Raw genomic sequence first — 60879 nt, 5'->3', positions numbered from 1 at the left:
TTCTTTGAACTATAGAGTTTTAGCTGGCAACGGTGGATGGCACGGTGAATTGTGTTCACAGATAATGTTCTCTGGAAATATTCCTGAGCCCATTTTGTGATTTCCAATACAGAAGCATGCCTGTATGTGATGCAGTGCCGTCTAAGGGCCCGAAGATCACGGGCATCCAGTATGGTTTTCCGGCCTTGACCCTTACGCACAGAGATTCTTCCAGATTCTCTGAATCTTTTGATGATATTATGCACTGTAGATGATGATATGTTCAAACTCTTTGCAATTTTACACTGTTGAACTCCGTTCTGATATTGCTCCACTATTTGTCGGTGCAGAATTAGGGGGATTGGTGATCCTCTTCCCATCTTTACTTCTGAGAGCCGCTGCCACTCCAAGATGCTCTTTTTATACCCAGTCATGTTAATTACCTATTGCCATTTGACCTAATGAGTTGCAATTTGGTCCTCCAGCTGTTCCTTTTTTGTACCTTTAACTTTTCCAGCCTTTTATTGCCCCTATCCCAACTTTTTTGAGATGTGTTGCTGTCATGAAATTTCAAATGAGCCAATATTTGGCAAGAAATTTCAAAATGTCTCACTTTTGACATTTGATATGTTGTCTATGTTCTATTGTGAATACAATATCAGTTTTTGAGATTTGTAAATTATTGCATTGCATTTTTATTTACAATTTGTACTTTGTCCCAACTTTTTTGGAATCGGGGTTGTAGTGTTTTTCCTGCCATGGAAGTGCAGTTGTATACTGAGGAGGAAGGGAAAACTGAACCGAGGCGCCATTTTGAATCCTCATTCACGGCTGTAATGCAAATTGCTTCTTCCTCGGTATACAAGTGCACTTCCATGGCAGGAAAAACACTACATTTTGCCCCCTATGTAGTCCCTTATTTATACAAAACTAAGTCATTCAGGATTCAGCCATGTTTTTGCTCTGTGTTTTTGCTCGACCAAAGTTATACAGTAAGCTAGGCTAGGCCGTCTGCTTTTAATGGAAGTAGCCTAGCCTATGACGTTAAACCATACTTTCACGTTATTTCTTGATAAGGTGTTTTCACGTTATTACATGAAAATATCATGAAATAACGTGATAATTTATCATGAAATAACATGATAATTTCATATCATGAAATTACGTGATATCATGTTATTACATGATAAATATATTGTAAAAACATGATAAGATATTGTTATAACAATACAATTTTCACGTAATTACTTGATACTAAGCCAATTTTTTTTGAGTGTGGCAGCAATACGCTTCCGTACTTTTCCAAAGATATGCAGTTTAAGAACCATGTTATATGCTAGATATTTCAGCACAGTGAATAATGCTCTTTACATTACTGCAGTTTAGTTGGGAATTATTACATGTAATAAAAGGCTTTTAACTAAGAGGTACTATAGAGCTCCACAGCAGTTTACTCACCAAGGATACCACAGTGGAACAAAAAGCCAATCTTATTAAGGACTGTTAGTCATATTCATGAGGCTAATTCCACCAGGCAAATCATCATATTTCACTGCCAATCATAGCTTCAGGTTTGACATATACAAAGAACAATTTGTTCAAAAAACTGTCTACTTGCTAGCCTGGTGGATATAAGAAAAGCAGAATTTCTGGTATGGTTTCTTCTTTTTTTTTTTTGAAACTCATTTTTTATTGCTTTTCAACAATGCAACAAAAGAATCAACATACACGAACCTGAACAACGACAAGAACAGAACAACATAATTCCTGACATGTGGAAACCACCCCCCCAAAGAAGAGAAAGGGGAAAAAAAGAAAAAAAAACAAGGAAAATATTACTCATACAGAGACACTTGCACAAATTAAACTAATATATGGACATAAAAATAAATAAAAATAATTACATATGTCTACATGCACAAGATTCACATTACATTCACACTACTAACATTTCTCTCACCTCCTTTACTCTCACAGACTCCACCCCACCATACTGTATATCAGACTTATGTCACAATCCAGACATGGCTTACTGTTTACATGAAAATCCATCAGTATATCTGGTATGGTTTCTTGAGAACTTTTGATATTTAACAATTCTAAGCCATTAAGGTATAAATTGTTAAAACATCATCTAAAAATGTATGTAGTGCAGAGTGGGGAGACTTGGGACAGGGGAGACTTGGGACAGTTTGTATTCCCATAAATTAATTTCAACCACTCAGGTTTCAGATGACATCAGAAGTTAGATGTTGCCCTTTAGAGTAACCTACTTCCTTCGGACGACGAAGCTGGACACTGTAGTAAGGTCTGTGCAGTTCAATATTTTTGTCAACCAAAACTTCTATTTTCTATTTTGCAGTCTACCTCCATTCTATGACGTAATGTACACTTGTGAATTCAGGGTTTCTTAGGAATTTTGTAGCCTAGAGTTACCATATATAGTATTATTTATTAAACTTAAATTCTGGGGAAAAACATTTAAGGATTTTTTTTTCAAAATGGACACATGGGGAGAGTTGGGACAGTTCATGTTACAGGGTTTGTTTGTTTATTTATTTATTTATTTATTTGTATGGTTTACAAATATAAAATTGTTTAAAAACATTTGTTAAAATGCGGGCATGTACCTGCCTGAGGATTAAGCTTATTTCAATCCTTCTTGAGAACGGAACTGTTTTGTCGAGTCTGGTTTGAGTAAACTGACTTTTTTTTCTATTGCTGTACCAGCATTGTGTGTTCAGACAGTTCATATGTTAAACGTTTTTATAATAAATAAAAATTAAACATGTAGGCTGAGGTATTTTATTTCTGTTCCATGTCTCCCTACTATGTCCCAAGTCTCCCAACATAATGTCCCATGTCCCTCAATGTCTCATGTCTCTGCACAAAAAATGACAAAAAAAGTGAAGCCTGAAGGCCAGGGCCGGTTCTGGAGGGGTAGCAACGGTAGCATTTGCACCCGGGACTGGTGTGGAGAGGGGCCCCAAAAAATAAGATAAAATAAAAAATAGAGTTCTCTCTGTTCCTGAATAAGTGCATTACTGAGTGTCTCTGAGCAAAGGAGAGCCTGAACGTTGCTCCCTCCCTATTGGCTGTTTATTGGTTGTTTGTAAAAATGTATCAATTGTTGCCCTTCCCACGGGAATCATCGCGGGCTCGAGAGACGAGACCTGACGAGTTAGTTCGTTGGTAGCAGAACAAAATATCTGGACACAAATCGGGTTTTCAGAAAAGGAAAGAAAATAAGACTGTCTGCATTGGCTGTATTGTCAATCGAAAACCAAACTGCAAGACAAGTGGATTACAAAGACATCATCACCAGATTTGCGACAGCCAAGACACGACGCATACAGTTTTAAGGTAGGACAAATGGTTACTTTTTAAGGCAGCCCGCCGTGGCTGCAGGCTTATTTATTATAGCTCATTTAGTTAAAATAGTTGATGTAAAATGTTTATAGTTATAGTTATGTGATGGTTGTCCTGATTTAGACTGGTGTGTGTGTGTGTGTGTGTGTGTGTGTGTGTGTTTTTGGGGGGGGTTGCGCGATGTTGCACCCGGGTCCAGATTAGGGCAGAACTGGCCCTGCTGAAGGCCAGTATATGTGACAAGCTGAGAAACTAATGTTGTGGAAAGAGGGTATAGTAAATACTCTCTAATGCAATATGAATGTGACGCTACCTGCAAAGAATTTCACACAATCTACAAAAGCTGAAAACTTGTCCCAAGTCTCCCCAATCTGCCCTACACTGTTCATCAGGGTAGGAGAAGAGTTGTTAGTACCAAATGAATGTGAGTATTCACATGACACCATTGATCATGATCTACCAAAAACAAAGGGAAAAAAATCATGAAAACTCCAAACCTATGCACAGGCATTTTAAATAGCCTGGGGCCCAAGATAGGACACCCTCCATCCCCAAACCCACACACTACTGCACACCATGATCATTGCAAATGAATGTTTCCATAACAGCTCATTAAATATCCAAGATGAGTGGTCCTACACCAGAGGGATCACCCAAAAGCAATGAAGTACGCACAACCAAAGCCACGTTAACCCACTAGCTATTCTCATGGTCAGAGAATAAACCAGTTATGTCATGATAAAGTGGAGAGAGAACATTGAACTGACCTCAGTCACAGGGCTTGAAAGTCCACATCAAACTTGTATATTTGTATTATAAGGCATTCAGGAGCCTTATGAAACAAGTATTATACATGCTAGCCACAAGGACACTAGAGCAAAAGGGCTGGGCTGTAACAGAAGGGTCTAGCTCTTCATATGCATGATTTCCACCATAGAACACATTAGACAGCTCAGGGCAGTTGTCACATTGAGCTAGAAATGTGGTAAACAGATGGACCCTGACTACAGTAGGTGTTTTTAATTAAAGTTTGTTTCGGAGATGACATGACTTTTATGAGGCGACATCATTCTTAAGCAGCTAAAGGAAAGCACATGTCCCTGCTGTACTGAATTAAGGAATGGATCTGGTGGGCCAATTGCAGCTAAGAGTACAAACATCACACTCTATACATACATGAGAGCTTATGACAATAGTTCTTGTCTCTTCTGTGCATCTGTCTCAGGCCATGGCTATGGCTATGTTTGTGTGGACAGAAGTAGTGGATAGATTTTTTTTCCAATCTAGACTGAACTGTGGTTCCACTTGGTAATTATAGTTCAGGAATAACACATTTTATAAATGTCATGCTGTGTCTATCCCATTTCTATGAGCTTTAGGATCTACAGAATGTGTGAGATGTTTGTAAGCATATGCAGGGTAAGATCACTTGGAGTGATTTAGGAAATGACAGTCTGACAGACTATGTGGTGTGGGCTTCATGAAGAGGAGCTGACGGTTTACTGGGCAAGTGCTGCAGGGAGCCCAGAATAGCAACCCAGGCAGAGATGGCATCTGTTATTTCACTTCAGTCACAACTTCTGTCTCAGTTGATTACCTGATGTTAAATGTATCATGTTAAATGTATCATCTTGAACAAAACAGATATAAAGGGGTGAGAAAGGAAAATAAGTAGAAAGTAAGGATGAAAGACAGTGGCAAATACAAAGACAGAGCAAGACAGTGAGAGATAGAGAGAGTCAGATAGGCAGAATGTCTCCCTTTTCCATGCCATTTCCCAGAGGGGAACCGGAGCTCTGCATTCCATGCATTGCAACTCTCTGACAAACAATCCTAACTTTATCTCCAGCACGTGGAGCAACTGAATGGGTGCAGTGTCTGAGATGGAGGCTGGAGTTTACCCAGTGAGGGGGCAGAGCCACTGCCTGCTTGGCCAAGCCCCAGTGCCCCTTTGAGCTTATGCACTCCCAAACCAAATACATGCTGGTGTTGGGTAGCCCAGAAGGCCAGTGTGTACAAAGAACACTCTGGAAAGAGATGGGCCGTCAGGGGCCAAGGGCAAGCATCCAGTGAAATGCAGCAAGTAAGGAACATGAATGAAGAAGCAACTCATAAATACTAGCACTGATCACTTAACTCTAGAAGTTATAGATTTCATTTTAAGACTCTTAAATTTATGGGCATTTTATTTGATTATGATAATTGCTTAAATTTTTGGAATAATAGCTGACCCACTGCAGTTCTTTTTCAGATGAAGATGCTCTTTGAATTATTCCATTAATTTGAGGAAGGTTTGAGGCAGTCTTATTGGTCATATCAAATGCTGCCTTTTGTTGCTTTCGTAATAGGTGGATGAAGGTGGATGGGAAAGCTGGTTCTAGATCAGGGCTGGAAGTAATAGCAACTTTTCATTGTCATAATCACTGACATACACCATTTAGTATCAGTGTCATGGTTTTCCCAACTCCAAAGTTCAAAAATGTGGCATAAAACACCAGTAGTGGTAGTCAAAGCTACTCTTCTTCTGCAAACGTGGCATATATGTAGGGTGATGAGGCAGAGAGAGAGAGAACAGAGAGGTCTTTCAGTCTGTCTGTATTTACAGTATCTGACGATCCACCCATTTCTCATCCCCCATGCTGCCCAAGGCCAGATGAAAGCTGTGGGCTGTTCTGCCCAAGACCAGATGTTTAGGTGGGGCTTCTGGCCGCAGAGGTGCTCTGCTGGCTGTTGTCATATCCTACACATGCTTTGTTCAACACCTTCTGGGAGAATTAGCTTAGTATGTAATCGTAGCTTGTTGCTTGATTTGTGTGCAAAAGTCAATGATGCATGTGCAGCCATATGCGGTGGGGCTGTGATCCCAAATGTGGGCTTTTACCAGAGAAGGGAACTGAACTTATGGTCCATTATCTCACAGAGAATCCCACTGTCTGCTCAAACAGTGTACCATTGTCTGGACTTAGTGCTCAGTGTCTCTTCGGCCAAGGACTTCATAGGTTTTCTGGAAGCAAAAGTTTTTCCTCACTGAAAAGCAAAATAAACACAGCCCGGGAACACACTTGCATAGCGCAGCTGCTATAAATATCCACCCACTAACCCATATAAAAAATTTCAAAGTGCACAATAATTTAACAACATCCGCCCCATTTTGCAATTAAAAACCTTTTTGTGGATGTTCAGTTCTCCACAAAATTTGCAATTCAAAAACATGGATGATACTTATTTGTATGTAAATATGGGTTTCTCCTTTTATCTTTTCCCTAGTTATTATTCTTTTATTTGTTTGTTCTCATGTGTTTTTAATCGTATTACTGAATATGCATGTGGATTTTTCCACTTGTGTTTTGGCCTTTTTGCCTCGTCTTCTACTCAGCCTTGTTTTCTCTCAATTTGATCCTCATTTTCTCTCATTTTGTTTTTCAGTGTTTTTCCATTTACTGCTTTGAACTGGATTTGTGGTTTGTTCCAATATTTAAAAGGTTTACCAATAATTATTCCATGAAAAAGTTCACCAATTATAGGCAAATTTTGCCTGGGAATTTGACCTTTAGTGGGCCAATTAAAATGTAGTTTATAATTATTACTTGCAACAAACATCTAGTTGACATGTATATACAGTATATAAGAATCCTCACACTAACAATAAAAGAAGAAATCCACATGACACACCAAGCAGTGGGTGTTCTGTGGGAATCCCATTTCCTGGATTCCAGGAGGTCTGCTGGGAAGTAGAGGTGTCAGTCCATAACCACTATTAAAAAAACATACAGTTCCTAATGGGATGTATACATTAGGCACGCCACCTTCACTTCTAAGGAGTCATTGCTCTTTTTTATATTGCAAACATGTTCAAAGGATACTGATGTAGAAAGCAGAAATGATTGGATACATTTATCTGTATTATTCTGTAATGCACTTTAAAGAGAATTTTGAAAAGATTAAAGTTCTTTACAAAATACATGACAGTTTTGTTTATCTAGATATTCCAGAACAATCAATAAGAATTTGCTTTAAATTTAAGTCTCTGAGGAAGTGAAGTTCTAGATTACTTCTTTGACTCTGACAAACTGGCATTTTTAGGAGATGAGAAAATCAGCATTTGATGCTCATGCAGCTACGGGTAGTTGTTTACTTATTAAAACCTGATGTTTTAGCAGATGAAAAGTAGTAGCATATGGGAAAGAAATGAATTAGAATCAGTCATTACCTCTGTTAGGATTACTCCTCCATTTGATATCTCATCTCATCTCATTATCTCTAGCCACTTTATCCTGTTCTACAGGGCCGCAGGCAAGCTGGAGCCTATCCCAGCTGACTACGGGCGAAAGGCGGGGTACACCCTGGACAAGTTGCCAGGTCATCACAGGGCTGACACATAGACACAGACAACCATTCACACTCACATTCACACCTACGGTCAATTTAGAGTCACCAGTTAACCTAACCTGCATGTCTTTGGACTGTGGGGGAAACCGGAGCACCCGGAGGAAACCCACGCGGACACGGGGAGAACATGCAAACTCCGCACAGAAAGGCCCTCGCCGGCAACGGGGCTCGAACCCGGACCTTCTTGCTGTGAGGCGACAGCGCTAACCACTACACCACCGTGCCACCCTACTTCTGTTATTATTATTAATATTATGGGAGGTCATGGACATAAGATTAACATTTGGATTCCTTGATTACCATCACTTGGGCATAATTTTCCATATTTACTACACTTAATGTTATCTTGATTCATGTTCTTCATGTTTGGTTTCGTGTATGATTATTCTATGAATACTAACAGATATCTGGTATAGATAGGTTGTAGTGTGGAGCAGCATAGTGGTGTAGTGGTTAGCCCTGTCGCCTCACAGCAAGAAGGTTCTGGGTTCAAGCCCAGTAGCTGACGGGGGCCTTTCTGTGTGGAGTTTGCATGTTCTCCCCGTGTCTGCATGGGTTTCCTCTGGGTGCTCCGGTTTCCCCCACAGTCCAAAGACATGCAGGTCAGACTAATTGGTGGCTCTAAATTGACCGTGAATGTGAATGGTTGTTTGTCTCTATGTGTCAGCCTTGCAATAATGTGGTGACTTGTCCAAGGTGTACCCACCTCTCATCCATAGTCAGCTGGGATAGGCTCCAGCTTGACTTAAATGCAGAGAGGAATTTCACAAGTGTGTGATGAATAAAGTTGTGCTTTCTTTCTTTGCCCACAACCCTGCACAGGATAAGTAGTTACAGATAATGGATGGAGGTTGTAGTGTGTTCAGCCATTAACTGAAATGTGATGGACTGAGGCTGTAACATATTGCAACCATATCTATGTGTCTACACACATATAAGTAAATCTACACTTTTTAGTTTAAAAAAAGGATGGCTTCATGGTTACGAGCCAAATGTTCTCACAAGGTTAACCCTTTCATCCATTCCATCCATTATCTGTACCTGCTTATCCTGTTCTACAGGGTCGCAGGCAAGCTGGAGCCTATCCCAGCTGACTATGGGTGAGAGGTGGGGTACACCCTGGACAAGTCGCCAGGTCATCGCAGGGCTGACACAGAGACAACCATTCACACTCGCACCTCCGGTCAATTTAGAGTCACCAATTAACCTAACCTGCATGTCTTTGGACTGTGGGGGAAACTGGAGCACCCGGAGGAAACCCACGCAGACACGGGGAGATCACACAGAAAGGCCCTCACCGGCCGCTGGGCTTGAACCCAGAACCTTTTTGCTGTGAGGCAACAGTGCTAACCACTACACCACCATGCCGCCCTAACCCTTTCATATATTCCCCAATGTATCCTTTCTTTTGTTAGTCTTAAAAAAAGTTCTCTTTCTGGGCTTATGTTTTATAATGACTTTCAGTTTAGCCAAAACAGCAGTGAGCTTATTATTTCAGACTTTGTACTGTATTAGTGTGCATTGTATTAGTAAAATTGGAAACAAATTCCAAGGGTCTTTGAGCCAATCGAGTTTTTATGGATTAATTAACAATTATTCACCGAAGGCGAAGTGAATATTGGTGAATAATGACTGAGACAAAATCAATATATAGAAATATGGAACATTTTCTGCTAAGAGTCTTGGCTGCTTCCTTGAGTTATGGTATTATAGTACTGGGCAGAGAACTGCAAGGACTAGTTTAGCATAGACCTAGTAATAACATTACATTAGTTTAACACAGTTTAGTATTTACTAGACTGTGACCATTACAATAAAATAATGTTTGGTGTTCAACTATTTCTTAGTTGGATCAGCATGTTAAGAAGAGAATTAGTTCAGCTGATGACAATATATAAATAGAGGGCAAAGTAATCAAAAATAAAAAAAAATTGGCATGGATATTACTATATTAGTTGTTCCAGTCTTGTAATCACTTTCCAGTGAAGAAGGAAAAAAGGTCACATGTCCTGTGGTACAAAAATTGGAGAGGGTTAACTTTATATTTCCATGGATAAGTGAATGGACAGATTTGTGACCTGTCAGTGGGAAATGTCTGTCCCATAACTGCTCAAATGTCACCATATTTACAGTATTTCTTTATTTGTCTGCTTACCACAGAAGGGAATCACAATTTTCTTTTTTATTAGTGGCAAAAATGGTTGAAATCTCCAAGGTTCTTAAATTAGGAATAAGGACTAGTCAAAACCGGGGCGGCACAGTGGTGTAGTGGTTAGCGCTGTCGCCTCACAGCAAGAAGGTCCGGGTTCGAGCCCCGTTGCCGGAGAGGGCCTTTCTGTGCAGAGTTTGCATGTTCTCCCCGTGTCTGCGTGGGTTTCCTCCGGGTGCTCCGGTTTCCCCCACAGTCCAAAAACATGCAGGTTAGGTTAACTGGTGACTCTAAATTGACCGTAGGTGTGAATGTGAGTGTGAATGGTTGTCTGTGTCTATGTGTCAGCCCTGTGATGACCTGGCGACTTGTCCAGGGTGTACCCCGCCTTTCGCCCGTAGTCAGCTGGGATAGGCTCCAGCTTGCCTGCGACCCTGTAGAACAGGATAAAGCGGCTACAGATAATGAGATGAGAGATGAGAGACTAGTCAAAACCGTGGACGAAATATAGTATCTACCAACCAGGAGAGATTTAGTCTTTTGTTTTGTTTGTACAAAAACAGAAGCTGAAGGAAAAGATCTGTTGTGGAGACTTTTCTTGATGGAGAATATGATTTTACTTTCCTCCCAAGTGAATTCACAAGTGCCAAGGAATATTCCACAGGCTCTCTGGAAACAAGACACAAGCATGGGAGCCAAGTCTTCCTCTGTTCCACTTGGGCTACATTATATTATTACCACCAGTCAATCATTAGAATTTATAAACATTATGATTTCTAAGAATTATAAATATCTAATGTCCTGCTTGCCCCAGCTAAGATTTATTTTTAAAAAGGGGCATTTAGTCTGATTGGGAAAACAGTCTCACCACACTTCCTTGTCTCTCTCAAAACCTCAGCACCCCTATCCTCCCCTTCCTTGGTTTCTGAAAGAGGCTGTATGGCAGACAAAAAAAAGCTTCCGTGAATGGATGAAGCTTCGGGCTGACTTTGGGGCCCCTGTAGACTGCTCCACTTATGTGATCCTATGAACAGGCCCACTGCTAGTCATGACTTCATCCTCTGTGGGCCTCTCACTGATGACATAATCACTATACTCTCATTTTACTGGTCATTTTACTGGTCTTCTGATCTATCAGTGATCTTGAGGTCATCTAAGAAAGGCTTTTTCCATTATGGATATTGAGTGGAAAGACGCTTGGAAAAGCCGTATGGTTCTCTGTTTATTGCTAAAACTACCACAGCCAAGCCAGTCTCACAGACCAAATAAAGGAAAATAACATTACAATACCACACCATTTATACAGTATAGATTAAAACAAAAGTATTGATCCTGATAAAAGTTGCTAGAGCTACTGTAGGTAAGGCTCACAACCAGGTGCTCCACCTAACTTTTGAATAAGCTGTTTACTGAGTGTTATCACATGGAATGAAGTTCACTTATTCACTTAACAGTGATAAGATGGTATGTGGACGTGTGTGTGTGTGTGTGTGTGTGTGTGTGTGTAGTTATGGAAATTCAGCTAAACTGATATCTGAAGAATCTGTCTGGAGAATATACATTCATTTGTAGGTGTAAAGTAGGTGGGAGAAGCTAAAAAGTCACTGGTTTGATTCCTTGGATCAGCAGGGATGACTGAAGAAGTGCCCTTAAGCAAGGCACCTAACCCCCAACTGCTCCCCAGGCTGCTCTGGGTATGTTGTACTTTGCTCTGGATAAGAGCGTCTGCTAAATGTCATTAATGTAGGTGAAGCCATTCTTTCATAAGAAAAACTCTTATTCTTATGCTAAGCTGGACAATCTGAGAACTTCAGTAAATGACACAGAAAATGACAGGTCACATATCTTTGGTTTTAAAAGAGTGGAGGAGTCACCACTTCATTTTCACATGGATGAGTGAAGGGACAGATTTGTGAAGATCAAAGGGAAGTGTCTGTCTACAAAGCTGCTCATATATCAGCAGATATTTTTATAGTGCTTTTCATCATTTTGAATTTACTTCCACAAAAGGGAATCAACATGGTTCTGATCAGAAGTTTCAAACATGTTTAGGGCCTCTAAGTACAACATTGTACACAAATTAGGGTGAGTCAGAGATAACTGGAGGAAAGTAAAAGTATACTACACTGTTAGACATAGGGGTACAGTCGGAGTCCATTTCTGTACCCCATGGTACAATCTACACTAATGTTCCCCCTAGGGCTTATTATGGGACCTCAAGGTAACTATGTGTACCTTTTTAGGGTCAAAAAGGTATATATGTTCCCAATCAGTATATAAAGGGTACAAATAAATACCTTAGAGGGTACTGCCCCAGTGACAAGCCGTTGTACCCCAAAAGGTACAATAATATACTTTATTTTCTGAGAGTGTATTATCTAAGACCAAGAGGAAATTCCAAGAGATTATGAAATATATCAAGTATATTATTTTGTGTTATGGTGCAAATTAATCAATTCTTGCTATTAGCTTATTTGTTTTTCCTGATCAGGCTGACTGGAGAATGGGGGATTTGGCGGTAGATAAACAAGGAAGTGTCAGGAAGTGTGTAGTCTTTATAATGGGATTGAGTTGTTAATGGAGATTAGCAACAGGCAGCTAAGGAAATGAGAGCAAGAGGAGATTTGCACACTAACACTTTTCCGACATTAAGCTTGCTATTAATAAGTACATCCCTTTAGTAAAGGAGTAACAATTCTATATAATCAATTGGAAAGTTATAATTGTAAAAAGTGCAGTCTTTACATGCAATCAGTTGGCAAATATGCAGCAGTACAATGTACATTTGTAAGGTCCAAGTATTCATGCTGGTAAGTTCTTCCTTCTGTCTGCTGCAAGGCAGTATTTACATGTGAGTGCTTTATTCCTGCTTGTGTAAAGAACACAAACATTATTATTATTATTATTATTATTATCTCATCTCATTATCTCTAGCCGCTTTATCCTTCTACAGGGTCGCAGGCAAGCTGGAGCCTATCCCAGCTGACTATGGGCGAAAGGCGGGGTACACACCTGGACAAGTCGCCAGGTCATCACAGGACTGACACATAGACACAGACAACCATTCACACTCACATTCACACCTACGGTCAATTTAGTGTCACCAGTTGACCTAACCTGCATGTCTTTGGACTGTGGGGGAAACCGGAGCACCCGGAGGAAACCCACGCGGACACGGGGAGAACATGCAAACTCCACACAGAAAGGCCCTCGCCGGCCCCGGGGCTCGAACCCAGGACCTTCTTGCTGTGAGGCGACAGCGCTAACCACTACACCACCATGCCGCCCTATCATTATTAATAATAATAATAATAATAATAATAATAAATCAGTTGTATGGTGCTTTATAGGTGTGCTGTTGGAGTAGGTGTTTGGATCTATGTAATGCTTCATGGGTGGCCTCATCCTCTCCTTCCTCTATTGGCAAATGCCACCACCTGCAGTATCACACTACCCAATTGTGTTTGTTCTGAACTCCGTTAGTTTATGTTCTATAAACTAATGGCTAACATGCACGCCATGGCATTCTTATTTTTAATGTTTTATTACAGATGCATAGTGCCTAAAAGTAAAGTGAAATCATTCATTTTCTGGTCAGATACTATTTTAAAATCTCTGCAATTGCTCGAAATGACGTCTTTGGTCTGTAATTGGGGGAAACGCCACAGGTTTCAAACAACAAACTGTACTTAGGTGCTGGAAACTGTTAAAAACATTATCTTGCCATAAAACTTTTTAGTGGGAGGTCATCAAAACGAAAACCAAGCTTTCTCTGTATTCTGTGGCTTAGAAAACCAGACATTTAGGGCAAATTTTACTGGTCTGTCTCCTGCTGTCAAGAGCTGGTTGGAGCTGCTGACTGATGTGGGGTGCTCCCAGTGGGTAATGATAGATCTGCTTCCCAAAACTTAAAACCTACTGTAATTCAGCACTTTTTAAAATGCATGCTGAGACATTTATATAGCTGGAGTTATGTAAGTGATGCAAGCAGAGAAACTTTGCAGAGAGGATAGTTAGGCTGAAAGCAATAATATAGAAAAGTAAAATACTGAGGATGTGGTATGATATACAGTGGAGAAAGTGATTTAAAGTGTGAGACCACTGAGGTCATTACAGTGGCTTCTTGGAACTTCTTGCCACAACACTGATGTTTGAACATCTTTTTTTCTGAATTAGGACAAAAAAATGTCTCATATTATTTTCAAGAATGTATAAAGCCTTTTAAGAATATTACCAGCTTTTAAATGTCAACCATACTTTCATGAGAATGTGCCTTGAATCTTACCATTAGAGCACATAATGGGTCCAGTTGAGCTGGTATTTGGTTTCATTTGTGGTTTCTTTCTGGTTCGTGAACTGTAACAACAAAAACAAAATACTTCCGATACTAAATTTAGAGCTTAATGCTTCACTCAAAACTTTCACAAATAATTTTAAGTTAGTGCTCAAACACCTAATCAAGCTTAGATGTAGTCTTACATATAATTACAAAAGTGTTTCCCCCATCTTTAAAATAACTCAATAGCGCCTCCATTTGGATAAGGAATGGTTTGAAGACACAAATATGTCTTATTTATAGAACTAATTTTTAAATCCTGTAAATATAACTAATTCTTTTTGTATTTGATAACACACACACACACACACACACACACACACACACACACACACACTGTATATTTCCTGTATAAAGATTAAATATTTATCACTGATGACATTTCCTTGCAATGTTAAATAACACAATAGTAAAATGTAAATATTAAATATGAAAATATGAATGCACCAAATTGTAATCGGTCACATAAATATAGTGTACACCAAGACTGATGTGTATCTAATTGATTGTATGTAAAGTGATACAAAGTGAATTTTTCAGACTTAAAAGAAAAATCTTGGATTCTGTTATTTTACTGTGCATAGGGACTGAGAGAAAAATGAATTTACCCTGAATCATTAAAGAAAGAGCAAAGTGAAGTGTATTATGTGTTATTTTTCCTCAAATGTGAATATCATAAGTATGCTGATTAGTATAGTGTAGTGTTTACAATTTTACAGTATCTACACTAAATTATTACTCATTTTAGCATTTTGATAATAATGTGGATCTGATAACAAACTTGAATTGAATAAACTGAATACTTAAATTAAATCTTAATTTCTATTCAAATGAAATGTTATATAAACAAGTGTTGTTTGCATTGCCTACATTTTTCATAAGAAATAAACTTGAATAAATCATTTGGTGTAGCTACAATGACTGTAATGATGCACTTCATGCACAAACTGTTTTCAAAACCTAAAACCCAATCATGACAATGAAATAAATAAATCTACAGCTCTGCACATTTATGCAGCACAGTCAGGAGTCAGGACATTTATGATATCTAAGTTTGGCTGATGTCAGTTAGTTGAGATATGAGACTGACACATGAGAGCCAAAGTCCTACATTACTCTTACAGAACACTTGAATGATATTTGACACCACGCTGCCTTCTGCTGGGCGATTTATGAAACGTTCAGCTGTGCTACAACTTTCCTATTTTTTTAACAGGAAACTACAACTTTACTAGTGTGATTAGTTTACTGGTGTTCAGTTTCACAGGCTGGTAGGAAATATTACTCCAAAATAAGAAGATATGGATGAAATGAAATAATTCAACAAAACACACAGCTGCATTAATATCAAGTGTTCATTTGAGCCTTTAAATACTTATAAATGAGCATTGTGTTATATTAATGGCATTTAGCAGACACTCTTATCCAGAGCGATGTACAACATACCCAGAGTAGCCTGGTAAGCAGTTGAGGGTTAGGTGTCTTGCTCAATGACACTTCAGGCAGTCCTGCTGGTCCAGGGAATCAAACCAGCAACCTTTTGTCAAGTCAAGTTTATTTCTATAGCACTTTTAACAATAGACATTGTCGCAAAGGAGCTTTACAGAATTTGAATTACTTTAAACATGAGCTAATTTTATCCCTAATCTAATCTATCCCCAATGAGCAAGCCTGTGGCAACGGTGGCAAGGAAAAACTCCCTCAGATGACAAGAGGAAGAAACCTCGAGAGGAACCAGACTCAAAAGGGAACCCATCCTCATTTGGGTGATAATAGACAACATGATTATCACATTTTATAATACAGTTTTAACATGAAGCCAGCTTTGTTGATGTTATAACTCTTCATTGATGGAAACTTGAGTCCAAAACTGTTCATGACAACTGCAGTCCTAAAGTTAGCAAGTCAACTGTAGTCTTCAGCCATAAAAGCCTTACGGTAAGTGTCCAGAGCCAGTCCCAAAGCTGCTTCTCTAACCACTAGGCCGTGGCCTACCTTGGCCATGGCTTGTTAATTGAGAAACTGGGGGTTTTGCAACTGGAAACTGTTAACTTGGGATTTTGCAGGATGCAGAAAACTGTACTACATGTCCTTTACATACATGGACATGAATATAATCATGAACATGAATGTCATGGTAATATTGGGCTTTCAGTGATTTCTTTGAACTGTTCTTTTTCTGTGGCAGACTGATTGCACAACATACATCTTTAATAAAAAGAACACAAATTTGGGGCGGAAGTATTTATTTATTTATTTATTTATTTAAATCAACACAGGGCCAGAATTATATATACAAAGTAAAAAATGTATACACCCACTTTAGATTATTAATTCAGCTGGTAGCTTCTCTGTGCTAACATAAAAAGGCTTTGTTTAACAGCACTCCGTGGACTGACCAATACACAGTACAATGGGAAAGTCCAAGGAGCTCAGTGCAGATCTGAGAAAGAGGATGATAGATTTAGATAACTCAGAAATGTCTGTTGGAACCAAACTGTCACCCTCAGCTGAGAGGAAATTGGTTTGGTTGATCAGAAACAACAGGCCTGCTGAGAACTGGAAGCTGCTTGGAACACTGCCTTTCGTCAAGTGAGTTTTACATCACCATGGACTGAGAGGCTGCCATCCAAGAAAGAAGCCTCTGCTCCAAAAAATAGTCAAGCTCAACTAAAGTTTGCAGATGACCAGGAAGAAAAAACCTGCCAGAGGAAAGATGAGATGAGACAAAGAGTGAGTTGTTTGGCCACAATGACCAGAGATACAGAAGAACACTATACCAGCGGGCTAAACATTAAGCTCAAAACAAGTCCTGACCTCAACCCTGTCAAAAATATGCAGACTGTGCTTAAAAGTCAGGTCCATGCCAGGAGACACACAAATTTAACTGGACTCTACGAATTCTGCCAAGAAGAGTAGTCAAATATCAAGCCGGAACTGTGCCAGAAGATTGTTGATGCCTACCAAAAGCCTCTGGTCAAGGTGAAAGTTATTAAGGGACATTTAATAAAATATTAGGCATGCTGTATGCATCCAAAAGACATTTCTAAGTTGTATAAATCTATCATCCTCTTTCTCAGATCTGCACTGAGCTCCTTGGACTTTCCCATTGTACTGTGTGTTGGTCAGTCCACTGAGTGTTGTCAAACAAGCCCTTTTTATGTTGGCACAGAGAAGCGACCAGCTGAATTAATAATCTAAGTGGGCATTTTTGTCTCTGTGTTCATTTCATCTCATCTCATTACCTGTAGCCGCTTTATCCTGTTCTACAGAGTCGCAGGCAAGCTGGAGCCTATCCCAGCTGACTACGGGCGAAAGGCGGGGTACACCCTGGACAAGTCACCAGGTCATCACAGGGCTGACGCATAGACACAGACAGCCATTCACATTCACACCTACGGTCAATTTAGAGTCACCAGTTAACCTAACCTGCATGTCTTTGGACTGTGGGGGAAACCGGAGCACCCGGAGGAAACCCATGCGGACACAAGGAGAACATGCAAACTCTACACAGAAAGGCCCTTGCCAGCCACGGGGCTCGAACCTGGACCTTCTTGCTGTGAGGCGACAGCGCTAACCACTACACCACCGTGCCGCCCCGTGTTCATTTCAGAAAACCCAAAATACATTCAAACTTGTGCACGAAATTCTTGTTTTGTGTTAAAGATGTATGCTGCAGAAGTGGACAAAGTACCCAACTTCATCACTTAAGTCAAAGTACAGATCCCACTGGTCAAATGTTACTCCGATACAAGTGAAAGTTGTACAGTCAATTTTTTACTTAAGTTAAAGTACTGAAGTACTTGCTTTTAAAAATACTTAAGTATTAAAAGTACATTTTCTGTCAACGCATCATTGTATTATTGCCACAATGCTTACAATACCTAATGCCATTACCAAAGACAGAAATGTGAATTCACAAAATGAATGCATGCTGTGCCATCATGGTGGTTTAACGTTAAGCTAGCTAGTCAGTGAAACTCCACCTGACATGCTAGCAAACTCTTTTCAAACTCGAAATCATATTGGGTAGCTAATGCTACTAGAAAAGAAAGATTTCTACATTGTTTATTTGGCAAGATTATGCTAAAACATATTTCTGAAAGGACTTCAGATAAGTTAACGTTATTCATGTTAGCGTAACTCTGTTTTTACATGCTAACTAATAGTGTCCAAATTAACTAGCTATGTGTTAACATTAGCCGTGGACAAGGCTGTGGCAGGGCGGCACGGTGGTGTAGTGGTTAGCGCTGTTGCCTCACAACAAGATGGTCTGGGTTCGAGCCCCGTGGCCGGCGAGGGCCTTTCTGTGTGGAGTTTGCATGCTGTCTGTGTGGGTTTCCTCTGGGTGCTCCAGTTTCCCCCACAGTCCAAAGGCATGAAGGTTAGGTTAACTGGTGACTCTAAATTGACCGTAGGTGTGAATGTGAGTGTGAATGGTTGTCTGTGTCTATGTGTCAGCCCTGTGATGACCTGGCGACTTGTCCAGGGTGTATCCTGCCTCTCGCCCATAGTCAGCTGGGATAGGCTCCAGCTTGCCTGCAACCCTGTAGGACAGGATAAAGTGGCTACAGATAATGGATGGATGGATGGATGGATGAAGTAAAGTACAGATACTCAAAAAGTCACCTCTGGACCCTAGTGATTACTGATAGGCTGTCTCAGTGTCACCTGCGAAAAAACAATCATGTTTTAGAACAGAAGAGAAAAAACCCCATCCACTTTCAAAGCTGCTTCATAGTAACAAGTAACGAGGACTTTGACAGAAATGTAGTGGAGTGAAAAGTACAATATTTGCCTTTCAAATGTAGTGAAGTTAAAGTCAGAAGTTTCCAAAAAAATTAATAATAATCAAGTAAAGTACAGGGCGGCACGGTGGTGTAGTGGTTAGCGCTGTTGCCTCACAGCAAGAAGGTCCTGGGTTCGAGCCCCGTGGCCGGCGAGGGCCTTTCTGTGTGGAGTTTGCATGCTGTCTGTGTGGGTTTCCTCTGGGTGCTCCGGTTTCCCCCACAGTCCAAAGGCATGAAGGTTAGGTTAACTGGTGACTCTAAATTGACCGTAGGTGTGAATGTGAGTGTGAATGGTTGTCTGTGTCTATGTGTCAGCCCTGTGATGACCTGGCGACTTGTCCAGGGTGTACCCCGCCTTTTGCCCGTAGTCAGCTGGGATAGGCTCCAGCTTGCCTGCGACCCTGTAGAACAGGATAAAGCGGCTAGAGATAATGGACGGATGGATGGATTGATGAAGTAAAGTACAGATACTCAAAAAGTCACCTCTGGACCCTAGTGATTACTGATAAGCTGTCTCAGTGTCACCTGCGAAAAAACAATCATGTTTTAGAACAGAAGAGAAAAAAAAAACATCCACTTTCAAAGCTGCTTCATAGTAACAGGTAACGAGGACTTTGATAGAAATGTAGTGGAGTGAAAAGTACAATATTTGCCTTTCAAATGTAGTGAAGTTAAAGTCAGAAGTTTCCAAAAAAAAAAATCAATCAAGTAAAGTACAGGGCGGCACGGTGGTGTAGTGGTTAGCGCTGTTGCCTCACAGCAAGAAGGTCCTGGGTTCGAGCCCCGTGGCCGGCGAGGGCCTTTCTGTGTGGAGTTTGCATGCTGTCTGTGTGGGTTTCCTCTGGGTGCTCCGGTTTCCCCCACAGTCCAAAGGCATGAAGGTTAGGTTAACTGGTGACTCTAAATTGACCGTAGGTGTGAATGTGAGTGTGAATGGTTGTCTGTGTCTATGTGTCAGCCCTGTGATGACCTGGCGACTTGTCCAGGGTGTACCCCGCCTTTTGCCCGTAGTCAGCTGGGATAGGCTCCAGCTTGCCTGCGACCCTGTAGAACAGGATAAAGCGGCTAGAGATAATGGACGGATGGATGGATTGATGAAGTAAAGTACAGATACTCAAAAAGTCACCTCTGGACCCTAGTGATTACTGATAAGCTGTCTCAGTGTCACCTGCGAAAAAACAATCATGTTTTAGAACAGAAGAGAAAAAAAAACATCCACTTTCAAAGCTGCTTCATAGTAACAGGTAACGAGGACTTTGATAGAAATGTAGTGGAGTGAAAAGTACAATATTTGCCTTTCAAATGTAGTGAAGTTAAAGTCAGAAGTTTCCAAAAAAAAAAATCAATCAAGTAAAGTACAGGGCGGCACGGTGGTGTAGTGGTTAGCGCTGTTGCCTCACAGCAAGAAGGTCCTGGGTTCGAGCCCAGTGGCCGACAGGAGCCTTTCTGTGTGGAGTTTGGATGCTGTCCGCGTGGGTTTCCTCCGGGTGCTCCGGTTTCCCCCACAGTCCAAAGACATGCAGGTTAGGTTAACTGGTGACTCTAAATTGACCGTAGGTGTGAATGTGAGTGTGAATGGTTGTCTGTGTCTATGTGTCAGCCCTGTGATGACCTGGCGACTTGTCCAGGGTGTACCCCGCCTTTCGCCTGTAGTCAGCTGGGATAGGCTCCAGCTTGCCTGCGGCCCTGTAGATGAGATGAGATGAGAAAAAAAAATCCACTTTCAAAGCTGCTTCATAGTAACAAGGAATTTGACAGAAATGTAGTGGAATGAAAAGTACAATATTTGCCTTTCAAATGTAGTGAAGTTAAAGTCAGAAGTTTCAAAAAAAAAATCAAGTAAAGTACAGATACTCAAAAAGTGTACTTACACTACCGTTCAAAAGTTTGGGGTCACCCAGACAATGTTGTGTTTTCCATGAAAAGTCACACTTTTATTTCCCACCATAAGTTGTAAAATGAATAGAAAATATAGTCAAGACATTTTTCTGGCCATTTTGAGCATTTAATCGACCCCACAAAATAATGTGATGCTCCAGAAACTCAATCTGCTCAAAGGAAGGTCAGTTTTATAGCTTCTCTAAAGAGCTCAACTGTTTTCAGCTGTGCTAACATGATTGTACAAGGGTTTTCTAATCATCCATTAGCCTTCTGAGGCAATGAGCAAACACATTGTACCATTAGAACACTGGAGTGAGAGTTGCTGGAAATGGGCCTCTATACACCTATGGAGATATTGCACCAAAAACCACACATTTGCAGCTAGAATAGTCATTTACCACATTAGCGATGTATAGAGTGGATTTCTGATTAGTTGAAAGTGATCTTCATTGAAAAGAACAGTGCTTTTCTTTCAAAAATAAGGAAACTTTTGAACGGTAGTGTAAGTACAGTACTCAAGTAAATGTACTTTGCTACTGTCCCCCTGTGGTACTGCATGCTGTACAATCAGTCTGCCACAGTTCAGGGAAATCACTGAAAGCCATAGAATATTACCATGACATTCATGGCCCTGTATGTAAACTTCTGACCGCGACTATATTTCTGAAGTGAACAATTTGCATTCAGTGCTGGTCGTCAGCTTGGGTCCGACCTGCTTTCTATTCCTGGCGCTTGTCATGTGTCCAGGGCATTTGGCTTCGAGGCTCGTGCAGCCCGGACCCGCCCCGCCCCTTGGCCGAGCGGGACACTGCAGGAACCGAGCCGCGAGCCGAACTCCCCACACCGCGCGCTTCAGGCTGTTTGTTTTGTTCTTTTGTTGACATGCTATAAAGTTTATCGACTTCATTTGCACTTTTATACTGTCGGAATAACTCATGCGTACACGATGACCCGAGAGGAGGACCTGATACGGATTGCAAAAAAGCTCGACAAAATGGTGTCTCGGAATAACACGGTGAGACGTTTATTTTGACTCCTGCTTCACAGTGGTGTTGGTTTTAATTTCTTTCTTTCTTGTTTCCTCCAGTTCTCAGGGTTTCTGTGCGTATCGTACCTCAAGGGCTTTTTCCTGGTTTGTCGTGCATTCTGTGCGCTTTTAATGGCTGAGATTGTTGTCATAATATGGAACAGGAGCTCGCGCTCCAGGATCCGCCAGTGTGAACAGGTGTCCTGGAAAGGACCGTCCAGCTGCTGCAGTGTCCTGTTCGGGATAAACGAGCAGCAGCAAATGGGGAATTGTAGCCTACAACTAGTCCTTACACGTCGTTTTGTCTTTTAAAAACTTTCTCCAGGTTTCCTGATTTTTCCTGTTTGTTTGTTTGTTTGTTTGTTTTCCTCACAAATGCCCTGCATAAATGTTTACTCACTCCATTCGTGTCACTGAGCCCTGACAAGACAGAGGACTGAACTGATTACAAAGTAAATCAGGATAGTAACATTCCGGTTGTTAGTTGTAAAAACACTAGTTCTTCTTTGTACACACACTAGTGCTTGAAAGTTTGTGAACCGTTTAGAATGTTCTACATTTCTGCATAAATATGACCGAAAACATCATCAGATTTTCACACAAGTCCTAAAAGTACATAACAAGAACCCAGTTAAACAAATGAGACAAAAAATACTACACTTGGTCATTTATTTATTGAGGAAAATGATCCAATATTACATATCCATGCGTGGCAAAAGTATGTGAACCTCTAGGATTAGCAGTTAATTCGAAGGTGAAATTAGACTCAGGTGTTTTCAATCAATGGGATGACAATCAGGTGTGAGTGGGCACCCTGTTTTATTTAAAGAACAGGGATCTATCAAAGTCTGATCTTCACAACACACGTTTGTGGAAGTGTATCATGGCACGAACAAAGGAGATTTCTGAGGACCTCGGAAAAAGCGTTGTTGACGCTCGTCAGGCTGGAAAAGGTTACAAAACCATCTCTAAAGAGTTTGGACTCCACCAATCCACAGTCAGACAGATTGTGTACAAATGGGGGAAATTCAAGACCATTGTTACCCTCCCCAGGAGTGGTCGACCAACAAAGATCACTCCAAGAGCAAAGCGTGTAATAGTCGGCGAGGTCACAATGGACCCCAAGGTAACTTCTAAGCAACTGAAGGCCTCTCTCACATTGGCTAAGGTTAAAGTTCATGAGTCCATCATCAGGAGAACACTGAATAACAATGGTGTGCATGGCAGGGTTGCAAGAAGAAAGCCACTGCTCTCTGCTCGTCTGCAGTTTGTTAAAGATCACATGGACAAGCCAGAAGGCATTTGGAAAAATGTTTTGTGGACAGATGAGACCAAAATAGAACTTTTTGGTTTAAATGAGACGCGTTATGTTTGGAGAAAGGAAAACACTGCATTCCAGCATAAGAACCTTATCCCATCTGTGAAACATGGTGGTGGTAGTATCATGATTGGGCCTGTTTTGCTGCATCTGGGCCAGGACGGCTTGCCATCATTGATGGAACAATGAATTCTGAATTATACCAGCGAATTCTAAAGGAAAATGTCAGGACATCTGTCCATGAACTGAATCTCAAGAGAAGGTGGGTACAGCAAGACAACAACCCTAAGCACACAAGTCGTTCTGCCAAAGAATGGTTAAAGAAGAATAAAGTTAATGTTTTTTCCACCTTTTTACTTTTCTGCTCTTCTTACGAAGACATAGTGTGTTTTTCTTCATATCACATGGATATTTTTAACTTTAACACGCAACCAGGAGCCAGTTTTCTCGCTTATTCGAGAGAGGAGCTGCTGGCCCTGAAAACAATGGGATGAGCCGGGATAAGACACCCCATCCCGGCGGAGCTGAGGAGGAGACCCAGGGGCTGCAAAGCCGGGGCTAAGCTAAAGGCTAGGCTAGCGGACAACCGGTGGTGCTGCAAACCGTCCATTCCCTCCGTTATCATGGGGAATGTGAACTTGCTGCCGAACAAGCTGGACGAGCTATCCGCACTGAACAACCAGCGGATTTACCGTGAGAGCAGCTTGTTTATCTTTACGGAGACATGGCTAACACACCTTGTACTGGATGCTGACGTGGCCCTGCGGGAATTCACTGCTGTGAGAGCCAACAGAGACACTAAAGCATGCGGGAAAGGCAAAGGTGGGGGACTCATAATCTACGTAAACAACCGCTGGTGTAACCCAGGACATATCTCCGTAAAGACAGTCTTATGTTGCCCGGACTTGGAGCTGCTAGCCTGTGGCCATATTATCTGCCGAGGGAGTTTAGTCACGTGATCACCATCTGTGTTTACATCCCTCCGAGGACAGATGCAGCCGCTGCATGTGAGAGGATTCACTCTGTCACAGCAAGGCCAGACACAGCACTCTGAGGCATTTATGATCATTTCTGTGGACTTTAATCAGGCTACTTTGGACTCTGTTTTGGCTGCTTTTTACCAGGTTGTGGACTGTCCAACAAGGAACAACAGGACAATTGACTTGCTGTATGCTAATGTGAGGGATGCATACAGAGTCACACCCCTCCCCCCACTAGGGAAGTCTGACCACAACCTGGTTCATCTACAGCCAAAGTACACCCCCCTGGCCCAAAGGCAGCCTGCACCAACTAGCTCCATCAGGAGGTGGTCCCCTGAAATGGAAGATGCCCTCAGAGACTGTTATGACACTACGGACTGGGATGTGCTTCTTAGCCCACACTGTGAGGACATAGAGGGGCTGACACACTGTCTGACGGATTACCTCAACTTCTGTGCAGACGTGGTCTCCCCCGCTAAGACTGTATGGTGTTACCCTAATAACAAGCCATAGGTAACACAGGAAGTCAAAGCTGTCCTCAACAACAAGAAGGCCGCCTTCAGGAGCAGGGACAAGGAGGTGATGAAAGCAGCACAGCAGGAGGTAAAACGCTGCGTGAGGGAAGCTAAGGACAGCTACAGGAGAAAGGTGGAGCAGAAGCTGAAGGAGAACAGCATGAGGGAGGTCTGGGAAGGTGTGAAAACCATCACAGGCCACAACACAAAGACCAGAGTCATTGAGGGGACAGTGGAGAGGGTGAATGAGCTGAATGACTTCTTCAACTGGTTCAACCAGCTTGCGTCCCCCCCCTCCCCCTCACTGCAGCCATCTCTCCTTCTTCCCTCAACATACCTCCCCCCAGTCATTGCAGCAGCCCCCTCCTCCCCCACCTCAACACAGACTCCTCCATGCATCACTGCAGACCAGGTCAGAGGTCAACTGAGGAAGCTTCACCCCAGGAAAGCAGCAGGCCTAGACAAGGTGTGTCCCCGACTGCTGAAGACCTACGCTGCTGAACTGGGTGAACCACTCCAACGCATCTTCAACCTCAGCCTGCAGCTGGGGAGAGTGCCCACCCTCTGGAAAACATCATGCATCATTCCAGTTCCCAAGAAGAACCGGCCCAGCAAGCTGAACGACTTCCGACCGGTGGCACTCACTTCACACCTGGTGAAGACGTTTGAGTGGCTCTTCCTCAGCCTCCTCAGACCCCAGGTGCAACATGCCCAGGACTGTCTGTCTGCAGTTTGTATACCAGGCAGGTGTTGGTGTGGAAGACACCATCCTCTACCTGCTACATCGAGCCCACTTGCTTCTGGATAAGGGAAATGGCACATTGAGGATCCTCTTCTTGGACTTCTCGAGTGCCTTCAACACCATCCATCTCCTTATGCTTCAGGACAAACTGAACAGGATGCCAGTGGACCCCTGCCTGGTCACCTGGATCTCCAGCTACCTCACTGACAGGCCACAGTACGTCAGGCTGAAGGACATCACGTCTGACACTGTGATTAGCAGCACCGGAGCAGCCCAGGGCACGGTGCTGGCCCCTCTTCTCTTTACCCTGTACACCGCGGACTTCTGCTACAACTCGGAGCTGTGTCACATTCAGAAGTTCGCCGATGACACAGCCATCGTGGGGTGTATCAGGGATGACCGAGACGAGGAGTATAGGAGCCTGGTGAGGGACTTTGCCGTTTGGTGCAACAGGAGCCATCTGCAGCTCAACACCTCGAAGACCGAGGAGCTGGTCATTGACTTTGGGAGGTCCAGACCAAGGTCACGACCAGTTCTGATTGAGGGAGTTGAGGTGGAGGCTGTGGATTCCTACAAGTACCTCGGGCTGTGGCTGGACAGCAAGCTGGACTGGACTTGCAACACCAACCACTTGTACAGGAAGGGACAGAGCAGGCTATACTTCCTGAGGAGGCTGCAGTCCTTTAACATCTGCAGGAAACTCCTGTGGATGCTCTATCAGTCCGTGGTCACCAGTGTCCTGTTTTACACCATAGTGCACTGGGGGGGCAGCACATCCAAGAAGGACACCTCCAGGCTGGACAAACTAATCAGGCGGGCCAGCTCTGTGGTCAGCATGAAGCTGGACTCTCTGGTGACGGTGGCAGAGAAGAGGACTATGGACAAACTACTGAACATCATGGACGATGCTAGTCACCCTCTGTACACTGTCATCAGCAACCAGAGGAGCCTGTTCAGTGACAGAATGCTCCTTTCCAAGTGCAGGACTAACAGGCTTAAAAACTCCTTTGTCCCTCACGCCATCAGACTGTACAACTCCTCTCTGGGGGGGAGGGGTAACAGGAGGACAGAGGACGGGAAGGAGCAGTAGCCTAGCCTGACAAAAAGCAATACTGGACAATGTGCAATACCTCTCCTGCTGGACTCCCCCCTCCCCCACCCCCATATCTTATTCTTTTTTTATATTTGTATATGTAAATACTTAATTTAATTTAATTTATCTAGAAGTTTTCTCTATTTTCTATTCTCTGTTTATCCTGTAATGATGCTGCTGGAATTTTTATTTGGGAACCCTCCCAAAGGGATCAATAAAGCTCTATCTTATCTAATCTAATCTAATCTAAGTCCTGACCTTAATCCAATCGAAATGTTGTGGAAGGACCTGAAGCGAGCAGTTCATGTGAGGAAATCCACCAACATCCCAGAGTTGAAGCTGTTCTGTACGGAGGAATGGGCTAAAATTCCTCCAAGCCAGTGTGCAGGACTGATCGACAGTTACTGGAAATGTTTAGTTGCAGTTATTGCTGCACAAGGGGGTCACACCAGATACTGAAAGCAAAGGTTCACATACTTTTGCCACTCACAGATATGTAATATTGGATCATTTTCCTCAATAAATAAATGACCAAGTATAATATTTTTGTCTCATTTGTTTAACTGGGTTCTCTTTATCTACTTTTAGGACTTGTGTGAAAATCTGATGTTTTAGGTCATATTTATGCAGAAATATAGAAGCTTCTAAAGGGTTCACAAACTTTAAGCACCACTGTGTGTGTGTGTATATATATATATATATCCATCCATTAGCTGTAGCTGCTTATCCTGTCCTACAGGGTTACAGGCAAGCTGGAGCCTATCCCAGCTGACTATGGGCAAGAGGCAGGGTACACCCTGGACAAGTCGCCAGGTCATCAGAGGGCTGACACATAGACAACTATTCACGCTCACACCTACAGTTAATTTAGAGCCACCAATTAGCCTAACCTGCATGCCTTTGGACTGTGGGGGAAACCGGAGCAAACCCACGTGGAGAGCATGCAAACTCCACACAGAAAGGCCCTTGCCGGCCGCTGGGCTTGAACCCAGGACCTTTTTGCTGTGAGGCAACAGTGCTAACCACTACACCACCGTGCCGCCCCTGCGTGTGTGTGTGTGTGTGTATGTATGTATGTATGTATAAAAACAATACATTTTTCCCCCTCAGGAAGGTGCTCTTGACCTGTTGAGAGAATTGCAAAAATTCAACATGACCCTTAAGTTGCTTCAGGTAAGCTTCGTAAGGCTATATATCAGAAAAATAAACATTAGCCAAGCTATAAATCAGGGATTAGTCAACAGTACTAATATTATACTAATAGTATATAGGACTGTGCAAAAGTCTTAGGCACCCTATTTTTTTCATACAAACTTTGTTATAGATTTGTTATAGATTTTATGACTTCTACATTATCGAGTCAGTACAAAAACATTCTAGAGTTCCAACCGTTCATTTTCCAGCACAAAATTAAATGTTACAGAAAAAAGTTTGTATCTCAAGGATCAAATATTTTTGTCATTGTGATTCACAAAGGAATTCAGTTTGGCACTCTCCTAGCAGCAATTAAAAGGGATAAAAAAAAGGGGGAAACCAATATGACAAAAAAAAACACACACACACAAGTGATGACAAGGACCGGTGATAAAAATAGTTACAATTATAAATAATAAGAAAAAGTAAATACATATAGGCAGGATTATGTAAAGTGCATGTAGTTCTAAGTGGAGGTCTACGTAAGTAGAGGCCGCAGCAGTAGGCTGTAAAATGCATTGGTGCTAATCAAGTGCAATCATGAAAGCGACACATCTCACTCTCATTCACCCATGCGCACACACACACACACACACACACACACCACTACCACCTATACATGAGTCCATATCAAGTCCATGCTATCGTGTGTGTGGGAGGGGCAGGGGTTGTGGGTAATGGAGGCTGCAGCTCTAAAGCTGCTCCCCAGTCCTATATGGGTGGAAGGGTGAGCAGCATATTACATAATAGAGCACTTTTCAGATTAAAAAAGAAAACATAAAGCCAGTATCTCACTGGGCTGCGACAGCTTGTGACTAATTGCGAACGTCATTCGCAAGAGAATTTCAAAAGTGTCTTGAAACATTCACGGGGCTTCTCAATGTCCTCGCATGAGTCGCAAAGTGTCGCTCCTTCGTCACTGAAATTTTGAACATGTTCAAAAAATTAGTGCGACAAAATTTCTCTCAAAATAGCCGCAAATGCGTCGCTGGTGTCGCAAAGCCGTCGCGAACCCTTCTCAAGTTAGTTTCCGTGAGGCTTCTCTACTTCCCTGCCTGCCAAGGGAAAGCCGGGCTGCGAAAGCCTGCGACTAGTTGGAGACACAACAATTGCGGTAAAATGTGCGAATATCAATTCAGTGGGATTCCAAGTGAAAATTGTCGCTAATTCGCATATTTTATCGCAATTGTTGTGTCTCCAACTAGTCGCAGACTGTCGCAGCCCAGTGAGATACTACCCTAATGAAGGCTGCTCTGTTTTGCTGCAAAATGAAGAAGCGAGTGTGACAAAGTGTCCAGAAGAACTGTGGCTGGTTCTGTAAGATGCTCAGTAAAACCTACAGCTCATTTCCTTATAAAACTGCACTCATTGTACCTGAGACAGCTACTTTTTTTTTTTTTTTTAAGCAAAGGGTTGTCTCACACCAGATATTGACTTTTTCATTTATTATGGCTTACTGCTCATCTCATCATCTCTAGCCACTTTATCCTTCTACAGGGTCGCAGGCAAGCTGGAGCCTATCCCAGCTGACTACGGGCGAAAGGCAGGGTACACCCTGGACAAGTCACCAGGTCATCACAGGGCTGACACATAGACACAGACAACCATTCACACTCACGGTCAATTTAGAGTCATCAGTTAACCTAACCTGCATGTCTTTGGACTGTGGGGGAAACCGGAGCACCCGGAGGAAACCCACGCGGACACGGGGAGAACATGCAAACTCCACACAGAAAGGCCCTCGCCGGCCCCGGGGCTCGAACCCAGGACCTTCTTGCTGTGAGGCGACAGCGCTAACCACTACAGCACCATGCCGCCTGGCTTACTGCTGTTTATAATATTTTTTTAATGTTGAAACATTTCATTTCATTATTTTTAAACTGTTAAACTAAGGCTTTTGCACAGCACTGTATATCTTCAGAAACAATGAAAATAAATATAATTTTATAGGATTATATGTAGTTATTCTCTTTTAGTTATTTATAATTGAATGCTTGTTTTTTGTACACTCTTCATTTGATTTCAGGACACAAGAATTGGTATGTCTGTCAATGGAATAAGAAAGCACTGCAGAGATGAGGATGTCGTCTCCCTTGCAAAGATTCTTATCAAAAATTGGAAGAGGCTATTAGGTAGCTACAGTCTTGTGGCCTACTGTTTATTCTTTGTTTTCAAATGTCCAAAACATTTAGCAAGATATAGAAGTAAAATAATAATACCGTCTGTGTAGAATCTAGCCAATCCCACAAGGCTGAAAGAACAAATGAGATGAAAAATGGGAGTGGGGCCAGCACACAATCACCTAGTGGACCTTCTCCAGACACAGAGTTAAGGTAAGTCTAGCATTAAAGCAATAAATCTGCATGGTAAAGTGAAACCAAACAGTAGGCTATGTATATTGTAGGCAGGCTTTCAAGAACTGAAACTCGTAGTAAAAAGAAGAAGAAGAAGATGAATACACATTCAAATCTAACCTTTTTGTCTTGTCAGCCCAAAATCCAGTTTAAACACTCCCAAGAAATCTGTTGATAAGCACAGAAAAGAGAAAACTGAGGCAGTGTTTAAGAAAGAAAAACAAGAAAGTGACCACAAAAAGGAAAAACACATCAGTAATCACACAAAAGAGAGGTGAGAGTTCACCCTGTATGTGTATCTCTTGATTTATTCAGTGATGAAATGGAGTCACAAGGCTGAAGAGTTCTTATGTTCTGTTAGGATGAATGTTATGGATTCAAGTGTATCTTCCTCTGCTTCATCCCTCCATCCTCCCAAGTGTTCCTCTGCAGAAGTGAAGAAAGACAGGTTAGGGCTAGTGTGTGTTCTCAAAGAATGTGCCTGGCATTAACATTCAGTTTCTCTTCAGTTCTTTGAATGATTAGATGCAAAACAGTTGAAGGAGATATACGGTATACAACTTCAAATCAGGAAAAAGTTGGGATGGTATGAAAAATGCAAATAAAAAAGAAAGCAGTGATTTCTAAATTTACTTTGACTTGTAAGTCACTGCAGACAAAATGAGCCAAATATATTTCATGTTTTGTCTGGTGGACTTCATTTAATTTTTAATATACATCCATTACTACGTTTCAGGCCTGCAACACATTCCAAAAAAAAAGTGTGGACAGGGGCAGTTTAGGGCTAGTAATGAGGTAAAACAATTAAATAATGGTGTGATTTGAAGCAGGTGACATCAACAAGTGATTGTAATTATGATTTGGTACAAAATCACCATCCAGGAAAGGCTTAGTCTTTGAGGAGCAAAGATGAGCCGAGGGTCTCCAGTTTGTCAACAGATGTGTGAGAAAATTATTGAAATGGTTAAAAACAATGTTCCTCAAAGAAAGCTAGGAAGGGATTGGGATATTTCATCCTCGATGGTGCATAATATCATTAAACGATTCAAGGAAGCTGGAAGAATTTCAGTGTGTGAAGAGCAAAGGGCGCAAGCGTAAGCTGAACACCCGTGAACTCTGATCCCTCAGATGGCACTGCGTCAAGAACCATCATTCATCTATAGCTGATATAACCACATGGGCTCGGGGTTACTTTGGCAAACCTTTATCAAGCTCTACAACAGGGGTGTCAAACCTGATCCATAAAGGGCCATGTGGCTGCAGGTTTTCATTCCAGCCATGCAGCAGCACCCTGATTTGGCTTATTCAATCAACTGACACACCCACCCTTTAATCAAGGGTGGGTGTGGCTGCAAGTATTTGACTGTGTGAAGACAGTTCAGTTGATTGAATGAGCCAAGTCAGGTGTGCTGCTGCATGGCTGGAATGAAAACCTGCAGCCACAAGGCCCTTTATGGATCAGGTTTGACACCCCTGCTCTACAATATAGTTACATCCACAAATGCCAGTTAAAACTTTACTGTGCAAAAAGGAAGCCTTATGTTAACTCTTTCCAGAAGCGCCATCGAATTCTCTGGGCTCAGAGGCCCCTAGGATGGACCATCACACAGTGGAAACGTGGTCAACCAGATCAGTATTCCAGGTCTTTTTTTTTTTTTAAAGAAATAGACACTGTGTGCTCCAGACCAAAGACAAAAAGGTACCATCCAGACTGTTAGCAGCAACAAGTCCAAAAGCCAGGGTCTGTCATGGTATGGGGTCATGTCAGTGCCCTTGGCAAAGGTAACTTACACTTCTGTGATGGCAGCATTAATGCAGAAAAGTATATTGAGACTTTTCAGCAACATATGCTGACTTCAAGATGACATCTTTTCCAGGGATATTTCAACAAGACACTGCAAAACCACATTCTGCACACATTACAAAGGCATGGCTGTGGAAGAAGAGGGTGCCTGTCCTATCTGTCCCCAATAGAGAATGTTTGGTTTTGAAACAAAACAAAAAAGACAATGATGACTCTATATGTTACATACCTTAAGACCTGTTTGCAGGAAGAATGGGACAACATAACACCTGAAACGTTTGATCACTTGGTGTCTTCAGTCCCTAAATATCTTTAAGTGTTGTGAGAAGGAATGGCAACGTTATTAAAGGTCCCATGGCATGAAATTTTCACTTTCTGAGGTTTTTTAACGTTAAAATGAGTTCCTCTGACCTTCTTAAGTCACCCCAGTGGCTAGAAATTTCATAATGTGTAAACCAAACTATGCCCAACATTTGAGAATGGCGCGTCAAAACGGCGCGTTGATAAACTCTTCCCTTTATTACGTCAGCAAGGGAGATGATCCCCACGCCCCCCCTCTGGATTCCCACCCACTGTATGGATTGCCCCGTCCAGTTGTAGTGAGGAGACCATAGAGAGGACAACAACATGGCATCACCTAAGCGAGCGAAACATGGAAGTTGCGCTGTACATGGATGTGACAACACAGAAAAGAGTCTGTTTTTACTGCCGACGGGAGAGCCCCTGAAGACGCAGTGGCTTAATTTTATTTAGTTCAATAATATGCTGTCGAGTCTACCTAAGATGGTGTATGTTTGTCGGAAGCATTTTCCTGAGGAATGTTTCCACAACTTGGGACAGTACAGGGCAGGTTTTGCACATCAACTGTCACTGAAGCCTGGGTCCGTACCAAGCATCCCTGCCGCATCAGCAACAAACACCGAACAAGTAAGTGTATAACTGGTCATTTTGCCATGTTTTAAAATCGGTGCCACGTTAGCCTAGCAATGGCTACATTAGCTGTGCAGCTAACCGCTTCCTGCAGTTAGCCAGGTAATCTGCGCTACAAAACTAAAGAGCATGCAGCATGCTCTGTTAAACTGAGTTTAGTCTGGAAATTGACTGTAACTTATGAGCTTATGTTTGACTATTGCTCCGCAATGCATGTCTTCTGTTGGATAAGCGATATGTTGCTGCTTCTATCTTCTTTGGTTATGGAGTGCGTGTTCAAGCCTAGGGTATTATACATTCGTAAACTACCACTCCGAACACTCTCACTCTCTGTTCTCTGTGTCATGTTGAGTTTACGAAAGGAGTCCGAGGGAGAACGGGGTTTTGTCTTAGCAGCGTGGCTACAGGAGCTGATAGCAGCAAGTATGTGTGTGCGCAGCTTGGTCAAGCCCCTCCCCCTCCCCCCATGGCCCGCCCCCACCCTCTACCCTTCCCCGCCTCCTGCTTCTCATTAGCAAAACGACGCACTGGGAAAAGCGCTGAAATGGGGCTTTCTCCCAGGAGGCTATATTTATGTGCCGAGGGTTCATTTTGAGAAAGGCTGCGGATATAACATCCGGAAGCCTCCACGAGCCCGTTTAAAGCATCAACAAACCACCATGCCATGGGACCTTTAAGTGGTAAATATTTTACTGTCCCAACTTTTTAAAAAATGTGTTGCAAGAATCAAAATTGAAATATATTTCTTTAAAAAAAAATGAGGTAAAATGTGAGATAATGTGCTGCTGTGTTGTTTTGAATGCAATGCAGGTCCAAGATCAGAATCAGAATCAGATATTCTAATAAGAAATAAGATTATTTACATATCATTTTTTTCACTTTTAATTTCACTTTCAACATACCATCCCAACTTATTTTGATTTGGGGTTGTTTGTGATTGATCAACATCACATCATTTTGCTGGTGTGTTTTGAATTGGTGCATGTGTGTATTTGGGTTGTGTACATAACAGTCCTGTTCCATTAAGTGAAGCTTATCATCATAGTTAATCTAGTGTGATGTAGAGCTAATCTTAGCTTATGTGTGATCAGAGATGGGTACTAACGCATTACGTTTACTCTGTTACCTGTATTTAAGTAACATTTTCCAATAGAATTGTACTTATTGGAGTAGTTTTAATGCATAGTACTTTTTTTAAAATTTACTTACACTACCGTTCAAAAGTTTGGGGTCACTTTGAAATTTCCTTATTTTTGAAAGAAAAGCACTGTTCTTTTCAATGAAGATCACTTTAAACTAATCAGAAATCCACTCTATACATTGCTAATGTGGTAAATGACTATTCTAGCTGCAAATGTCTGGTTTTTGGTGCAATATCTCCATAGGTGTATAGAGGCCCATTTCCAGCAACTCTCACTCCAGTGTTCTAATGGTACAATGTGTTTGCTCATTGCCTCAGAAGGCTAATGGATGATTAGAAAACCCTTGTACAATCATGTTAGCACAGCTGAAAACAGTTGAGCTCTTTAGAGAAGCTATAAAACTGACCTTCCTTTGAGCAGATTGAGTTTCTGGAGCATCACATTTGTGGGATCGATTAAATGCTCAAAATGGCCAGAAAAACGTCTTGACTATATTTTCTATTCATTTGACAACTTATGGTGGTAAATAAAAGTGTGACTTTTCATGGAAAACACAAAATTGTCTGGGTGACCCCAAACTTTTGAACGGTAGTGTATGTTCCATTACATTAGAATACAGACTTCTGATTTAAATTATTAAATTATTGTTATACACACACACACACACAGCTTCTATGACGTTGACATCAGCATGGAAGTGTGCAGTATCAAATTTCCAACCCCACTGATGGGGTCTGACTGCAGAGTCACAGAGCTGTAGTTTTACAACAGCAGTTTCAGACCAGTGACATTGAACACGTGCAGTAGGACACCATGTGACCCTACTAATTTGCGTGATTGTGCCAAGTGGACAGCGACTGTTTGTGCTGGTTGTATGTGTCGCTATACGTATTACCATTCAGGAAGGAATATCATCGCCCTATCCTGAAACTAACCCAAACCCTAAGATTAAATGACTGAAATGTTGATTAGCCTAATAGTCGCTAAGATAACCTAAAGAAAGTATCAGCACATGCACTGAATGCCACTGGCCTGAAACTGCTGTTGTAAATCTGCAGGGGTGTAAAGTTGTGCCTCTCCAGGTCTGAAGTCAGAAAAAAATGGAAGAGATGTTATTACCATTAAGCTAGTTTGGAAGATTAATGAAACTAACCTATGGGAAAATTGCCTTCATTTATGTTGTTTGGTAAATATATAATTTATTATTTTTTCAATTAGTGTTGTATGTTCCTGAGGTGGGTGGACTATTGAAGCACAGACAGGCGGGTAATTATGTTGAAACACAGTTCTTTTATTCTACAAATAGCTTTTCAGCGTCATTTTTACTTTACACGCGCGCGCGCACGCGCACACGCTCTGGTCGGGAGACACCACCTCTCCGCTCTCCCTCTCCTTATCAACACTTGGCCATCACTGAAACAGACACACACAACATCAGTTAATAACAGGTGAGATCACTTTGCCACTTATCTTCCCTGGCCCTGCCCTCCATTTACAAACCAACACTTGACCACGTCTCTCTCTCCCCCACCACCACCACCACAGTGAGGAATATGACTTAGTACTTGAATGAGCAGATTTTATGTTGTGTTCAGATTTTTACATTTCTCTTTTGGGAATAACTGGCATTCTGATACATTTGAATGTAGTACATTTATAGATATGAAATAAATCATCATACGAACTTACTCACTACTTGTAGTCATTTTATGAGATTCTTTTTTTACTCATACTCATGTTGGTATTTTGATGAGTGCTATTACTTCTACTTGAGTCATTATTATTATTATTATTATTATTATTATTATAAAGTAACAATACTTTGACTTGAGTACAGTCTTTGCTTCCTCTACCCACCTCTCTGTGTGATTATAGTTTCATATACTTTCTAACTAACTTGAGTGGAATGCAGTATGAGTAATTTAATCCCTGCACCCTTTGGTTCATCAGGGTAGAGTACCACAGGGCTAAAGATGGTGTGGCTGAGGTTAATAAGGTCACAACAAACATTTTTCAAGACACAGACACTGAGCATTGAGCTCTGTGTTTGGATAACTTCGCTTTCTGTAGCACAACAGAGGTTTTGTATTGCTTTCTATTGGACATTTAGCCCTGTTCTACCCTATAACATGATGTTGCTCTCTTACAACTAACTGTGTGATAGTGTTATCGTTAATTTTGAAACCAATCATCTAGAGGTGCTTCAGATTATTTTTTTTTTACCCTATCTTTCCTTACATTAGTTCACATTCTGCTCATCCAAAGCATCAATTCACGTTAAGGAAGAAAAACGTTAGATCTTTTTTTGAAAACCTGCATGCAAGACAGTTTTCTTTTGGCTGACTGCATCAGATACTGTACATACTGCAGACATGGTATCAGAAATGAGTCTCGTGCTGGGGTTTAATGTCTTAGCTCATTATTTAGTAATTCCTTCAAAGACTATTAGGCAGTAATATACTTTAATATTACTGAATAATAATATGTGCCAAATAGTGCGCGAAAGTGTTTAGGGAGATGATCCTGATGTTATGTTGCTTCCTGTTTATTATCATTCACACATGGTAGATGAAGAAACAAAGAGCAAGCAGTCAAGAGCCTTTTCTCACATGGCAAGTTGTATACTGTATATGCTCGAGACGCTTTATTGTGAATCTTAAGGGCTCTTGATGTGGCTTCTAGTTATTGCTTCAGTTATTGTCTCATTTTGCTGCCATGTGTTTTTGAGGTGCTGAATACAAAATTAATTACACAGGAGAGAGGCTCCCGATCCCCAGAATCCTCCTCATCTTCTTCATCTTCACCATTCTCTTCCTGCTCATATTCGTAAACACCAGCCTGATGTGAAGAAAGACAGGTCAGCATCATTAGAATAAACAGTGACCAGCTCTGTGAGAACATGTTTAAGAAACAGTGGACAGATGAGATAAAGCCGTAATTTTTTAGAAATTGTATGTATTACTTTCAGGAGAGTGACACCAGAAACTCTGACCTCTCAACATTCTCAGTCTCATCATTCCTCTTCTCATAAAAGGCCGTTGCTAGAGGTTCCTAAAGAGAGGTCAGAATGTGGTTCTGCATGCTCTTAAAAATAATGTTGTCACTGCTGTCAAGAAAATTAGTTTGCCTTGGAAAAAAAGTCTGCATTCATTGCCAAAAATATATAGCACATTGTGATTTTTCTCTGTATCAAATAACAGAATCATACTGTTTATTTTTACACTTAGAAAAAAGACTCCAGATCAAAATGCCCCACTTCCTCCTTTGCCTCTTCATCTGCATCCTCCTGCTCAGAAACAATGCGCTTTAGAGATGAAGAAACTGAGGTCAGGACTTGTTCGGAATGGTGAATTATACTTTAGAAGTTATCTGATATTGTGTACTCCTGCAAAACTCACAAAGGCATGACAGTGAAATTTAAAATAACCATCTTGTACATAGTATCTGCCTCCAGTTGCTTTATTTGAGTGCACAGTAAGTTTTCTGCAATTGAATGTTAATTCACTGTGTTTTCATGAAAATTTAAGCTTCTAACTGCTTTGCTGCCATCAACTACTGCATGTAAAACTAATGTACTTCTACAAAGAATTCCCACAAGTTCCTGTTGTGGCGATTGGGTGAAAACTGTAGATGTACGGTAGCAATATTGTAGGATCAGTGATGGTGTTTACTTCTCATTATTTTTTAAACACTGTAGAAAGTATTAAAATGTGAGAGTAGATGCCAAAGAAAAGCAGCAGTACAAATATCTCTACTGCTCTAGCAAATATAACACAGTTGGACTTGGCTATGCGCCAAGAGGTCAAGGATTGGTTTTAACTGATAACATTCTGTTGGTTCTTTTGCGCCCTTGAGAAAAACATACCATATGCAGTAGACTGTTGACATTGGCAATTTCAGGTTTTTGTTTTTTTCCAAAAAACATTTGTCTGTTTCTTTGTTTTAATCATTAATAAAATCAATGGAACAAAAACATAAAAATCTACAGAACTCCAATATTATTATTGTCCTTTAACAAGACAGAAGTTACTCAGTGAGATCTTTTTACTGATAACCTTTAGATGCATCAGAATGAGTTACAATCAACTGCTTCTTCTGTAACTCTTGTCTCTTAGAAGATTTCTTTTTCTGTTCTGCTTATCAGCTTTCAGACATTTATTGCCTGCTTGTCAAGTCTTCCTTGAAGCATAGTAGGTTTCTTATAGCACATTGCTACATTTACTATACCACTGTAACAGAGGTGCATGACTGGGGAGGAGCCAAGTGCAGAAGGTATTCAATGGTACACAAAGTACACAAATGCCCCTTTTCCACCAAAGCAGTTCCAGGGCTGGTTCGGGGCCAGTGCTTAGTTTGGAACCGGGTTTTCTGTTTCCACTGACAAAGAACTGGCTCTGGGGCCAGAAAAACCGGTTCCAGGCTAGCACCAAGTCTCTGCTGGGCCAGAGGAAAGAACCGCTTACATCAGCGGGGGGCGGAGTTGTTAAAGGAACAGTCCACCGTACTTCCATAATGAAATATGCTCTTATCTGAATTGAGACGAGCTGCTCCGTACCTCTCCGAGCTTTGCGCGACCTCCCAGTCAGTCAGACGCGCTGTCACTCCTGTTAGCAATGTAGCTAGGCTCAGCATGGCCAATGGTATTTTTTGGGGCTGTAGTTAGATGCGACCAAACTCTTCTGCGTTTTTCCTGTTTACATAGGTTTATATGACCAGTGACATGAAACAAGTTCAGTTACGCAAATTGAAACGTAGCGATTTTCTATGCTATGGAAAGTCCGCACTATAATGACAGGCGTACTAACACCTTCTGCGTGCTTCGGCAGCGCATTGATATCTGAGCTCCGTATCAATGCGCTGCCGAAGTGCGCAGAAGGTGTTAGTACGCCTGTCATTATAGTGCGGACTTTCCATAGCATAGAAAATCGCCACGTTTCAATTTGCGTAACTGAACTTGTTTCATGTCACTGGTCATATAAACCTATGTAAACAGGAAAAACGCAGAAGAGTTTGGTCGCATCTAACTACAGCCCCAAAAAATACCATTGGCCATGCTGAGCCTAGCTACATTGCTAACAGGAGTGACAGCACGTCTGACTGACTGGGAGGTCACGCAAAGCTCGGAGAGGTACGGAGCAGCTCGTCTCAATTCAGATAAGAGCATATTTCATTATGGAAGTACGATGGACTGTTCCTTTAAGACCAACAACAATAACAAGACCGCGAAAGATCGCCATTTTTAAGCGACAAGAAGCAGCAGCTGTACAAACGCGAAGTCATCCATTATTATTGTTGTTGTTGTTGCTGCTGCTTCTTCCGCGTTGTTTTTGCTTCGATATTCGCACCAAGGTTTATGCAGACGTAACTGATGTATACAGCGACATAACTGACATATACAGCGACATAATGACGTGGCTTCCCTTAGCACCGCGAACTATGGAAAAGCAAATGGTTCTCAGCTGGCTCATAAGTTGAACGAGTTGTGCACCAGCACTGGCCCCGAACCAGCCCTGGAACTGATTTGGTGGAAAAGGGGTAAAAACAGATCCAAACAAGTGTTGCCAGGCAAAACAAACCTTGCCCGGCCTTGCTGGTGACCTTGTCCTTCACCTTGACCCGATTACCCCCAAAATTTAATCAGGCAATCTATGGACCATTGCCGACCTACCCTGAAAATTTCAAGTCAATCGGTCCAACCATCTAGACACTAGATTGTTAACAGACAGAGACACAGATAAACTGCACTGATTACAATACCTCACCCCGCTTTCTCTGTTGCGGGCGAGGTAACTACAGTAACAATGCAAAGGGCTAAAACAAAAAATTACAGTAAATAAGAAACAAGAGAAAGAAAACCATATAAGACTTTGCAAAAAAAATGTGAGACAGAGCAGGAAGTATACACACTGTCTAATCAAAGTTAATTGCAATTTGAAATTTTAAAACTAGTTTTAAGAATGGCGACAAAGTATTCTGCAATAGTGAGCTCTGGTGGTGAAATCTGGCATTATCAGCTGAGACAGAACTCTTTAGCCCAAATTCTGTTAGGTTGAAGTGGAAGTTCTGGATGAGTGAGCTGCTTGAAGACTTCCCCTGGAGCTCTCCCATTCACTCAGGTTAAACAACTATTTACCCTGGCACTTAGACTCCAGGAAGGCTCAGACAGAATAGTTGAACTGTCAGAGAATCAAAGAAGGAGGATTATGAGCTCCATTAATCTACATGGCAGATTAAACTGATTTTAGCAGGGAGACCAGAAAGGCTGTGAAATATGATAACTAGATGTTAGAACTGGTTTTGTTTGTCTAAAGTTGTGAAGCAGAACTTGGGATTCAACTTTCTTGATGGAAACTGCAGCTGTCGACTCTGATCATCTTATAGCCAGATGGTTTTACTGCATTTTCTAATGTTAAATGGCTGGGTGGAGACATTTAGGGGCAGCAGCCCATGTCTGATAGCTTTCTTCATATAGCACTAGGACATCTCATGGAGCCTCAGACCAGGGAAAGAACAGGGACCAATAAAATGCACTGACTGCAAAACAGCTACAGTTGCTCTGTTGTGCTAAAGTAATCTGTGTATTTCCTGGTGTGGACTCAACCAAACCTGAAGTTAAACAGACTGATTTGCAGAACACGTTTCACTAATTGGATTGTGGCTATCAGTTGGAAAAATGTCCTCAGGTAATCCCTACAATACTGTATTTAGAGAGTGGAAAAGTGTTTGTTAGTAATTATGGTACCAGACTGATTGTAAGTAACTCAGGTAACACATCAATATTTCGGCAGTGGTGACCTCTGGTGGTGAAATTTGGGATTGTTGGAGAAAGCTGGAATGACTCGTTTTTATTTATTTATTTATATTTTTTTTGGGCGGCACGGTGGTGTAGTGGTTAGCGCTGTTGTTTCACAGCAAGAAGGTCCTGGGTTCGAGCTCCGTGGCCGGCGAGGGCCTTTCTGTGCGGAGTTTGCATGTTCTCCCCATGTCTGTGGGTTTCCTCTGGGTGCTCCGGTTTCCCCCACAGTCCAAAGACATGCAGGTTAGGTTAACTGGTGACTCTAAATTGACCGTAGGTGTGAATGTGAGTGTGAATGGTTGTCTGTGTCTATGTGTCAGCCCTGTGATGACCTGGCGACTTGTCCAGGGTGTACCCTGTCTTTCGCCCGTAGTCAGCTGGGATAGGCTCCAGCTTGCCTGCGACCCTGTAGAAGGATAAAGCGGCTACAGATAATGAGATGAGATGAGAGATTTTTTCGGGTGGCACGGTGGTGTAGTGGTTAGCGCTGTTGCCTCACAGCAAGAAGGTCCGGGTTCGAGCCCCGTGGCCAGCGAGGGCCTTTCTGTGTGGAGTTTGCATGTTCTCCCCGTGTCCGCGTGGGTTTCCTCCGGGTGCTCCGGTTTTCCCCCACAGTCCAAAGACATGCAGGTTAGGTTAACTGGTGACTCTAAATTGACTGTAGGTGTGAATGTGAGTGTGAATGGTTGTCTGTGTCTATGTGTCAGCCCTGTGATGACCTGGCGACTTGTCCAGGGTGTACCCTGCCTTTCGCCCGTAGTCAGCTGGGATAGGCTCCGGCTTGCCTGCGACTCTGTAGAACAGGATAAAGTGGTTAGAGATAATGAGATGAGATATTTTTCAGCTCTTCACCACCCACAGGTTTCTAATCATTTTACTGTATATGACATTCACAATGGAATCTACTCTCTACATTGTATGTCTTGTTGCTCTACTTGGCTGGAAATCAAATTATTTAAACAGTCAGTGCATTCATTAATTTATGATTGCATATAATTATATACTGAATTGGCTCTGAGTTCCCAAGTTGCACAACAGCAAAGCGTTTGCTCCTATCCTCAGATGATCATGAGTTCAACTCCTGATGATTCCACAACTATCAATGGCCAGCAGTCAAGAGAGCAAAACTAATCATGTTTTCTGGGTGGGATCGATGGCATGCACTCCCTCCCTTGTTAATCATACTGACACTAGAATATCGTGGGCACCTGTGAGCTCATGTATGTGGAAGAGGGTAGATAGCACTTTCCTCTGAGTGTGTTCTATCCCATAACACAAGCAGCAGCTAGAAAAGTGTGGTAATTGGCTTCATGTTTCTCAAAGGAAACGTGTTTTCCCCACCCTCCAAAGTTAGTAGGTGTAGTGTGATAGGGGAGAGTTAGCTAATGGGTGGGACTTGGCAACAACAAATTGGAGAGAAAATAGTGGAACCACCCTTCCCTTCCCGCCTTCCCCCCACCCCCAAATCCACCCCTCAGCTCACCCACCTCCGACCCAGTAAAAAAAAAAAAAAATAATAATAATAATACCCAAAATAATAATTATAATTAGCTGCTAACAGTGCTTTAGTTTAAGATGCAGTTGGTACAGTAATAATAGTGGCTTGCAAGTTTCTGATTTTGCAGTGATTACTCAAATTCAAATAACCATTTTGCATGGCAAGAAGAAGAATATGCAGTATATGTGGTGTCATGTGTTATGTTTTAATCGATAGTTAATTGTTGTTGTTATTAGAAAAGAGACTGTGGATCCTGATGCTCCTTTCCCCCCCCTTCCTCTCCACCTTCATCCCTCTACTCTTACGAAGCGTCCTTCCTTAGACATGCACAAAGAAAAAGAAAGAGGAAGCAAAGACAAAGAAAGGTTATGATTGGATTTTTATCATGCTAGAAACCAGACAGGTTCTATATTTGTTTAGATGAAAAGATTGTTGGTTCTAGATATTTTTAGTGAATGTCTCACTGTAGGTTTATTTCTCCCCATAATAAATGTAGAAAAGACATGCCAGCACCAAAACGAAGTGCACAGCAGCTGATATCTGCACATAAGAAACACAGGTCTGAAGCTTGTAACTTATTGGTTTGTCTTCGCAATAGTGCACTAAAACTAATAGCTGGATTCTCTCGTCCTGCATGTGTACAAAGTGTTGAACTAATTATGACAAGGTCAAATCCCTGATCTACCTGGAAGTGTATGTTTTCATGAGGAAAGAGAAAGCATGTGGTGAAAAGATACACGTTGGCTCTTATATCAATGTTCAAATAATGCTCCCATGTCAGCAGAAATCTGGGGGAGAGTAAACCAGCCAAAAGACTGTCTACAGACATGAAGAAAGACAGGTTGGAATATGAATGTGTGTCATTATGGATGAAAGACAGAGGGCAGTATCAGTGCATGAATTAGTTTGGCTGTGATTCTGCAGCTTGTGGGTGGTTATACTGAAATATTTGCTGTTTATGCCAGGGTTTGTTTTTTTATTCATATTAAATTTTCATTTGATTGATTGATTGGCTCTTATTGTTTTTCCAGGAGGGATTCCTCAGATTTCAGTCAGCAGCCTCCAAAAAAGCCCATTAACGATGGAAAGAAAGAAAGGTCTGACCAGAAACATAATCATGTTTGACATGAGGTTTAAACTCATTCATCTGAAATTATTTTGGATAGAGGAGAAGCTTCCATGATAAATTCTTTGTTTTTTCTTTTCAGAAAAGACTCCACAGACTCTAAATCTGGCCAGAGACAACAATCAAGTGACTCCAAACCTCAGAGGTACAGTGTAAGCCTTTCACTCTTTTTGGCTGCCAATTAATTAATCTTTAGAGCAAATGTTATTGTTTCGAGCAGATGATATAAAACATACTTTTCACACAGAAGGGACTCCGTTAACTCAAAGTCTGGAAGCTCACCTCTGCCTAAGAAGCTCTCAGAGGAGAGGCAAGAATTACACACACTGCTACACTAAACTTATCACTAATTTTCAGAAATCTCTAATGGCTCAGGAACGTTTGCTTGTGTCTTCCAGGAGAGAATCTCATGGCCCTAAGTTGACTCTCCCTGGACCTATACAGAGAAAGGTGTCCACTGACAGTAATGATGGACGGTACAGTTTATATCTCATCCCTTTTTTATGTCACATATTTTATGTAGCATGTGATGCTAATTGGTTGTCAACATATCACATTTTTTAAAGTCAATTTTAAGTTGACATTCTGACTGTGTGTTGGGTAAAATCCCAATGCTTCCTGTTGCTAGTCCTGCATCTGCATGCTTTGTGTTTTACAGTCTAACGTGTTCAAATGGGCTCATCATGTACTTGATAATTAGCCAATCAGTTTAATTAAGTGTATTAGATTAGATATAACAGTAATTGCACAGCAAGTGCTTAGACTGGAGTGAAATTTGAAACCAAAAAGTATACAAGTTTTGAGGGGAAAAGTCCAACTTAGTGGCTTTTATTGGCAGTTATTGCTCCCAGGAGCTACGACTATGTCTGGAAAATACACTGTGTCTGATTCATGTCACATTTATACACCAGAGAGCTATTTTAGCAAGTGATGAAAGTAGTTTGTGGTGCCCAACTCCACACAGATGTTACTACACTTAAATTCACAGTAATATTGTATTAGGCGAACGGTGTCTTGCAAAAGTATTCATCCCCCTTGGTGTTTGTCCTGTTTTGTTGCATTGCAAGATAGAATTAAAGTGTATTTTTGGGGGGTTAGCACCATTTGATTTACACAACATCCCTACCACTTTAAAGGTGCAAATTGTTGTTTTATTGTGACGCAAACAAGTATCAGGATGAAAAAAGAGAAATCTGGAGTGTGCATAGGTATTCACTCCCTTTCGTATGAAACCCCTAAATAAGAGCTGCTCCAACCAATTCACTTCATAAGTCACATAATTAGTTGATTAAGATCCACCTATGTGCAATCAAAATGTCACATGATCTGTCACATAATGTCTGTATAAATCAACCTGTTCTGGAAGGACCCTGACTCTGCAACACTACTAAGCAAGCAACATGAAAACCAAGGAGCCTCTAAACAGGTCAGAGACAAAGTTGTGGAGAAGTATAGATCAGGGTTGGGTTATAAAAAAATATCCCAAACTTTGAATATCCCAGGGAGCACCATTAAATCCATTATAGCAAAATGGAAAGAATATGGCACCACTACAAACCTGACAAGAGAAGGGTGCCCACCAAAACTCACAGACCAGGCAAGGAGGGCATTAATCAGAGATACAACAAAAACACCAGAGAGAACAATGAAGGAGCTGCAAAGATCCACAGTGGAGATGGGAGTATCTGTCCATAGAACCACTTTAAGCCGTACATGCCACAAAGTGGGGCTTTATGGAAGAGTGGCCAGAAAAAAGCCGTTGCTAAAGAAAACACATTTGGAGTTTGCCCTACAGCATATGGCAGGCTCCCCAAACACATGGAAGAAGATTCTCTGGTCAGATGAGACTAAAACTGATCTTTTTGGCCATCGTGGGAAATGCCATGTGTGGCGCAAACCCAACACCTTGAGAACACCATTCCTACAGTGAAGCATGGTGGTGGCAGCATCATGCTGTGGGGATGTCTTTCATCTGCAGGGATAGGAAAGCTGGTCATGACTGAAGGAAAGATGGATGGCACTAAATACAGGGCAGTTCTAGAGGAAAACCTTTGAGTCAGCCAGAGGTTTGAGACTAGGACGAAGGTTCACGTTCCAGCGGGGAGGTGAATACCTATGTACACTCCAGATTTCTGTTTTTTCATCTGAATTATTGTTTGTATCACAATAAAACAACAATTTGCACCTTTAAAGTTGTAATCATGTTGTGTAAATCAAATGGTATTAACCCTCCAAAAATCCATTTTAATTCAAATGTTGCTAACCCTCCAAAAATCCATTTTAATTCCAGCTTGTAATGCAACAAAACAGGACAAACACCAAGGGGGACTGAATACTTTTGCAAGACACTGTATATCAGAATCAGTGGAAATGAGATTGCACTAATTATCTAGTACAATATCATCTTGATTTTAATCTATCTCTATCTGAACAGTAAAAGTAAACCTGAGACCCCAAAGACGCCCAGCACCCCCACCACCCCTCTGTCCCCTTCCTTTAGCCCTGTTGGTGGTCCTCTCTCTCCTCACCTGCTCACTGGGGACTCCATTAGAGACAAGTGCATTGAAATGCTGTCAGCTGCACTACGCACAGATGGTAGTAAAACGCAGAAAACACCAAATGTACAACCACAAAGTATCACTAAAGCTATTTTATGAGTATTAACTTTTGTAGTATAAAATCATCATCAAGTGAGATCTCCCCTTATTTGTTTGCTTGTTTGTTTATTACAGATGACTACAAATATTATGGAGCAAACTGTGATGCCATGGCAGCTGAAATTGAGGATCATATCCTTTAAAACAAGCAAAATTATTCTCAGTAATCTTTAACGTAAAGGTATTTTAAATATATCTTTTATATCATGAGGGTTTTTTTGTGTGGTATATTTATGCATTGGTTGTGTAATCCAATCAAGACACTTGGTGCACAGTGCACCGCCACATAGACAGCTCTCCCATAAAGTGACTGTAGGAACAAATTTCAGTAGATCCCTTCGATTTGAACAGACATTATACTAAACACTGATGGCTGCTTATCATTGGTGCTGGCATATCTTTTAAGGAGAGTTGGCTGGAAATCTAATATTGGTAAACAGGAAACATTTCTCTGGTGTTGTATTTAGAATGGTGGCCACACTGTGATGTGAAGCAAAGAGCTGGAGCAGAGCTATCAATTAAAAGTGAGATGACAGGATATGAAACGATGGAGTGCAGACTTGGCCATTATTGTTATGCTGCTCCACTTACATAAGTGAAGACTCTTCACTGAGAGACTTATAACATTAATTTCTCCTTAACTGACCTCGTCTCCTTAAATATCTACCAAGAGATTAAAGCCACAGATATGAAATATAAAAACAGGGTACGTAGCCGCATCAGCAACCTGAAAGATCCAAAGAATCCGAATTTACGCAAGAATGTCCTGGGAGGAGCTATCGAGCTGAGCCGCATAGCCACTATGACTGCTGAGGTGTGTATGAATTATTTATGTATTGAACTATGATTATATTTTGTGCATTCAGGCATCAATGACAAATTTATTCAGTCCTGTTGTTCATGTGTTAGGTCACAGATTTTTAATTCATTCTGCAGGTTCTCCATCCGGACAATATTTATATTTTATCAAAACTCTACTCAAAACACCTGAACTAATCTTTAGTTTTGATCCTTTCATGATCTTGACCTGTGAGCATGTGCTGGGAGCAGAAATATAACCAAAATGCTCTTTAGGCGTTATTTCTCAGTAATAAATACGTAGTGTATTTATGTAGTGTTTTTTTTCAAATGTATAAAGTGCTGGCAGCCTTGGTAGTAGTTATGGAGTCATTTTAAACAGGCTCTGTAATGTTCTCTGTGAGGTAGGAAATGGCCAGTGATGAGCTGAAGCAGCTGAGGAACATTCTGACTCAGGAAGCCATCCGTGAGCACCAGATGGCCAAGACCGGAGGCACAGTTACTGACCTGCTGCAATGTGGCAAATGCAAGAAAAAGAACTGTACATATAACCAGGTACTACGTTCTTTTTTGAGAACACAAAATGCTTAATTAAACTTTTCTGCAGGCAGAAGGGTCGGTATTATATTGAATATATTGGATGGATTTGTATAAAAACAATTGTTATATGTTTTGGAAGGTTTTATTTGTGTTTCTTATTTTGTGTGTCTCTGACTTTTATGCTTTGGCACAATGATGCTGTTGGAAAGCCTAGAAAACAATTCAGACACACAGTACAATCAATTGCTGTATAACATTATATCATTATATCGTAACATTAAGTAGTATAAATTGCTAAATTTATTAGATCTTGTTCTGGACAATTTCAAATGTAAACAGAAAAGCACATCTTCAACATAAATGTGATATCCCGCAGGTGCAAACTCGGAGCGCTGATGAGCCGATGACCACATTTGTATTGTGCAATGAGTGTGGAAACCGCTGGAAGGTAAAGGAGATCTAGTTTAAAGAAAAAAACAAACCCTAGTTTATTCCTGATATTTAACTGTTATTCTCTACTAGTTAACTTTTGCTATGTTATATATCCTTATGAATGGAAAACATATTGCTACATATCATTTTATCCTGCTAAATAATATATCACTTATATTAAATAAGCTTTAATCAGGTTTTTTTTTTCATTTATCACACCGTATCAATGTTACCATTTTCAGCCTTTCTACATTGCTTTCATTGCACCTTTTCCAAAGTTCACTAGTCATTTGATATTAACAGTACAATTCGTTAATGCAATCATTGATCTGGGAGAATAAAATATAGTCTTTTGTTTACTGATTATCCATGTTTACTGTTTAATAATTATTTATATATATATATTTTTTTCAGTTTTGCTGATTCCTGTTCAAAGCTCCATCTACAGTGAACACCTTTTGGGATTTTTTTTTTTTTAATATAAATCATACTGTAGTGTGCAATTTTAAAAAGCCAAATTAATTTTAATTGCTTAATTGAACACTGGAGTTAAAAATCAAATGATGCCATACAATAGAAAATTCAACCTGTATAATTTTAGGAAATTTTATTTTGTCAGTAATTTTTTAACTTTTTTGTACTACATACATGAAGTGCATGATTTGAAGTGAAATTTAAACTAAAAAAGTTGGCAATCCACTTGTAACACAGATTTATTGGTTTTTTTTTTTTTAAATTGTGATTTCCTTGGAGTATTGATCACAACCATAATGTACATTATTGTACATGCTGAAACAATAATTAAATGACAAGGCTGAAAAACTGTATATAAATTAATAAATTAATAGCAATAAAATTAATACAAAATAACAACTGAATTCATTATTGTGAAGCATTAGTATTATTATTAGCGTTTCTTTAAAGGCTGTTTGAATTCTTACATGCTACAGTAATAACGTTAAGTATCAAGTGTTGCCTATAGTAAATAAAGTTGTATTTATCTTGAAGCTGGAGGTATTAATGTGGTCTGTAGGTACTTACTGTACTATGTTTAATAGCACTTCAGTTTGCATTACTTGTTGAATAAACACCAGACATACGTAGGAAGCCCTGTGATGACCTGGTGACTTGTCCAGGGTGTACCCCGCCTTTCGCCCGTAGTCAGCTGGGATAGGCTCCAGCTTGCCTGCGACCCTGTAGAACAGGATAAAGCGGCTAGAGATAATGAGATGAGAATGAGACATACGTAGGAGATATCTGTGTTCTTTTTCAGATAAAGGCAACATCACGTGTGAGGAAAACATCCGTTGCACCCATGGCTACCAAAAGACATACGCCAGAGCTAATAATGCCCCTGTCTCTATATTGAGCTTTAATAAGTACTATCCTCTCTGGCGTGTTCTTATTCTCTACACTAAACAACCAACTCAGTGTGAAATTATCCTCTTTTATCACTGGAACGTCAGGATTTGGTGTTTATCCACAGTAGCCACCTGAAAACAGAATAACACATAAAATGCTGAAAGAATGCTTTCTTAATACATTTCCTTCATTGTTTTAGATTTTAATAAAATTTTTAATTGAATGTGTCTAGCTAGACTGCAGAGATCATAGCAGCAATACAGCTTGAGATTTTTATTTCTGAGAACGGAAGAAGCTGTACTAGAATAATTGTACCACAGTTCAGTTTTTCTGTGAACATTTTTAATAACAGCATTATATGGTAATATTCTAGTATTTTACACCATATAAAAAAACCCTCAAACCTATACCTAGTTACAGTTCCATTAAGTCAGCTAACATAAAACCTCACCATATCAACAATTATACAGTTTTCTTTTTTTACATAACAGCACATCGTTAAATCCTTTTTTTTTTTTTTTGTCTTAGTTTATTTGGAGCATCTGCCATACAAGTCCCTGTGGATGAGCCATTACTATAGCAAAGATAATACAGCAGAATTACATTTGAATTACATGCAGATTTATTGTTAGAGCTACTGTTATAGCTGCTAAATTAACCACAGACAAAGGGTGTAGTCTTAATTTCATATAGTGAAGGACAACTCCAACTGAATGTCAGCTTATAACAATCTTGGCAGCATGCCGCTCAGAGAACATGGCAAACCCACTGTATGAACTTGGGAGCTTTTATTCAGTGGTGCTCCTTGGCATGGGCAGCAGGCAGTTCGCTCACTACTTATTTTGTTCAGCTTCAGCTTTGTTCAGCCCCACACACACTCATGTCATGAGACAGAGAGAGAGAGAGAGAGAGAGAGAGAGAGAGAGAAATAGTGCATTGAACATAAAATACAGGTGTACATCCTTTCTGCTTATCTCCCCAAAGCACCTTCCTACAGACATCCACTGATCCACACCCTCACCAACTACACAGCTGTTCCCATAAACACACTCCATAAAGATAGAAGAGGTGCTGCCAATCCTAAGGTAGCTGTCCATATTTTCTCATAATTTTACAGCAATAAATCCAGTAAATGCAACCCAGTGGGTCTCAATTATAGTAAAACTACATGATCCTTCTTAAAATAGAAGCCTCCAGTCATCCAGTCATGAGTCAGTATTGCTGAAGATTAATGATAGCTGTTCTCACTGGACTATCTTTGTAACTGACCTAAATTAGACTCCTAGCTTGCAAAGTAATAAATGTTTGGAATGCTAATTATAGACTGTATAAATAAAAGATCTACAATACCAGTCAAAAGTTTGAACACACCTACTCATTCATAGGTTTTTCTGTGTTGTGACTATTTTCTACATTGTAGAACAATATGGAAGACATCAAAACTATGAAAACTATGAAATAAAATATGGACCATATTTGGAATTATTCTATCTACATTCACTGGATATGAGCAATCGTGTGCTCTGATTGGCTACTCTGCTACTAGGATATCAGCTCATATACAGTGAGTAGAGAAAAACAAAATGGCAGATTGTGTTGCTGAACCAACTGAGGACAAAATAAAAACTCTACTCGAAAATAAAACCCCAAAAATGCAAAAAAGCAACAAAATATGGAATAAAAGTATTTGATTGTAAGAATGTATCTTTTTATTTTTCAAGAATTATTATTATAGCATTTTTGTCAAATTGCTACTGTCATTTCGCTGGTTTGTTTACATTCTAAGCGGAAATGATTTTGTCGGACGTTTTGTATAAAGTTTTTATCAAATTTGCAAAAAATAAAAATTAAAATGCTATGTTTCTCAAAATCCAGTGAATGTGGATAGAATAAAACAGTTATTCCACTCAATCTGTCATACATGGCTTATAGCCAACTCAGTGCTCCGCGCCTTGTCAGCTATCAGCTCATGTACGACTCGATTTCATGGAATAACTGTTAAATAACTGTTAAACTGTTCTCATCTCATCTCATTATCTCTAGCCACTATATCCTGTTCTACAAGGTCGCAGGCAAGCTGGAGCCTATCCCAGCTGACTACGGGCGAAAGGCGGGGTACACCCTGGACAAGTCGCCAGGTCATCACAAGGCTGACACATAGACACAGACAACCATTCACACTCACATTCACACCTACGGTCAATTTAGAGTCACCAGTTAACCTAACCTGCATGTCTTTGGACTGTGGGGGAAACCGGAGCACCCGGAGGAAACCCACGTGGACACGGGGAGAACATGCAAACTCCGCACAAAAAGGCCCTCGCCGGCCACGAACCCGGACCTTCTTGCTGTGAGGCGACAGCGCTAACCACTACACCACCATACCGCCCCTGTTAAACTGTTATGTGGTGAAAAAAAAGTGTTGAACAAAATGTTTTATATTTTAGATTCTTCAAAGTAGCCATCATTTACCTTGATGACACTTTGCACACTATTAGCATTATCGTAACCAGCTTCATGAGGTAATCACCTGGAATGCTTTTCAATTAACAGGTGTGTCTCATCTAAAGTTAATTCATGCAACTTTGTGCATTCTTAATGTGTCTGAAATCAAACAGTAAATAATACAGTAAACAGCTCTATTCCGTAACTTTAGTAATCCATATTATGTCAAGAACCGCTCAACTAAGTAAAGAGAAACGACATCCATCATAAAAACATGTAGTGTCTTTTAAGTAACAGACCATTGCTATGGACACAGTTCTGATCATTGACTCTGAAGTATCACAAACATTTACAATGTTTTATTTTACAGTAATGTTCGGCTCACTGTACATTATCTCTTCCATATATTAAACACCTTATCGCTATGCTGTACCTACTTTAAATGATACAGCATACATTTCTTAGCTTATCATTCTGTTACATTGTGAGGTACATAATTACCTACACAACTTGCACCTTCCCTTCATTATTCATGTGTTGTGTTTGTGAACTTTGTCTAGCATCATATCATTGTATCTGCACTTGAAAGTGTGTATTTTATTGTATGAAGAGATGCTGTATGCACCTTGCTTTGTTTGTAGGAATGTGCTGCTATAGCATGAGAAATTGATTGCTGAGCATTTCCTCTTTTATTGCTTCTGGGACAACAGTGCATTCACATTTAAAGTGTATTCCATTTATCACTGAAAATGTCTCTCTGAAAATCCAATATGCTTGTACTCCTTCTGCAACTTTGCTCCTTTAGTCAGACCCACCATTCTTTTCTGTTTCAATGGCCTCAATCTCTGTTCCACACACAAAGTGGTGAAAGTTTTTTCTTTTGACACGCAGAACTGTAACTGCACATGGTGTATATACTGGTCTGTACTCGTGGGATAAGGTGGTTGCAAGGTTGCTACAATTTTTGAAGGAACTTCAGAAATTGTAGGTGGAAGGTTAGATCATAACACCTTGTATGCAGCTTTCAGCTTGTTCATTTCAGCCTGCTGATTTTCGTCTTATCAACTCTTGTAAGCTTGCACAGTCTCAGTGTGCTGTGACTCATTCCAAAATAAATTTTGCAAAGTCCCAAGAGTCTTTCTACTTTTTCTTTGCTTTAGGGAATTTTGAGATTCATTATGCTCTTATCTGGGAGTGCATTGCAAAACATTATGCCTACTTGATTCCTTGATCTTACAGCTTTCAGAATCTTATTTAGCTTAAAATCAACATTTAAGCAAGTGATGTACAAGTGTAATAATGTTTGACAAAGTTAGTTCAGTGTCTGGGGCGGCACGGTGGTGTAGTGGTTAGCGCTGTCGCTTCACAGCAAGAAGGTCTGGGTTCGAGCCCCGTAGTCGGCAAGGGCCTTTCTGTGCGGAGTTTGCATGTTGTCCGCGTGGGTTTCCTCCGGGTGCTCCGGTTTCCCCCACAGTCCAAAGACATGTAGGTTAGGTTAACTGGTGACTCTAAATTGACCGTAGGTGTGAATGTGAGTGTGAATGGTTGTCTGTGTCTATGTGTCAGCCCTGCGATGACCTGGTGACTTGTCCAGGTTGTACCCTGCCTTTCGCCCGTAGTCAGCTGGGATAGGCTCCAGCTTGCCTGCAACCCTGTAGAACAGGATAAAGCGGCTAGAGATAATGAGATGAGATGAGTTCAGTGTGTATATACAGAGCTATTGTACACTTGGCAACATGTGATCAGTATGAAAATGCTTGGTCTCATTCCTTGACTTAGTATTGCAAGCTTCTATCTCCCCTTCATTCTTAGTCCAAATGGACCTTATAATATTAAGGTGATAAATTCCTCCTGACCTTGTTTCCTTTCCCTGCATCCTTTCCTTGGAAGGTGGAGCTAAGAGGATTTAAGGAAGCAAGGTTTCAAGGTGAGCCTTTCACTTTTCTTTGTTCAATCAAATTCTTTGCGCTAATTTTTTGTTTACCATTTACTTTAATCTGTATCCATTCTGCCTTTTAGGCATTCCCCAGATGTCATCACTGCAAGCATCAACACGATCTGTGCATTCAAATAGTGAATTTGTCTTCCTCTTCAGAAACCACTTTATGTTGCTCATGATGGATCCAGGTGCCTATCCTGGGAATACAGCATGAAATGTGAATGCACCATGGATGGGAAGAGTAAATACTATCAGGCTTGATTTTTCAAAAGCCTGAGCTACAGTCTAAGAAGATACTGCTCTGTCATGTCTATATTTTATTTTCTCTACTGCAGGTAGCTGATAGTGTTCTCTGATCTCATCTGTAACATACTAATTAATCAACACTTCTCTTGAACATGTGAAAAAAAATCTTAATGTTTCTTTTTGAGCTACAGTATAATCAGAATTTTCCACAATTGTTTTTGCTCCATGAAGATAAAGTGAGGAGTGTATATGAACTGCCTTGCCAGTACATTCTGTAAAGACCAGACACAACTCAAACAGTTGTCAATATTATGTCTATTTTCCATCTTGCTGCATAGGAGGTTAAATCCAGTGGGTGGCTTTAGCCCCTCAACATTTATATATATATATATATATATATATATATATATATATATATATTTTTTTTTTTTTAATAAAACCCCTAACACCATGTTTTATGGTGGATAGTGCAGAGAACAAATCCTAATTCCTATCATTTATTTCCATTCACAAGTAAGCCATACTTATGCTGGAATTGGTTCAACTAACACTTGTTGACAGGGTACCAAAGCGGGACATACTGTATAGATAGAGAAAGAAATGCAGATTATTGATTGGCCCAAATCAATAACCCCAGAATCATTACTCACGTCAGACCACAACAAAACACTAGAGTTTTATCCCAAAATTTATACTACTGCATAGGTTCCCAATCCTGATCCTGGAGCAGCCCACTGTCCTGTACATTTTAGTGTTTCACCCGAGTCAACTATTCTGCTAATTAACAGCCCATCCTGAGTTGAAGTAGGCGTATTACAGATCCAGTAACATGATTGACTACACTGCATTTTGCACTACATTTGCTTGCATCCAAGGCCATCTCACAAAGACACTAAGCCTGGCACAAACCACAAAATTTGACCTCTAAACAATGGGGGGGGGTTCACATAATTTAATAAATATCAAATTTGTATTTATGCTTTAGCCAGCTATTAAACACAGAATGGACAAAGTGAAATTGACAGTCATGGAGTGAGAAAGCCATTCAGTCAGATTAGGGTTCTACTGTACATGGTCACATAATGAGAGCCATTTTACAGGATCAGGACCTGGTTAATGATAGGATCATCCATCCAGAAACATCCATCCATCCATTTTCTATACTGCTTATCTGTCAGGGTTGCGGTGTGAGCTGGAGCCAATCCCAGCTGACTTCAGGTGAGAGGTGGGGTTCACCCTGGGCAGGTCATCAAACTATCACAGGGCTAATACAGAGATGAACAACCATTCACACATTCATACTGTACCTATGGGCAATTTATAATAGCCAGTGGACCTAATCCACATGTCTTTGAACTGGGGGAGGAAACCACAGCACCTGGAGGAAAGCAACATAGGCCTTGCACAGAAAGAGCTCAGTCAGCTGCTAGGTTAGAACCTAGAAACTTCTTGCTGTGAGGATGGCAGAAACACTTTTCCCTTATGATAATGTCATGTTCAGCCTTCATCTTAGCACAAGTTTCCTTTTTTCTATAAAACTGAATTTCTGCAGAAATGTGGCAATATTTATTTAAGTCTTTCATGACATTAATAGCCCATGAAAGGCTGAGATGTTAAATCCTGTGTGTTAAATTGTGTAGCAATCCAAACTCTGCATGACAGTGATGCTCCAGGACTGGAACCTGATACCCCTTATCGAAAGCAATTTGACCCAATGATCCCATTTTAACCAGGACTGTTTCAGTACTGTGGTAAGATCTAACCCCTGTCAGTCGGACCCACCACTCTTTACTCTCTCAACAGCCTCAAGTGTTTTGTGGGCGTACTGTATAATGAAATTGCACAGAATTTGTAGCTGGAAAGGTTATATCATAACAGTGTGTGTGCAGGTTTCAGCTTGTCCATTTCAGCCCACTAATTTTCAATTTAATTCAATTTTATTTATATAGCACTCTTAACAATGGACATCGCCACAAAGCAGCTTTTCTGAAATCCAGCTATAAACTTGATAAATTAAGAAGAAGAAGAACTTTATTCATCACACACTTGTGAAATTCCTCTCTGCATTTAACCCATCTGAAGCAATGAACACACATATGCACACGCACATGAGCAATGAACACACACACAAACCCAGAGCAGTGGGCAGCCATGCTAACAACGCCCAGGGAGCAGTTGGGAGTTAAGGCCCGGTCACACAGCGCTTTACGGCTTTATCACGGCCAAAACCCGTCAAAAAGTGCTCTCCCGTGAAGCAGACGATGTTGTCCGTGTTGATGTCGAAGTTAAGACGTGTTACAGTCGATATACAGACGTGACAGGACGCAGGGGAAAATCGGAACGGCGTCGGACGCGGTAAAAAGTTTTGGACTGCTCAAAACTTTAGACCGCGGACAACCACGGCCGGCACACGTGGTAAAGACGTGCAACACACGTGAAAAACACGTGATAATCAGTGTCCCGGCCGTTATTAAAACTTGGGGAGACGTGGTAAGACGCGAAAGTTTGGCGGTCTATCACGGGCAGAGCACGGTCATCGGACGGGTGTTACGCGTTGGTATCACGGGATATAGCGTGTGTTTAGCGGCTTATCACTGAGAAATGGATTTTTCCGCATACATAGCACTGTCTAAGCCCGTTAAACGACGTCTCAAACAAGTTCTAAATTCGATTGATCACTGTCTAATCACTTCTGCATCACTTCTGATTTGCGGCATGTATAAATACTGTAATTTTCTGAGACCTCGGCACTTGCAGTCTAGATGTCAAGGGGTGAACATGAACCCTCAACGCTGTGATGTCCTCATCTTAATGCTCCAGCACCAACAGAACCAACTGATACAGGCTCAACATATCCTTGCTGAGAGAAGAAGAAGAAGGAGGAGGAGGAGGGTGGTACGGAACATCTGGGTGCGTGGCTGGACTTGGTTAGCTGTGCTTAGGCAGTGCTGCAGCAGTGAAACAGCCGCCGACGGCCATACCCCGTACAAAGCACGGCAAAGCCAAAATTGACCAAAAATTAGCACTTACGACCACGTCCACCAGATTTTTGTATCTTTTTGTACGTGATATAGACGCGGAGTGCTGTGTGACCGCCCCTTTAGATGCCTCGCTCAAGGGCACCTCACCCCAAGGCCATCCCATATTAACCTAACCGCATGTCTTTGAACTGTGGGGGAAACCACAGTTCAAATTCATCCCTAATGAGCAAGCCAGAGGCAACAGCAGCAAGGAAATGAGCTGACAAGAGGAAGTAACCATGAGAGGAACCAAATTCAAAAGGGAACCGAGCCCATCCTCATCTGGGTGACACCAGATAGTGTGATTAGAGATCATTTTACTTCTATAACTGTATACTATATACCAAACCGGGCACTCTCCGCCCCTTGGCTGCGCCTAGAAATTCTGTCCATAAAAGTTATGAACAGAACCGGTGACAAAGGGCAGCCCTAGCGGAGTCCCACATGCTGGGCATGAGTCCAACTTACTGCTGGCAATGCGAACCAAACTCCTGCTCCGGTCATACAGGGTCCGAATGTCCTGCAGCAGTGGGCGCCGAACCCCATATTCCCGAAGCACCCCCCACAGGGCAACACGAGGGACATGGTTGTAAGCCTTCTCCAGGTCCACAAAACATGTAGACTGGTTGGGCAAACTCCCATGCCTTGCAAGGGTAAAGAGCTGGTCCAATGTTCCATGACCAGGACGAAAACTGCATCGTTCCTCCTGAATCTGAGGTTCAACTATCGACTGGACTATCCTCTCCAGCACCCTGGCATAGGCTTTCCCGGGGAGGTTGAAAAGTGTGATCCCCCTATAGTTGGAACACACTCTCTGGTCCCCTTTTTTAAAAAGGGGGACCACCACACCAGTCTGCCAATCCAGAGGCACTGTCCCCAACCTCCACAAAATGTTGAAGAGGCATGTCAGCCAAGACAGCCCAACAACATCCAGCGCCTTCAGGAACTCAGGACGAATCTCTTCCACCTCTGGAGTCCGACCACCGAGGAGCTTTTTAACCACCTCAGCAACCTCAGCCCCTGTGATGGGCGAGTCCTCCCAAGCGCCTTCAGACTCTGCATCCTCCTCGGACGACATGAAGATGGGCTTGAGGAGATCCTCAAAGTATTTCTTCCACCACCAAACGATGTCCCCAGTTGAGGTCAACAGCACTCCATCCCCACTGTAAACAGTCAGGACAGAGCACTGCTTCTCCTGCTATAGCTCAAACTGGTAAGCACAGCATTTATAATTAATATATAAAATGCTAAATTTATTTTATCATTGAAAGGAAAATGTTTTAAAGCTTTGAGTCATGATTGACTGAGTTACCATTTGCTATCTAGCTGTCATACTAATGTACGGTAATATATTTCCTGAAAATATATGGTAAACAGCAGTGAACATTTGCACTCAACATAGCCTAAAAAATCTCTGTTCTCCATGATCTTCATCTACAGTTAGGTCCATATATATTTGGACACTGACACAATTTTTTTTTTTTTTTACCTGTTTACTGAAACATATTCAAGTTATAGTTATATAATGGACATGGACATAAAGTCCAGACTTTCAGCTTTCATTTGAGGGTATCCACATTAAAATTGGATGAAGGGTTTAGGAATTTCAGCTCCTTAACATGTGCCACCCTGTTTTTAAAGGGACCAAAAGTAATTGGACAATTGACTCCAAGGCTATTACATGGGCCGGTGTGGGCAATTCCTTCGTTATGTCATTCCCAATTAATCAGATTAAAGGCCTGGAGTTGATTTGAGGTGTGGTGCTTGCATTTGGAAGATTTTGCTGTGAAGAAAACATGCGGTCAAAGGAGCTCTCCATGCAGGTGAAACAAGCCATCCTTAAGCTGCAAAAACAGAAAAAACCCATCCGAGAAATTGCTACAATATTAGGAGTGGCAGAATCTACAGTTTGGTACATCCTGAGAAAGAAAGAAAGCACTGGTGAACTCATCAATGCAAAAAGACCTGGACGCCCACAGAAGACAACAGTAGTGGATGATCGCAGAATAATTTCCATGGTGAAGAGAAACCCCTTCACAACAGCCAACCAAGTGAACAACACTCTCCAGGAGGTAGGCCTATCAATATCCAAATCTACCATAAAGAGAAGACTGCATGAAAGTAAATACAGAGGGTTCACTGCACGGTGCAAGCCACTCATAAGCCTCAAGAATAAAAAGTCTAGATTGGACTTTGCTAAAAAACATCTAAAAAAGCCAGCACAGTTCTGGAAGAACATTCTTTGGACAGATGAAACCAAGATCAACCTCTACCAGAATGATGGAAAGAAAAAAGTATGGTGAAGGCATGGTACGGCTCATGATCTAAAGCATACCACATCATCTGTAAAACACGGCGGAGGCAGTGTGATGGCTTGGGCATGCATGGCTGCCAGTGGCACTGGGTCACTAGTGTTTATTGATGATGTGACACAGGACAGAAGCAGCCGGATGAATTCTGAGGTATTCAGAGACATACTGTGTGCTCAAATCCACCCAAATGCAGCCAAACTGATTGGTCATCGTTTCATAATACAGATGGACAATGACCCAAAACATAAAGCCAAAGCAACCCAGAAGTTTATTAAAGCAAAGAAGTGGAACATTCTTGAATGGCCAAGTCAGTCACCTGATCTCAACCCAATTGAGCATGCATTTCACTTGTTAAAGACTAAACTTCAGACAGAAAGGTCCACAAACAAACAGCAACTGAAAACCGCTGCAGTAAAGGCCTGGCAGAGCATTAAAAAGGAGGAAACGCAGCATCTGGTGATGTCCATGAGTTCAAGACTTCAGGCAGTCATTGCCAACAAAGGGTTTTCAACCAAGTATTAGAAATGAACATTTTATTTACAATTATTTAAGTTGTCCAATTACTTTTGACCCCCTGAAATGAAGGGATTGTGTTTAAAAATGCTTTAGTTCCTCACATTTTTATGCAATCATTTTGTTCAACCCACTGAATTAAAGCTGAAAGTCTGAACTTCAACTGCATCTGAATTGTTTTGTTCAAAATTCATTGTGGTAATGTACAGAACCAAAATTAGAAAAATGCTGTCTCTGGCCAAATATTTATGGACTTAACTGTAACTCTGACACAGTAAATTAGCTGTTTGAATGGAGAATTGTGCTCTTTTATGCTCTGCTCATTCTTTGGTGGAGTATGTTTGAAAAAGGAGTGTCTGGTATTAGCTAAGTTCATACAGTCAATCATAAGATTGAAATTCAGCTAGTGTTAGCTGTCTTGGTTTATGCCATAACTTTACTCACTCACATTGATTTGCTAATTATGATATCAGTACAGGGCAGCACGGTGGTGTAGTGGTTAGCACTGTCGCCTCACAGCAAGGAGGTCCAGGTTCGAGCCCCGTGGCCGACGAGGGCCTTTCTGTGAGGAGTTTGCATGTTCTCCCCGTGTCCGTGTGGGTTTCCTCCGGGTGCTCCGGTTTCCCCCACAGTCCAAAGACATGCAGGTTAGGTTAACTGGTGACTCTAAATTGACCGTAGGTGTGAATGTGAGTGTGAATGGTTGTCTGTGTCTATGTGTCAGCCCTGTGATGACCTGGCGACTTGTCCAGGGTGTACCCCGCCTTTCACCCGTAGTCAGCTGGGATAAGCTCCAGCTTGCCTGCGACCCTGTAGAACAGGATAAAGCGGCTAGAGATAATGAGATGAGATGAGATATCAGTACAACATTTGGCAAACACCTTATCCAGAGTGACCTATATTTACATGACCAAGCAGTTAAGGGATAAGGGTCTTGCCCAAGGGTCCAGTAATGGCACCTTGGCAGTACTGGAATTTTAACTCATGACCTTCCAATCAGTAGTCCAATGACTTATCTGCTGAGCTACCACAACTTGGACATCAAATGAGCAACAAACCTGAAAAACTGCAAGGAATTCCCTGCAGAAGGTCTGTTAGAGCAGTTTACAGCAGAACAAGACATGCTACATAACTGTCAAGACCTTTAAGTGCACACAGGAAAGTGCATGTCTGTTCATGAGGCTTGACTATCATGTCCAAAAC

The 60879-nt window shown here is 41.2% G+C and overlaps 1 protein-coding gene across 5 annotated transcripts; it reads left to right on the top strand.

Moving 5' to 3' along the window:
• Nucleotides 1-21493: 21493 nt before the first annotated feature.
• Nucleotides 21494-48657, top strand: tcea3 (transcription elongation factor A (SII), 3). Of its 5 annotated transcripts, XM_060922235.1 has the most exons (22): nt 21494-21908; nt 27679-27741; nt 29789-29894; nt 29993-30095; nt 30253-30390; nt 30478-30564; nt 36748-36849; nt 36961-37053; nt 37220-37318; nt 42523-42651; nt 42783-42845; nt 43071-43127; nt 43318-43383; nt 43495-43557; nt 43660-43722; nt 43811-43888; nt 45847-46007; nt 46145-46206; nt 46734-46883; nt 47276-47422; nt 47784-47855; nt 48254-48657. In XM_060922235.1, the coding sequence occupies exons 1-22, from the start codon at nt 21840-21842 to the stop codon at nt 48260-48262; spliced, it is 1980 nt and encodes a 659-aa protein (XP_060778218.1). In that variant the 5' UTR covers nt 21494-21839; the 3' UTR covers nt 48263-48657. The 5 variants fall into 5 exon arrangements, with proteins under 5 accessions (XP_060778218.1, XP_060778219.1, XP_060778220.1 ...); XM_060922236.1 differs by lacking the exon at nt 30478-30564; XM_060922237.1 differs by lacking the exons at nt 30253-30390; nt 30478-30564 and having other exon boundaries at nt 21495-21908.
• Nucleotides 48658-60879: the final 12222 nt, after the last annotated feature.

Source organism: Neoarius graeffei, chromosome 5 (genome assembly GCF_027579695.1).
Source record: "Neoarius graeffei isolate fNeoGra1 chromosome 5, fNeoGra1.pri, whole genome shotgun sequence".
Taxonomy (NCBI): Eukaryota; Metazoa; Chordata; class Actinopteri; order Siluriformes; family Ariidae; genus Neoarius; species Neoarius graeffei.
This window is presented reverse-complemented; position numbering and strand designations above follow the sequence as displayed.

What these genes read in the sequence shown, in the direction of transcription:
- tcea3 (XM_060922235.1), top strand. Translation starts at nt 21,840, where the DNA reads ATGACCCGAGAGGAGGACCTGATACGGATTGCAAAAAAGCTCGACAAA. An exon ending in TCTCCAGACACAGAGTTAAG is followed by an intron (nt 30,096 to 30,252) that starts GTAAGTCTAGCA and finishes TTGTCTTGTCAG; the next exon opens with CCCAAAATCCAGTTTAAACA. An exon ending in AACGATGGAAAGAAAGAAAG is followed by an intron (nt 43,384 to 43,494) that starts GTCTGACCAGAA and finishes TTTTCTTTTCAG; the next exon opens with AAAAGACTCCACAGACTCTA.